Source organism: Haliotis cracherodii, unplaced genomic scaffold (genome assembly GCF_022045235.1).
Source record: "Haliotis cracherodii isolate W230 unplaced genomic scaffold, xgHalCrac1.p SCAF_21, whole genome shotgun sequence".
NCBI lineage: Eukaryota > Metazoa > Mollusca > Gastropoda > Lepetellida > Haliotidae > Haliotis > Haliotis cracherodii.
In genome coordinates, this window is record NW_027266277.1 from 11,784,737 (window position 1) to 11,856,825 (window position 72,089).

At 41.6% G+C, this 72,089-nt stretch overlaps 3 protein-coding genes across 3 annotated transcripts in view; 2 read left to right on the forward strand and 1 right to left on the reverse strand.

Annotated features, from left to right (window-relative positions):
* Positions 1-48, forward strand: part of LOC139470691 (angiomotin-like) — a 1,052-nt gene extending 1,004 nt beyond the window's left edge. The window contains exon 2 of the mRNA XM_071252930.1: positions 1-48. This exon is cut by the window's left edge and continues 22 nt beyond it. Coding sequence (XP_071109031.1) covers positions 1-48 — 48 coding nt within the window.
* Positions 49-26,910: 26,862 nt separating this feature from the next.
* LOC139470888 (sodium/myo-inositol cotransporter-like) lies at positions 26,911-50,577 on the forward strand. Its single transcript, XM_071253212.1, has 15 exons — positions 26,911-27,000; positions 28,850-28,921; positions 30,714-30,818; positions 31,363-31,422; positions 36,465-36,569; positions 37,245-37,350; positions 39,118-39,198; positions 40,510-40,724; positions 43,147-43,282; positions 44,288-44,395; positions 45,485-45,635; positions 46,272-46,440; positions 46,959-47,183; positions 48,060-48,276; positions 50,237-50,577. The coding sequence occupies exons 1-15, from the start codon at positions 26,911-26,913 to the stop codon at positions 50,575-50,577; spliced, it is 2,181 nt and encodes a 726-aa protein (XP_071109313.1).
* Positions 50,578-59,086: 8,509 nt separating this feature from the next.
* Positions 59,087-60,935, reverse strand: LOC139470680 (uncharacterized). Its single transcript, XM_071252922.1, has 2 exons — positions 60,328-60,935; positions 59,087-60,014 (listed from the first exon to the last, which is right to left on the reverse strand). The coding sequence occupies exons 1-2, from the start codon at positions 60,933-60,935 to the stop codon at positions 59,087-59,089; spliced, it is 1,536 nt and encodes a 511-aa protein (XP_071109023.1).
* Between the last annotated feature and the right edge of the window lie 11,154 nt (positions 60,936-72,089).

Consider the following 72,089-nt stretch of genomic DNA (forward strand, 5'->3'; position numbering starts at 1 on the left):
TGTTGCGGGCAACACACTGCCAGACAGCTGGGAGATCCATGTACATGATGTTCTATATACACCAGTAACAATAAGTGTTGTATTAAAATGTTGTTTTGGTTGTGGAAAAAATAAATAAATAAAGAATAGCAAAATCATTTTTAGTTTTTCATATTCAACTTTCCACACAATTGCTTCCAGGACTTTCATTGTAACTCTCCCATGAGACGTCAATAGGAATCTTCTGTCACACAACGTGAAGATTGTTCATGAGCTACACGACGTGGTTGTTTCCCAGCCAATCGTGTGCGGCAACGTAAAAGTATAATTCGGTATGCCGATTGCTCTTGGCGCAACACAATTATCAAGGTCAGTGAATTAAAGTGCCTTTAAGTTACTCTGAGAGCTGCCTCGGAAGTAAGCACTGAGCATTCATCATCTCGCCAGCTTGGAATGAATTTTACGATTGTAAATCTTTCCGTGGGTCATACACCACTCCAAACTGTGTCCTGATGCAATAGACCGCCTCCGTGGTCTATTGGTAGAGCGACCGCCCGAACAGCGGAAGGTCCGGGGTTCGATCCCCGGCCGTGTCATACCAAAAGACGTTAAAAGATGGTACTTGTTGTTACCCTGTCTGGCGCTCAGCATTAAGCTATAACATAGACTGGTCGACTCGGAGTCAGTATACTGTGTCTGAGTGGGGTATTCATGTTAAACTGCGGCATGGTATCTCAGTGAGCTAGCAGTATAAATCGGCATCAGTCCGGACTAGTACAATCAGCCACACAATTTTGAAACATAACACGTGCATGCACGTCGCTATATAAGTGCAATAATCTTGGACGCGACGTTAAACCCAATTTTACCTCACCTCACCTCCTGATGCAATAACTCTTTACATAATAGTATACCTTTGCATAATACGTCAAGGTCATGAAGGGTGTAGATATGGCTTATCTACTGTTTGGAACATAGGCTGCATGGTTCACGTTCAAAGAGCAACCTTTATTGTAGAGATACTGTCGTTGTCACGTCTTATATATTACCGTTAATCCCCCAAAGAGGACTTTGGATTAATAAGCTTATGCAAAGCCAATTACCCTTTTTTCGAGATTTATTCGAAACAATTTCAAACCGTTTAGGCCGAGTAATGTGATTTTCAAAAGATATAAAATGCAATGAATTCAACCCCAATTCCAGCACATGATTGGCTTGTTTTAACGGGTTTGGGGGTCCAACCTAATACTTGTAATGGAGGAATTACGGTAAACGGTATAACGATAGTCAGTTCACTGCGATTTCTTTGTGGAACAAGACTCCGAATAAGGACGCCGTGTAAGGTACGTGATCAATGTATGACAAACTGTCGAACGTGTTTTTGTGAACTTATTGCTGTACAAAATTGCAAAAGAATAGCTGGTTTCCCAAACTGGCCTTTGGTTTTTGATGAAGGGATGGATATTGTGGAGGGAAAACCACTATTTCACAAAACACAGAGACGGCGGGGTAGCCTAGTGGTTAAAGCATTCCCTCATCACGTCGAAGCCCAGGGTCGATTCCCAAATTGGTTATAATGTGTGAAGCCCATTTCTGGTGTCCTCCACCGTGATATTGCTGGAATATTGCGAAAAGCGACGAAAAACCATACTCACTAACTTACTACACCAACTATTATTTGAGAATAATAATTTACAATCGATCTGCTGTTTGGGCTCCATGACAAGTCAGTGGTCTTTTGTGGAAATTAGTTCACGTCATATGATGTGAGTCGTTACGTATATCTTAAAGTGACAATAAATGAAAGCCTTTCCATTTTCATAAGAAATCTCTACCAAAAGCAGAGTCGATGTACGACTCCGACTATATCATGATCATGTGTTTATGAATCCATATCAAATTGTGATGATACAGTTTTTGCGAAGAAGGGAGCATATTCTGCCCCATCGGTGGAACCCGTCACAAACACATGCAAAGGCAAGTCAATTGTTCACCTGGCGGTGACGTTAAAAAAGCGTAAGTCATCCTTTTTTAGATCTAACCTTCTTGTTCAGCCTACTTTTTAAAGTAACAAAATAAAAATGATCATTTCAAGATATCGGAAATCTTTCTCGTGACAACATGCGACTCTATATTTTGGTTCATACGCATGATATATAGCATTGTTGTAGCTAAGTGAAGAAGTTGGTGTTTTGTATTGACCATAAACTATGAAAGGGCTGAAAAGTTCTTTAAAATCGTTGGGTATTTGCTTCAGGACATTTGTGGGACCTACTTCAAGTTCTTTTCTATAACAAGTCACGTTTGTTTTTCTTGAAAAAGCATAATTGAAAGACCTCGTGTGATTTAAGCAAACTCAAATTTTCATAATCATCATTTCGAAATAACAAAACACTAAATAATTCTATTCAGTGTGACATGTATCATCCATATATACTCACCGACAAAAGAAACGCGATGACTATACATCTTACTTAATACTAGTAAATGAGGTGAGGTGAGTTGAAATGGGGTTTAACGTCGCGTCTAAGATTATTGCACTTATATAGCGTCGTGGTGTGTGTGCGTGCGTGCGTGCGTGCGTGCGTGCGCGCGCCCGTGTGTGTGTGTGTGTGTGTGTGTGTGGCTGCTGCCGGACTGATGCCGATTTATAGTGCTAGCCCACTGAGATACCATGCCGCAGTTTAACATGAATACCCCACTCAGACACAGTATACTGAATCCGAGCCGGCCAGTCCTATTTTAGCCCCTTAATGCCTAGCGCCAGACAGGGTAACAACAAGTACCTTTTAACGTCTTTTGATATGTCGCGACTGGGGATCTACCTGTGGACCACGGAGGCGGTCTTACTAGTAAATGAAGAATTAATCATAATCAAGAGATATTCAATTGGTTCGATGCACAAACGAACATACTGGTATGTTGTGTGAACCGACGCTCATGAACAATTCACATATGACGTCAAAGGTCCATGACTCGAGATGCACCTTTTGTCTCGTGCAGGATTAGCATGTAAAGCTTTTTTTGAAATCACGTGCGGCAGTGTGTGTGTGTGTGAACGGATGCTGAGATCCAAGTGACTAAACATTAGATCTCGAGTTGATATGTGTCCACCTCCAATTCAGAGTTGTGTCCCTTAACAAGAAGAGGCTTGGCTAAATTGGTGTCCGTCTCTAGGGCGACCTTGAGCCACTAAATATCTATTTGCGCCCATCTCATAATAAACTTGTTATTCAGTTTACAGGTTTGCACACCATTTCCTCATTATGAGTAGACCCATGAAGATCCGGGGGAGAATAGGTCTTCAGCAACCCATACTTGCCGTAAAAGGCGACTATGTTTGTCGTTAGAGGCGACCAACGGGATCGGGTGGTCAGACTCGATTATTTACAGACCGCTGTCATATAGCTGGACTATTGCTGAATGCGGCGTTAAACAACAAACCAACCAACCAACCAATCATTATGAGTAGACAAGACAGTAACCAGTTATCGATAAATTGTATATGGCTATCACAATGGAACTATTATACGGAAGGCAACTAATTGCAGCATGTTACATTAACCTGATAATTGCCATGGTGACATCTGTCGAAAATAACAGGATATACATCCCTTGTCATAGATACCATATCCCTTGCAAACATGCGCTATTGATGTCCGATCAATAAAAAGCAGATGAAGAGTAAAGATGCAATAAAACCAGTTAGAATTGCAGGGAGCGGCTCAGGTATATGATTGTATTCATCCGTGTTAATGACAAAGTTGAGAATTGCCTTTTGAACAGATTCACGTAAAATATTTAGCCCCAAAGTCATCCCTATTGTCATACAGTTTTGTGAATAGACTCTTTATGCATAGTTCTAAATATGAAACGGAGAGAGAGAGAGAGAGAGAGAGAGACAGAGAGAGAGAGAGAGAGAGAGAGAGAGAGAGAGAGAGAGAGAGAGAGAGAGAGAGAGAGAGAGAGAGTATGGTTTTACGCCGCTTTCAGCAATATTCCAGCAATATCACGGCGGGGGACACCAGATATGGGCTTCACACGTTGTACACATGTCGCGATTCGGGTCTTCGGCGATTAGGCTACCCGACCGCCCCGAACCTCTTAAGACAGAGATGTAACTGTATCTATTGTCACCACGTTTAGTGACAAATTCTCACTGACCAAGGAAAGTAGTTTTTCCTTAGGTCTGTCAGGAGAGATAGTGGTTTACAGAGTTGAAACCTCTTTTACGTTGAAAAGTAATTATATACATATTTATATCCTGGATATCTTAAAGTCGAGATGTTTAAAAAGGCAAGTCGATAAAAGTTGTATTCGTTTTATAAAATCAATACATAATGCTTTCATACAATGACTTTCAAAAAGATTAATTTTAAAACATTCATGGAGAGTTCTATGAAGGATAGCAGCCATTATGTTTGTCTTGTGGCACATGTCTTCACTCAATCTAGCTGACGTGTAATATTGATATTTTCGATGAATACGGTGAATAAATTGTGAATGATCATAGACAAATCGGACTACTCTTCATTTAACAGATACATGTTAGTTTTATAAAGTTTAACACTTTTTGTCTCAATCAAAAGTAAGAAGGGCTTAAGATTTTCAATAGTTTTGATTAAGCTTTTATAATATTTACAACAAAAAATTGTAAATGAATTGAAATGCGATCACAATATTTAATGTTAGTTTTATAAAGTTTAACACTTTTTGTCTCAATCAAAAGTAAGAAGGGCTTATGATTTTCAATATTTTTAATTAAGCTTTCATGATATTTACAACTCTTCAAAAATGTTAATTGACTGATATGCGATCACAATATTAATATTAATATTAATATTAATATTAATATTTAATTAGTTATATATGAATATTTATTGTTTTAAAACGGGTGGTTATTTTAAGAACATAAAAACCTCTTACTTCATATCAAATGAAGATATTACACTGAATTAAGTTTTGGAAGGTCAAAATATAGAGCAATTCAATGGGAAAACATGTTGCAGTCAGCTATGCCGTGAAGTGAATTCAAATAAGCGCACGTTTGTGGATTTGAATGTCTCAACGTGCATGGCCCTGTATGTATTAACGACTACCATTCACTTACAGGCCCCACACGCCTGGTTTAAGGTCAAAATGACGATACGATTTTATACATGATCAGATTTCGGATCTTTTGTGAGCAAAGGACGTTATTTATTGTTTGTCATCTTTTCGCACATGATATTGATCGATAGGGTGACGAGTCTTACGGAAAGGGGCGAGTGAAGCCGAATTAACTCGTTCATGTCCGTACCCGACTGTTCCCGGAATGACAAACGCTGTCACAATCGAGAATGTTCCTTCACAAAACCAGGTCACAGTTTCCGTCTCTAGAATGAGCTGCAGAATCTTACATTTTTCAACGAATCAACAATGGCATAACACTCTGTAACCACATGGCACAAGTGTCCACGATCAGGCCAACGGGAGCTAATCGAGAAAAAGTTAAGAATAAGGCTGCAAATGTGAGCGTTTTAGTTTAGTTCGTGCCAAACGTCACAATGATAAGCTTGGTGGGATACTGCGCCTGACTGGATGACGTGTGCTGCTACATACATCGGACGTATGCCTCATCCATCCATATGACGTGTTCGGTCACATATATAGGATCCAGCTCATTGCCGGTGAGTGACAACACCAGAATACGGGGGATGCAAGAGGAGAGGGGGTGTACGAGGGGAGAGGGGTTAGGAGAACACGGGGATGCAAGAGGGGGGAGGGGGTGTACGAGAACACGGGGATGTACGAGGGGGGAGGGGGTGTACGAGAACACGGGGATGTACGAGGGGTAGGGGTGAGGAGAACATGGGGATGTACGAGGGGAGAGGGGTGTACGAGAACACGGGGACGCACGAGGGGGAGGGGGTGTACGTGCCAGTTAGACACTAAGGCTGATATATCATCGAGCGTCTGTAATTAAGGATTGACTGTTGATTTGTTTTCCCGTTCATTGAGCTTTGATACGCATATTCATATAGTTTGCACAGCGGTTTTTCGATTCATACCTCAATGAACCGAAACAAATCCACAGTCATTCCTTATTATTAAATTCGACAACGAAAAAATGGGTTATCTACAATAGTTAACCAAAATAAGTTATATATATCAAAGCAGACACAACTAACGAAATTGATAAACATTCCAGGTATACCTACTGTTACGTGACATAAATCAGGTGATTGTTTAACTTATGCACATATCTTGACACGCCTACAAAGTCAGTAGCCAATCAACGGAGAGTAGAATCAAAACAAAGTTCATAGGACCTGTCAATCAAGGCAATAGGTGAGAAGAACTGCAACAGTCAGACTGTTACGAACCCGAACAGTTATGTCAGGGAGAAGGTGGCTGTTTCAAATGACATGGTCAGTTACCGCCAGATTCAAACATTAGTTGCCTGAGAATGGGAAGATACGGTTGGAAAAAGAATGCTGTTTCATTCCTCCTCGGCCTTCGGTCTGAAAGGGTAGTTTGGACAATGGATATGTATGAATTTCGTTAAATGTCCTATGCATGACGATACACGCGAGCAGAAAGGGAATTCCCTCGACTGTAATATTGGGATTTCCCCGACATATTCCCCGGCTTCACGTTTTACATTGCAATAACACGTGACCAATTCCGCTAATCCGAATGCAGGAATTACAACAATTGGTAAATAAAACTAAGTAGGTAGGGACCGTCTCAAAAGCAACACCGGGGTGAAAAATAACCTTGTTGAAACAACGAGTAGTATATCGTATTTATAAATGTAGGTTAACGCGGACCAACCGTCCCATCAGAGAGTGATGTATAACTCCCATGCACCAGCTGTGGTTTAGACAATTAGTTCAGGGTTATTACTGAGGTACCTTTTTGAAAAGTAATATCCAATACAATGATCAAATTACCTCTCATCAATCAAGCAGTATGGCAGTCTGGGGTTCCAGATTCTTCCATGATAATGAGACTTGGTAAATGGAAATGGTGCCAAAGATTACACCGAAAAAGGTGCCTACTTTTGGGAGGATGTTGGGGTTGTAAGGATCAACTACTAGTTCAGAAAATGATCCTTGAAGAGGCTAAAGCGTACCACCGTAACCTCTCAATGTGTTGGATAGACTACAGAAAAGCTCATGATTCTGTACCTCACGAATGGATTTTGAGGTCACTGGAATGTATTGACCTCCCCGAAAGACTACTTGTTTTACTCAAGTCTTTAATGATTTGTTGATCAACACAACTTGAGATGTATTCGTAGGGACAGGTGGTGACTTCGGAACCCATTTCTATTAGAAGAGGAATATTTCAGGGCGATTCTTTTAGCCGTTTGCTTTTCTGTTTGTCACTGAATCCTTTAAGCTTTTTTGCTCAGATCCCAAACACCCCTAACCCACCTCCTTTACATGGATGACCTTGAACTTATTGCCAATGGAGGATCCACACTCCAAAACATATTCTGCTCGTCGAGTCCTTTTCTAATGATATCGTTGGACTCGACAAATGCAACATTCTTCGTTTGAAACGTGACAAGGTAGAAGAGGGAGGATCAGTCAGTTTACTTGGGGGAGGAGTTTTTGACCTTCTCGTGGAAGGTGAGGCCTATACGTACTTGGGAATGCAGGTCAGAGACAAACTCCAGAATGCACATGTCAAAGACAAACTTCGGGCAGAGTACAAATTTAGACTTTAGAAAACCTGGTGTTCAGAGCTAAACATACAGATTAAAGAACGGAAGCTACAGATTGAAGTACATCCACCAAATCAGCGAGCCTGACCACCAGATCCCGTTAGTCGCCTCTAACGACAAGCATGGTCGCCTTTTTACGGCAAGCATGGGTTGCTGAAGACCTATGCTATCCCGGATCTTCACGGGTTGCAGGTCTTATAGTGTTTGACAAACTAACCTTGAATCATATTGAGGGAGGGGGGGGGGGGGGGGGGGGGGGGGGGGCTGCGGGGTCTGGAAGATTATAAGATCCTAACAAACCAAAGGGATGCACCTCTGCACAACACGTTGCTGTGTTTTAGACGGCAGTGTCACCCGTAAGGCCAAACCAGGTAGATCATATCAGAAGTGTTATTGTCTTTTTGTACGCACGATAGTACAGGGAAACATGATTATTTAAAAAAAAAATTTTTCATTCTCATATTATTGAAAATAACCTTTGCATCATCAGATCATAAATCAGGTCAACAGTGCCTTTAAAAATGTTCCTGTGAACGATTGTGCTGTATTGTAAGATAAGTGCTTGCACATACTACCCCCCGTAAGGCCCAGCAACGTGGTCCTGTGGGATCTGTTGTAAAATCGTGGCACCTAATGGGAATTATTTTTTTTTATAAATTATTTGGAGAAGATCTATGAAAAAAGCAACATGAATATATTTTTTGAAATGTCGAATATGGCCATGGCTTTATTCTATAATGTACGAGGTGGACGAAATTTTTTGGAGCCCCTTCAGTTCGGGTAAAATGAAGGCACGCCAGAAACCTATGATTTTGGGTTCGAATCTCGTTTCCCCTCGATTATGTTTGTCAGCTCGTTGGTTTCACCGAAGTGGTAAACGACTAAGACCTGGAAAACTTCGGGATTTCCTCCTACATTAAGCTGACACGCCGTGATATAACTGGAATACTGTTAAAAGCGACGGTCAATCCAACTCACTCACTCACTCCAAACTTGTGAAACGTTGTCTTTAATAACTTGTATACATGTATAATACAGTTCCACGAGGGGTACGACAAGCACTGGCTACAGGGGACCCATTTTAACCCGGAATCTCCAGGGGACTTAGTTAATTGAATATGGCAGAGATTTAAAATATGTAAGGTCTCAAAGCATAGAAGTGCAATAAAATCTGAAAGATCTCTTTTCCCGTATCAGCGGGCATGTCATCTTAAGTTATTTGAAAGCAATTGGTCTGTATAATACATTTTATATATGTATGTGAATAATTAAATGCTTGTTTTTACATTTGGTGGGATGATTTTACCAACTGATATTATTGAAGGCTCTGTCTAGGAGGTTGAAGTACCGTAAAATTATTGTCCCCCTGTGTGACACGTAATCCTACCATAATCGATGCAACTATCATCAACCAGTGTTTTAAGCCATCTCAGTACTGAGTATTTTTGTAATATTGGCTAGCATTGTGCACAACTACCAGTAGCTAAATGTATGACGTAAATCCTGCTGGGGTATCATGCAGGAAGCAGAGGTACTGTAAGTACCCATGATCCCCAGCGAGATGGCCTACCTTTGGTTATTGGTGGCCTATAGCCCGTGTTTTAAACTGTTTTAAAGGTCAAGTTCACACGGAAATGAACCATTTTTTCTTATACTTTTTCCACATTAAAAGTGTTAACATAGAAGTGTCATAGACAAAAATATAAAAACATCATATCTAATTAACATATTTTTTGCACTAAAACGATTTATATTTTTCACATTTACCACGTGTTCTATTTCCATAACAAAAACACCATGGCTTATGCCCCTTGCAATATGACGTCATTGGTGCCAATTGATAAACATTATGACGTCATCATGCTTTGTTAGAGCCGCTTCACGTGGTGTAGGTACAGTTTTGTGATTCTAGCATCTCAGATGCCAGCCAGAATTGTGTTATGCTGAGTCACCCTGCGCCCGAGTGTGTCGTAGACCATGTTGTTTTACCGCAAACTGGTCCTTGATATCTTTTGCGTTGAGAATAGACAGGGACCCAGTTGAATTGGCACCAATTACGTCATAATCTAAGGGGGATAACTCAGGCCTATTTCGCTCGTAAAACGAAGGCCTCATAACGGCATATCACTTTCACACTATTGTGAGCTTCCTACTTTCACTGTGAAAAAAATGAGTGTATATTTTCAAACACAGATACTAACTAATTCTAAAATTGCGTTTTGTTTAGAAAAAGAAAGAAAGTGGTTTTTGCGTGTACACTTCCCCTTTAAGGATATTGTGATGTATATTTGATAAATTGTGTTTTTGAATATATATTTGCATTGATGGCTCACTTGTGAAAATATCAACTTTCTCTCGTCGCTATATGGCTGAAATGGTGCCGATGCGATGTTCAATTTCAGCTCACTCACTCACTCACTAGAAGTGCAATAAGTTGAAAACATTAACAGACGTGCTTAAAATGCAAGTAGGACCTCGTAAATCATCACCGTCTATGTGAAGTCACGAAAACCATATACACTGTGCAGTGATCCCCGGCTTTGCGTGTAAGCACCTGTGAAGATCCATGGAGGAACTGTGGTTCTCCAGCAACCAATGGTTCTCGTAAGAGGTATGTACAACTGTACAGGTCGGGTGGTCAGGCTCGTTACATATGCAGCTCTAGAAGAACGTTACAGTGTGTATGAAGTATTCTCTCTAACATGATGTAGCTGGAGAGTTATATGAGGTGAGGTGAAATGGCGTTCAACGTCGCGTTCAGGATTAATGCACTTTCATAGCGACGTGCATGCATTTTCGTTTGTGTGTGTGTGTGTGTGTGTGTGTGTGCTTGTACTTGTAAGGATTAATGTATGTTGTAAGGATTGATGTATGTTGTAAGGATTGATGTATGTTGTAACATCCCACTGATATACCTTGCCGTCTTACATAAATACCCCCACTCAGTATACTGACTCCGGGCCGACCAGTCCTCGTTTTAAGGCCATGTGCTCTTTCGTTTAAGGGTATTTCTACTCAGTAAAGAGTGTTTAATTCTTTCAGTCCACAGTGGGAGGAAAATGATTGGTGCTCACAGATCAAACATCACAAAGGGTACTTGCGGGATTCGAACTTATGACGAACCTGGCATAGCACGGATACGTGATATTCAAAGCATTAGGCCACTAGGCCACTAGGCCACTAGGCCACCACGCTCCCTGATACTGAAACCTCCGGAGAATGACCTGTCGGTGAAAGATTTGAGACGTGTGTAGCTGAAGGGTACGTTTTACACCGACTTGATCACACTGTTGAGTTTATTGGCCTTCGTCCTAAGACGGTCGGCCCATGATTCGCACTGACGGTTGGGCAGTTATTCGTTCGCAAACACCTTAGTGGCTGGGAAAAGATATATTGTTCAAGGGAAAAAAACGGAAAAAGCATTTTGACTAAGGTATACTTGATTATGTTCGCTGATTGTCCTAAAACAACGTGTGCTATTATTCCTAAAAAGTTAGAAATTTTAAGTCTGGAGTGAGTGAGTGAGTGAGTTGGGTTTAACAGTATTCTCGCGGCGTGTCAGCTAATGTGGGAGGAAAACCCAAAGTGATGCAAGTCTCAGACGTTTACCACTTCGGTGAAACCCACGAGCACGGGTATGGTGCTGACAAACCTAGAACATAATCGGGGCGAACCGGGATTCGAACCAATCATAGGTTTCTGGCTTGCCCAAGGGACGCAACTCTGCACAGCGAATCGCGACGCCTTGGACGACTGGACCACCCGTGGCCCCGTAAGTCTGGAGAGACCTCCTTCCTGCTCTCCATTTAATGGCCGGTCTGGCGCTTATTCAACCTGGCGAGGAAACGAACAGCAGCATTGGGACATTCCGATGTTTCTTGGTGCATTGCGTTTAACATTTCGGCGTTTAGGTCATTCTTGAATAGGCTTTAGGTTCGCAGGTTTCCGTCAGGTTTTCTCTTGTCGGGAAATATCCTCATTGTGGGAAGACGTATGAGTGGAATCTACACTTTGAGTCAGATGTCGAGTGAATTAATATACCTGTAACCTGTGGTAGATGTGTTACTCTTCACGATTAGCATCGCAATACATGTACTTAATTTGCGTTTTTACGAGATCGCCTCCGTGGTCAAGTGGATATAGAGCGTCTGTCTGGAGAGCGGAAGGTCGGTGATTCCACCCTAGGCCGCGTAATACCAAAAGACGTTAAAAGATTGTACTTATTGTTATCCAACCCGGCGCTCAGAACAAAGGGGCTAAAACATCACAGGTACTGGTCGGCTCCGAGTCAGTATACTGTGTCTGAGGGGGGGTATTCATGTTACCCTGCGGCATGGTATCTCAGTGGGCTGGCACTATAGATCGGTATTAGTCCGGACTAGTACAAACAGATACAGCAACACACACACACACACAAACACACACACACACACACACACACACACACACACACACACACACACACACACACACACACACACACGTGCATGCATGTCGCTGAATATGTGCAATAGTCTGGAACGTCACGTTAAAACCCATTTCATCTCACTTCAATTTTTTGGCGTGAAATTCTCATTGTTCAGTGTGTCCCCGCTGATAAGAAATTTTTGCTTTGAATTAACCAGTGTAAAATTCAACCATGATTAATTAATTTAACTCAGGCTCGTTCTTATTGCGTAATCAGTCTGATTCAGCATTTTGATTCCTGATAGACGATAAAGTAGGTTAGCCCATATAGTTACCAGGCCGAGTATTTCTCTGACTGTTCCATAAATGCCGGTCGCGCATCCGCTGTATATCCGTAGTACTTCCGATGTGAAACACACCAGCCAGGCATTCTGGTTTTTAAAAACGGGGATCAGGTTGCATCATCATTCGTGACCAACTCGTGTTATTCCGGGACAAGCCGAAAAGCGACTCGTGCCCCCCTCATGGACATTTTTGCGACCGGGTTCCGTCTTAGCGCAAACGGGCATAGCTAAAACAATTGTCAACTCCTTGCTTAATGGTTAACACATATTTCCCCATATATTATATATATTTCAGATGCAATTTAAAGCACATCGGGACATGCAGAATTATGCAGAATGATTGAACATGTAACTGTGTTTTTGGTATATCTTTAGATGCAAGGCAAATGTAAAATCAAAAATTATTTCTGAGGGATTCTTTGACGAAGAACTTGAAATCATGCGCGCATTCTGATTGGTTTGTCGTATTTTCGCACATAACATTCATCGATAGGGAAACGAGTTTTCTTGCATGTTACGGAAAGGGGCGAGTGGTGACGAATGGTTGCATCATAGGACCTGGATGAGCCCATTCGTCACCACTCGCCCCTTTCCGTAACATGCAAGAACATTCGTCCCCACTCGCCCTTTTCCGTAACATGCAAGAAAACTCGTTTCCCTATCGATCAATGATATGTGCGAAGACACGAGAAATCAGACAGAATGTGCGTACGGTTATAAGTACTTGGGTCAAAGTATCCATCTATAATTTGTTATCGTAGATGTTTGGTTAAGTTGTCATTCCACACAGACATGTTCAATAATATTGTGTTGATCTTTTCAATCCGACGCAATACAGCTTTTGACAGTTTAAAATATCTACGATGACTGAATGAAAATAATGAAAAATACATTCAGATAACTTCTTTCTTTGAAATTATGGTGATTGATAGTAATTGACATTTATAAACCTTTAAGCTTTCATTAATGAGAGCAAAATATATATAAATACGTGAAAATTGATGTAAACGTGTATTACCAAGTTTTACACATTTACGGTAATTGTTTCACGTGCACGGATTTCGACACAAAATATATATTTACATTTGTATTTGTGGCGTGACACTGCACACAAGAAACCAAATTTAATGTAAAAGTAGCTGATTGCCGACCGTAAGTTTGGCAATAAAACACGCAACTATCACAATAGCCGTCTCTTAATATTTATGCGTGACCCTGGGGTCAAACTCCTAAACGAGGCTATCCCTGCAAGCTTTCAAAATGGCATCGGAGCATCGCCGTGTCCTCGAATGCGTTTCTGATGCGAGATGAGATAAATCTATGAGTTTTCATCGTTGTTCCGGTCGATTTATCTTTGCGGAAACGATGACTGGCAGCCATCCGACAAGTTATAGGACACTGATATGCTGATAACATATCGACTTTCAAACAATTACATTTATTCTGGTCAGAATATACATATTTCTAGATTGGAAATGGACTACACATATAAAGCTAATATGAATGCATATACATACATAAATAAATAATGTATAAAACAGGTTGTCCTCAACTCAAAAGTTTTATACACTTTACAAAACTAGCCGCCAACTCTAAATCCTGATTGGTATAGCACCTCACGATGCTGTGAACTTTGTATCATGTTTGTCTACAGCTGGTATGTCTGATGAAGTGAGACGAGTTCTATGGATGAACAACTTCTTTATTACAATTAGTGCGACGTTTCGGTGTAGATCCTAACACCTTTATCAAGCAATAGATGAGTTATAGTAATAGTTATGAGTCATCTATTGCTTGATAAAGGTGTTAGGATCTACACCGAAATGTCGCACTAATTGTAATAAAGAAGTTGTTCATCCATAGAACTCGTCTCACTTCATCACTCCAACTTCTAAATGCCACTGAAAGAAGTGGTATATCTGATGTTGAGATGACAAAGCTGTGAAGTGTTTGGTATTTTTCTTGATCTTGTACAGCCTGGTGATGGTGAGAGGGCAGACCAAGGCCTTACTATTGCCACTACTTTGCACACATGAAATAGTCTCAATATTCCCCCTTTCCTATTTAACTGTAGTCAGCTTTCTGCTGAATAAATAGGAGAAATACAAACCTTAACACCCTTGAGTTGGTTGGTTGCTTTGTTGTTTAACGCCACACTCAGCAATATTCCAGCTATATGAGGGCGGTCTGTAAATAATCGACTCTGGACCAGACAATCCAGTGATTGATATCATGAGCATCGATCCACGCGATTGGGATCGATGACATGTATCAACCAAGTCAGCGAGCCTGACAACCCGATCCCGTTAGTCGCCTTTTACGACAAGCATAGTCGCCTTTTACGGCAAGCATGGGTTACTGAAGACCTATTCTATCCCGGAATCTTCACGGGTCTAACATCCTTGAGAGTCCATGTTGCAGAATTTTCATTCAAAACTATCAATCAGCTGTGGATAGTTGCTTGATTATGGTTTCCCTTGCACACTCTTATAGAATTGTGCTAAAATTGCCTGTGAGAGATAAAAGTGTCAAATCGTTTGAGACGCAAATATTTTATTACACAATGTACATACATTGTATTTAAACTGATGTCCATAGCACTGGCTCGATCTGTCTGAAGGCACAGAAACAGTTTGTTGCAGAAACCCTCACTTCAGATAAATCTGAAAAAATACATTGAAGTTGTGACGAAAAACATGCAGATGTCAATTGTATGAATGCAATTTAATAAGTGTTCTACTATTAAACACTTAAAACATTGTGCCGAGTCATTTTGACTTTTTAAAAAACATTTTTTATATAATTTGCATTAACTGCATGGTCTGTTACCCAGAATTATTGTTGGAGTTTAATGTAACTTCCATACCCATTGATACAAATTAATTTGATTAATTGAACATGAATACAACATAATTATTTCATAGTCCTTACCTCTAAGTTATGTGGGATTTAACATTAGTCGGGCCACAGGAATCCTTTGCACGACGCTGGAAATATTATGATTACTAGATACACACATTCAACTATGAAACAGAACTGAATTTAATGGAAGTTTTATGGACGATCGTGGATGATTAGGGTTTATACAAAAAAAACTATTTAGATCTATAGCCAAAAACATTTGCATTTATGACAGTTGCAATATACGCGACACAGTATAAACTATAACCTTAATAATAATCATATTTAATTAGATCTATAGACTACCGTAATACCCCAAAACACAACAATTTAAATAGATAAAATATAGCGCTTACACACATTTAAAAGTCTGGTTATCAGTCATTATGGCTGTCTTAGCCCATTCATGTTACGCCCATCAATATTAGTTTAAAACAACAGCATATGCCATGAAATGTAACGTGACCTGTCAAAGTGGTCATTGTTGTTTGGTGTAAAAGCACACAATACGTACTTTTAATACTGTTGATGAACCCATCGCTGTTGTAATGGAATCCCTTGTTCAACGGGGAACTCCACGCGCGCTTAGATTGACTTTAAACCAAATTTTTGAAGAAGCTGAACGAGACATGCGAGACGAGCGATAAATCACTTCCGGGTGTTTGCTCTGCTGCCATGCGGGGAAAACCTCGTTTTGGAGTTTGACCTTGGGGTCATGCATAAATGATAAGAGAGGTCTATAAATCCGTTTTTACATTGGGATACACAGCATCTCGTACCGTACACACTCTAAACTAAGCAAACTTACGTAATGATGCGCTCGTAAAATGACTGTTTTCCTCCACACTATACTTTGCATTTCAAAACGTACCAATGTGACTCACGGCTTATACGACTGGTCACGAATGGAAGACCTGGTTAGATTGTTGCTGATACAATCAGCCACTAGTTTGTCTGCGACGATCGGATAATATTAATAGTCCATTTATATGGCGCTGTCCCCCATGCATAAGCATGCTCTAAGCGCTTAGACATTTGCTTAGACAATGGATCAGTCTTAATTCAACAATCATTTTCAGCTCCTTGAGGTGTATACATCCCAAGGAAGGTTAAAACCTCATTGCCGTCTTACCCTACCGGGTACCCATTCACTACTGGGTGAACAGAGGCCCAATTCGAACAAGTCACTTGCCCAAGGAAACACCACATGTGTTGGGCATGACCGAAGCCCTTGAAACTCTCAGGAGCCAAGCTGCCGAAACACGTCACCCATCCATGGACTCTCCGCAACTGTTGCTTGACTTCACCTGATTTGTGACCTATGCGCTGTGCATAGGACCACGTGCCATCACATGTATGCCTAAGTTAACGTTACGATCGCTGTGTAGAACGGGGCCCTGGTACAATCTATTACTTTTGTGGGCTTTCGGCTGGAGTCCGCTTCTCTCGAAAGACGGATAACTCATATATCCGACAGACCCCCATGAGTCAATGAGCACTCACTGTATTAGAATCATATATAGTGCTAAATAACTGAGAGTGTGTCGTACTGGTTTAATGAAACGTGTGGCTGAGATCGCTTTGTGGAACGGGACCAAGTATCTAAAGTAACTTCGTCTTTGACAGTATGTCGAGAAAATGTAGTTCGAGTTCACCATATGACGCGTTTCCCATACAGCCCACCCGCCAGTGTGCCCTGTGTATGAGCAGTCAGATTTTTTTACCTCGGCAAAAATATACACAAGCTTCCAGACAGAACGAATGCATGAGGGCACAACGCACCAAGCTGTCTTCATGTCGTGCTATGTTTTACAATGGTATGTTGTATCACTCCAAACAGCGCACCTTCATGGCGTGCACATGCTTCCCGACACTGATTAGATCTTTGGTGGGCTTTCTGCAGATACTGTATTTCCTCTATTAGACGCCCGGGCGTGTATTAATTTCGCGCAATACGTTGACCCCGCGTCTGTTTGAGGCCGTCTATTCTGTTTAATACTGGTACAGTGGTAATTCGCTACCTGACTGAATCCAAATTTCTACAGTCCAATACAAGTAGGAAACGGTCATTCTTATTCATTCGGCGTCTAACAGAGGCCAGGCTCATTTTTCAGACAAGGCATATGACCCGGTGTCAATTCGAGGCCTGTGTGTATTGAAGGCCCAGCATAACTGAGGTAATACGATATTCTTTTTGTTGTTGTCAAGTTAGTCTTTCCTAGTGTTGTTTTTTATAACAAGTAAACCCAGGAATTGGTTTAACGACCTATATATGTTAACCTGGATATCGACATAAACATATACGTATATACATCTACGTAGACTCTATAACTACCATAGACCCTGAAGGTCCGAGTAGAGAGTAGGTCTGAAGCAACCCATGCTTGTCGTATGCGGCGACTAAAGGGAACGGGTGGTCAGGCTTACTGACTTGGTTGATGCATGTCATCGTATCCCAATTGCGTAGATCCAAGCTCAAGAGGTCAATCACTGCATGGTCTGGTTCTGACTCGATTATTGACAGGACGCCGTCATATAGCTGGATAGAGTGCGGCGTTAAACAAGAACTAACAAAATAATATAATAATCACCCATAGGAGATTCCGGGTCGAAAACAAAATTGGTCCCTAGTTTCCTTTTATCATGGGGCGTTCGGGTAGCCTAGTGGTAAAAGCGTTCGCTCGTCACGCCGAAGATCCGGGTTCGATTCCAGACATGGGTACAATGTGTGAAGCCCATTTCTGGTGTCCCCCGCCGTGATAATGCTGGAGAATTGCAAAAAGCGGCGTAAAACCATAGTCACTCACTCTATTTATCCCACTAACACAAGATATGGGAGATCACACAGAGCGACTGGATGATTCATCGCACCCCGATTTTGTGGATCTGTCTTCATGTTATCAATCACTGGTTTGCCTTGGTCAGTATCGGTTATGACTGTGATGTAATGTTCATGCTAACATCCATTGCGTGGCTTAGTTATCATTGTTGCATTGGACGCTTCTGAAATAACCAAGTGATCGGATTCTTTGATCTATTTCCTTTTCTTCGTCTTTATTGATGTGTTGGTACGTTTTATCCTTTTCTGTGTTAAGCGGTTGATTAAAGTAACGTTGTACGGTATGACCTTTATATTCCTGGAAATATCTCATGACCTCCAGATAGTGTGTGCCTGCCTTTGGCTACTATGTCACGACTTCCACATGGTATGTCACGGCCTCCTGTTCGAATGCCACGGCCCCAGATAGTATGTCACGGCCCCAGATGGTATGTCACGGCCCCAGATAGTATGTCACGGCCTCCAGATAGTATGCCACGGCCCCAGATAGTATGTCACGGCCTCCAGATAGTATGTCACGGCCCCAGATAGTATGTCATGGCCTCCAGATGGTATGTCATGGTCTCCAGATAGTATGTCGTGACCTCAAGATAGTATTTCACGGTCTCCAGTTAGTATGTCACGGCCTCCAGATAGTATGTCATGGCCTCCAGATAGTATGTCACGGCCTTCAGATGGTATGTCACAGCCTCGAGATAGTATGTCATGGCCTCGAGATAGTATGTCATGCCCCCCAGATAGTATGTCATAGCCTCAAGATGCGTGGCCTCCAGATAGTATGTCATGGCCTCCAAATGGTATGACACGGCCTCCAGATGGTATGTCATAGCCTCAAAATGGTATGTCACGGCCTCCAGATAGTATGTCATGGCCTCCAGATAGTATGTCATGGCCTCCAGATGGTATGTCACGGCCTCCAGATAGTATTTCTCGGCCTACAGATGGTATGTCACGACAAACAGATGGTTTGTCACGGCCTCCAGATAGTATGTCATGGCCTCCAGGTGTGATGTCACATCCTACAGATGGTATGTTATGGCCTCCAGGTGTTATGTCACATCCTACAGATGGTATGTCACGGCCTCCAGATAGTATGGCATGGCCTCCAGATAGTATGTCACAGCCTCCAGATGGTATGTCACGGCCTCCAGATAGTATGTCATGGCCTCCAGATGGTATGTCACGGCCTCCAGATAGTATGTCATGGCCTCCAGATAGTATGTCATGGCCTCCAGGTGTTATGTCACATCCAACAGATGGTATGTCACGTCCTCAATATAGTATGTCATGGCCTCCAGATAGTATGTCAGAGCCTCCACATAATATATCACGGGCCCAGATGGTATGTCATGGCCTCCAGATGGTATGTAACGGCCTCCAGATGGTATGTCACAGTCTCCTGATAAAATGTCACAGCCTCTAGTTTGTATGTCGTGGCCTGCAGATAGTATATCACGGCGCCAGATAGTATGTCACGGCCGCAGATAGTATGTCACGGACCCAGATAGTATGTGATGGCCCCAGATAGTATGTGATGGCCTCCAGATAGTGTATCACGCCCTCCAGATAGTATGTGACGGCCTCAGATAGTATGTGATGGTCTACAGATAGTATGTCATGGCCTCCAGATGGTATGTCATGGCCCCAGATAGTATGTCACGGCCTCCAGATAGTATGTCACGGCCCCATATAGTAAGTCATGGTCTCCAGATAGTATGTGATGGCCTCCAGATAGTATGTCACGGCCCCAGATAGTATGTCATGGTGTCCAGATAGTATGTCACGGCCTCCAGATAGAAGTCACGGCCTCCAGATAGTGTGTCACGGCCTACAGATAGTATGTCACAGCCTCCAGAAAGTATGTCACAGCCTCCAGTTAGTATGTCACAGCCTCCAGATAGTATGTCACGGTCTGTAGATAGAATGTCATACCAAACCACGATGAGAGCTGCCTTCAATTTACTGACTTGCGAGGCGGTGGACCCGCTGGACCTTAACGTCATGTTGAGTGAATCCTTAAAAATGTACAGCACTTTATAGCAATGCGTCTCTTCTGAATATTGCAATAGTTCTGCATCAGGACATAACGATTTATAACTTGTGGAAACACTATAATAATAAAGAACAACTATGGCAACACTACTGGATTAGTTAAAATCAATAGGTTTCATGTATAATCAGAAATATTTGTTGAACTAAATTGAAAACAGATTACAAGTTAGCATGTTTGATGCATTGAATGAAGATCGGTAGGTCACAGTCTTGATTAATACATTTTGCATTGTAAATAATCATTTCAGTCAAATTGGTGTTACATTTACATCCTCAACAAGCCATAAATGGTCTGAACCATATTGGTGGAAACGGTAACCTCCCAATTGTCAGACGGCTTATACCGAGATAAGGTAAGGTTGATTGCACTGTTAATTGTTACCTGTTTGCCTTAGTGTAAAGTCGAACAGCCCTATAGAAATGATAGAGAACCAAACTATTATTAAACAAATGTTATATTTGGGATAACACTTTCTTTGTAAAGTACAGATTCTTGTACTTTTTGGGGTTGAGTCCCGTCCTGGATTCGAACCCGCACTGCCAGATTGAGGCACCTAATCGCCAGCACACAAAGTCAGCGATCTAACCCATTCAGCCACCGAGGCTTCCACCAAAATGAAAGTCCGACAACTGGTAGGACAGATCACGTACTTTGTGTACCCCCCTGACATGTGTAAATTGACTCGGCTCCCATGGCCGAAAGCTATGAACACACAATGCCATTTAGAAAGATGTCCATTTAGAAAGAAAGTGTTATCCCTAATATAACATTTGTTAATTTGACCACTTTCTAAATGGCAATATAACACTTGTTAATTTGACCACTTTCTAAATAGCATTACGTGTTCAAACTATTATTACTCAGCCCAGCTTCAGCAAATGTCCAACCTCATCCAAAAATTCAAACAGTCTTCTACCCAGTGCACAACGCCTCCTTCAGACGCAGCAGTCTCCCCTCAGACGCACTGTACACCTTCTTCCTGGGTGGGGGAGCAGCACCAAAGTCTATCTGGGTCACCTTAGCACCTTCTGACTCCTCAATCCCTTGTACCAGCTCCACAAAGAACTTGAAGACGTCGGGGTGCTGATGTGGGAGACTGCGATTTACAAGAGCATGAAACCCTGCATACATGTATACTAGATGTGGGATTATACTCATGAATAAATGGCTTTTCGTGAAGGTATCTTACGCAATGGGGAAAACTGGCTTGTAAATGGCAAAGATCCATTTCCCATTAATATGTATAAAGTTTCTCAATCATAGAGTTAAATATATTACTAAATATAACCGGCAAAACCCAAGTGAGGATAAAATCAAACAATTGTTAATATATTATTGTAAAACTATTGTAAATATATATCAAATCCTGCTTCTATCGCTAATTACTGCTGACTCCCTCCGCTGTGTATTTGTGAATCATAAGACGAAGTTTTCTTTGTGAATAAACTTCTGTTCTGTGTTGTTCATGTTATGGAGAAGTTAATTTTGTAATGCATTCTTATTAATTCTATCATTTAATCTCTACCGTAAACTCTAAGGTCAAACGATTTTATTAACATAGACTGAGTCCAATTAGGAGATAAACAAATTTAACATTTGAAACCTCACGCTGCGCGTTCGGTTCCAAATTCAATTTAGCGGGGTTAAATCTACAGGTAACCTAGCTCTACATTGAAAACATAGTATGTTTATCTCCATTCTACCATGACTAAATAAAATGCGAACTCTTTGGTGTTAGCAAATATACTGAGTGAAGCGGCATGGGTTGAGTTCAGTGTTTTGAGTGGGTTATCGATCTGAATTACAGAATCACCGAACAAAATATGGTGTTGTATATACTCAAGCAGTTTGTTTACACCGTAATACTTCACTCGAACATATGACAGGCATTGAAAGCATATAAGCACGGCAACTTGGTAAGCTAACATGAGGTGAGCATCCGTAAAGAAAACAAAGCAAGCTTTGTCAGGCTTTCGCTCTATATGCTATTATGACGTCATATCGCCCATTGTGACGCAAAAGATATGACGTCACAGTCGTATATAGAAAAGCGCCAAAATTTCAAGCTCTCTGTTGTCTCCAAAACGTAAATACATTCCCTTTGTTGATTTCTGTCGTGTTTTTCTGCACGAAATTTATTGCCACACATCCTTTGAATATTGTAGTAACCGCATCTGTGCATTTTGGGTCCTGTAATTGTAGATATAGTTATTTAAATATGCCTACCGACAATGACTGAAAATAGTACTATTCTATGAATATTAGCTTCAGCGGTGAGGGGGCCGTCAAACCGGCTGTTTCAATCAGAGGGGGTTTATTGTGATTTAATAGCCTCTGGTTGACCAATCAGAATCGAGTAAATTCCAGATTCATGGTAGAATGTTCAATATCACTGAAAAACAGATCAGACACAACTCATTAACACTGGTTAATCTGTATCACTTGATGTGTTGAAGTACTCTGCTCACTGTTTGGAGATGCTTATTAATTGAGGAGGTAAGACTAGGTAGTTATACTTCACTGACCAGTCTTATGATTGACACGTCTAACAATTGGGGCGTCTGACAATGGGGAGTGAACCGTCGGGACCCTTGCTGGGGGTTGCCGACCTTGTAGCCGACGTTTGACTTTCCTCTTCAAACTGTGTAGCGATCCGTGCGACCCCGTAATACATGACGGCGTTCTTCTGTCAGTGGCTTCAGTGAGGATCGAGGGTTTATAGATGTAAGTACCTTTTACAATACTCCGCTGTGAGAGCTGTGTAATGGTAAGGGTGGGTGGTAGATTGAGGTATATACTGTGTGAATCCTTTGCTTTAAGATCCTTATGGCTGGTACCGCTTTGATCATTCATAAAGATCATGAAAGTGGCACGGTTAATTGACCACGTTCACGTGCAATCATGCAAAACGATAATATCGCTTGTTTGGTTAATTCCTGAACAAACACATTCCAATTGCATGATTAATACTGTGGTTTTTTCACAATGCACACCTAATGATAGGGAAATGAGTTGACAATCAACCTTGACAAGTGTCCGTGACAACTGAGGTAGTGTAAACCGCTCCAGGCATGAGACAAAATAGCTCGCCAGGGACAACCTTGTACACAATATATACAGCTGGATCGCAAAGATAAAACGCCAAAGGTTGGGTTACTGTAGTGACTCGTCTCAATTACATTCTATCAGCCATGGAGTCCGCATGTCCCGAATGTGAGAAGACGTTCTCAAGGAAAGATGTTATGTAACGACAAAGAAGGAGCAAGCGCCAGATGAATTTCTACAAAATCATTGCTGCTTAGTATGTCCCTCATCCGCCGCAAAAGCCTCAGAAATCACTGCAGCCAAAGCAGCCACAAACATTCCATGCACCCGTGCACTTCCCGATTTTCCGATGTTGTCTCAGCAGTATCGAGTGGCTGGGGAAAACCATGTTTGTCTATCATGTCCTGAAGAGGGGACCTGACAATACTGTATGGTTTAGCCCCTTTATGATAGTATATAGGAAAACATACCTCAATTTGAACTTTGTGAAAAGCATTCCCTACAATCAATTGGATGAACTTTATTTGGATGTCAGGAATAACATGATTGCGGGACATGACTTCATGTCTGATGACAAGGATGATCACAACTATTGCACGTACTTCCCATCACAAAATCTGATAAGTTTTCTTCTAGTGCAAAACCTGTTTCCCCAGAGGAAAAGGGTCACGTGACATGATGTAACTTTATTTCATTCTCCTGTAGACTCACAACAGGTTAATATATTGGCCAGGCGCATTTATCCCCTAAGCATTTATGGAAATGTACACAGAAACGTTCAAATATCCCTAAGGGAATCTCACCATCGACCTGAAATCAGCTCGACCAGGAACTGAAAAACTCAAGTCTAAAAGTTTGGAGAGACAACAGAGCATCTGTATAAAGGAAGCTCTTTCTGAAGAATCACTTCAGTATCCATACACCTGTGAACATCATCTCGGAGCCCAAAGAACATCTCATGAAACTTCAAGTGGACACTGACATACAAGCAACTGACATCAGTGATCCGGAAGGTGACAACATGCCTGCCTGTGATGGGTGTGGCAATATCTTGGAAACTAACCGCAGTGTCCATGCACGAACGCGGTGTCCTGGAGCTGGTGAGGAACCTTCAAGAAAACAAGGTTGAACTTGACTTGGCTGCTTCTGAACCTTACACGAGTGATGTGTTTCATAATGTGGTCACTGTGGATGATAAAGAAAGAAAGGTAAAGTACTGGGGACTTTGTTGGAGAAAACACATGAGATCATACACACGCCTTGGCTATGAGGGAAGAATACGAAAATGAAGGTGGAAGTGAGAGATGGATTGAGAAGAAGTGTTGGGAGGAGACATTCCTGGGTCAATCGGTTACAGCAATGCGTTAGTTGAGCTACTTTCGTTACGGACCTCTCTTTAAACCTATTCTGGAAGTGAGATTTATGGATCCTGATTCACACCGAGATGTCCTATCTTCTAAGATCAAGTAGGTTATACGCAGTAAGCTGTCCATCCTCATCTATTCTTCATCAGACACAACTCTGCCAACGAGCTCGAGGGCCCCTGTTATTCAACCAAATGAGTGAGTCGCTTTGAACAGTATTTCAGTCATATTGCGGCGTGTCAGCTTGATGTTGGAGGAAAGCCCGAAGTGGTGCAAGTCTCAGAGGTTTACCACTTTGGTGAAACCACGAGCACGGATAGTGCTGATGAAGTCAATGAGGCGTAGACAGGACGAGACTTATACCCAACACAAAGCTCGCAAATGTATTTTCTGATGTAACCCCTTGTTAATATTTACAAGACTTTTAGTCAGTATAAGGCCACTGGCCCCAAATACAATGTACATTAGCATAGCAGATTTAAAACCATCGGCACCATCTGCACGATATAGTTATACATAATACATAAAAAATTATGGAGATCAAATAAAACTTTAATACATTTATGTGCATTGGAACATTAGTTTCATTAGTTCGTATGCGCATAAATGAATTCATTAAATGAATTACAGATATAAATATGCAATAAATATGCAATAAATTCCATTCAAGCTGTGTAACTCCGTTGAACATTCAATAGAATATTATTTCAAATGTCAATGTATTTAAAAGGCCCGTTTATTCATTGAAAGCATAGTACATAATTCATTTTAAGAATTTTTAGAATTCCTAGCCAGATAACCTATATAATTGTTTCATTGGAGGATAAAAATAGTTCAAGGGTTATTGCCCTTGGTGCCAACAACGTGGAACTTCTTCATCTTCCTATCAGCATCCACGTGTGAGCACGTGTTTTGATGACACTATTGTTGCCATCGCGGTATGTCCCTTTCTTTAAAACACGGTATTTCCAAGGGAAGGATCGTCAGTTATCAAGCCAAGACTACGAACTGGAGCTATACAAAAACCTCACTATACCGCGACGGAGGCTTTACGTAAGTTGCCATGTACATATTCTTCTGATAATGTACGTTAGCAAATCGTTATGTTTTCTGATTTTGCATAAATCTGTGTATACAGTTGGATTATTTCCAGCAAGACGTATTTATATTGTAGTTTGACCACAGATTTGTGTATAAAGTCATCACATGTAGCAGCACGCTCCTCTGTATAAAGCATATATGTCACAACAGACTCATTGTCTGTAATGCCAGCGAGTGTGGACTCGCTCTGTGTACTGCAGCCGTACATCCAAGAACGTGTTTTGTCACGGAATTTGGTAGATTCGTGTCTAAGGTTAAAAAGAACATGTTTTCGCTGGAGACAGGGCATTGACACTTGATAACTCCATTTTCACATATCCTCACAGACATAAAAAACGGAACGCAATATTGAAGAACGGCTGTTCATCTGTAACTCTGTTGGGGGCAACCGACAACTCGGTGTCGACTCGACTGCTGTAAGCGCAACCGCTGCTGCGGCTCTACTACTACTACTACTACTACTACTACTACTACTACTACTACTACTACTTCTGCTACTACTAATTTTACCAATGCAGTCAGCAAAACGAGGCCAGAGAAAAATCACATCACCCCGTATGTAAATCGTGAAATGCTGAATACATGCCAATGCTACAGTTACCTATATTGTGTTTTGCTTTATCCAAGATGGCAGACGTTACCGAGCAAAAACATATATAACGAACTGACTTCTCCGGTGCATACAGTGAATGTTTATGGCGCCATGTCTATGTCAGTGAGCTGTACAACTATTACCAAGGTCAACGCATGACGGGCTTCCTTTCGAGAATTTTCCACAACCTTTATTCAACAAAGACTACTAAAAGCATTTACGTGGCTGCGAGCTTTTTTACCTGGTTTTTCATAAAGCACTTTCACTTTAACTGTTGACACAACAATGATATTACAAATGACCTCCGACATTATTCAATCGTTACTCAAGAGCTGTTAAAATCTGCTTGCAACACAACTCGGGTTTTTATACGCGCCTGAACTTGAAGATAGCCCGTCTTTGTGGACGCGACATAAAACCCAATTTCACCTCACTTCACCTCACCTCACCTCACCTCACCTCACCCCTTGATGTTTGATTTCAGGACACAGAACTGCTGCACCCACGTTAGAGACGTGTAAAGCTTCAAGGATAAGGACACCTCGTTTCCATAGCGACGTAAACCAGGGCAATGTCGTCTTCCACCGAGTCCCGGCTGACAGGAGCGGACATCGGAGTCCTCGTCAGTTACTTTGTGCTTGTCATCGGTATCGGGCTGTTTGTAAGTACAGCTATTTCTCCAGAGGCTTGTCTCCCTGGCGTGGCTTGTGTGTTTTGCAGTAGTTGTTATATTCATAGAAGACCGCCTCCGTGGTCTAGTGGATAGAGTGTCTGCCCGTAGAGTGGAACGTCGGTGGTTCGATCCCCAGTCGTGTCATACCAAAATACGTTAAAAAACCGCCTCCGTTGTCTTGTGGATAGAGTGTCTGCCCGTAGAGTGGAACGTCGGTGGTTCGATCCCCAGCCGTTTCATACCAAAAGACGTTAAAAGACCGCCTCCGTGGTCTAGTGGATAAAGTGTCTGCCCGTAGAGTGGAACGTCGGTGATTCGATCCCCAGTCGTGTCACACCAAAGACGTTAAAAGATCGTTCTTGTTGTTAAGCTGCATGGTGATCGGATTAAGAAGATAAAAGAGTGGCTTGGGCCAAGGCTCAGATCACTCACAATAGGCTCCGAGCACTCCACCACCCTCGTAGGCCTAAATCACTCCCAGAATAAATACCATTTTATTATCGTTATTACCACGTTATAACGACTATGTATATTTTATTATAATAAGGGTTTCAATGTATAATAATTATGACTTAAAACAGGATTTATCACTCATTTTTTATATCGAAATTGCAACTTTGTTCGTAATAGGCATTGCTGGGATGTCCTGAAGACAATTGTGGTGCAAAAGATTAAGTAATACGGTTCCTTCTTGCGAGTGCTTAGAGGCAGTCACCGATAAAATATCCTGTCCCTGAACATTGGCACGGGTGGCCCAGTCGTCCAAGGCGCCGCGATTCGCTGTGCAGAGTTACGTCCCTTGGGCACGCCAGAAACCTATGATTGTGGGTTCGAATCCTGGTTCGCCCCGATTATGTTTCTAGGTTTCTCAGCACCATACCCGTGCAGGTGGGTTTCACCGAAGTGGTAAACGTCTGAGACCTGCATCACTTCGGGCTTTCCTCTAACATTTAGCTGACACGCCGCGATATAACTGGAATACTGTTAAAAGCGGCGTTAAACACAACTCACTCACTCACTGTCTCTGAACAGGAGATTTTATCTTCATGTGTCAAACTAACTGTGTCGTTAGCAAGCCAAAAGGATTCGATGTCTGCACAAATATGTTTTCAATGAAAGTTTATCATGTCATGGCAAACGTTTATTTTAATGAGTACATTGAGATATACTTTGCAATGCAGTTCTTCTGCTGGACCTGTGTTTTCCCAAAGTGATGTAATTTAACCGGAAGTTCTGATAAAATCCTTTAATCCTGGTGCTTTGTTTTAATGTGGCACTCCGTATTACATGTGGTTTTTGAAAACCGGAAGTGGCATACAACTGCTAAGAGACTGTTTAAGTTATGTTTCACCAAATCGGAAGTGATGTGATTAAACCGGAAATACATATCAATTTTCGATGAAGGTAAATATAATCATGGGGAAAGTGCCATTCCTAGATTATTCAAACCGGATGTGATGTCATCACACCCAAAATCACGTGTGTTTTCCAAAGCGGGAGTGATGTCATTCATCAGCAGAATGTGTGAGGATGCAGGCTGTAGAGGTTATGTGAATCACACAAACCCGGGTCTGATGCTGAGAGACTATCAAGTTGAATCTGGGATCGAACCTCGACCAGCGTTTCTAGGCGACAAAAATGACACAATCACTTAGAGCTATATAGCTAGTTGCCCGTGCTAAACGACAAAAGTAACAAAACCCCACAAAGTCACTTAAGCCCATGTTCCCCTACCCCCCTACGCACACCCACACCCGACCACAATCAGAAAATATGAAACGTGTTTCAATACAGTAGTTCCCAATATAGTAATGTTTATATTGGCTTATTTTTTCAGGCCATGTACAGAGCGAACAGAAGCACAATAAGTGGCTACTTTCTAGCAGGGAGATCTATGTGGTTTCTTCCGGTACGTATGTCACAGCAAGTCATGGTCATATGATCAACTCTTCAGGACAAAAGGTCCAAGCTACACATCTGGCCATCCGTTATCTCTCGTCCATGGGCCTGAATTGTAAGAACGAGTGAGTTAAAAAATTATGTCGCAACGGCAATTGTTTCAGACATATTAGAGCGACGAATCAGGTTTAGGGAGGATGTCCCGCACCACAATGAGAATTATTTTAAAAAAACTCATGGCAAAAACTCCTGTGAAGATCCGGGGTAGAATATATCTTCAGCAACCATCGCTTGCCCTAAAAGACGACTATGCTTGTCGTAAGAGGCGACTAACGGGATCGGGTGGTCAGGCTCGCTGACTTGGTTGATGCATGTCATCGATCCCAATTGCCTGGATCGATGCTCATGATGTCAAAAACAGGATGGTCTGGTCCAAACTCGATTATGTACAGGCCGCCGTCATATAGCTGGAGTGGGGCTATAAAACAACAAATAAACAAACATTTTATAAATTTCATTTAAAATTCAGTAATTGTTTATACTAATTCACCCCATATTTAACCTATGGGGATTTCTTCCTCTCATCGAGGTCAGACGCCCCAAACATAGGAGAATGATGACGTTATAGGTCACAGATAGGAACAGGGACCACCCATAGAACTATTTATGAATGACTGCTATTTGCATACATTGATAGTATTCAATTCCATATAAGGAAGAGCTATGACGCGGAAAGAAATGGAAAGTTTTCAACATGCGCGGAACTAACCTGACCTCTATTGTGGACAATTGCGCTTTCTTCACTCAACCGGGTGCGTGAACCGAAGTGACCAACTGGTGAATGGGAAGCCAGTCGGGCAAGACAGGCTAATGCTATCAACATACGAGGCATAACAATGTGAACAAACGAACGCGTTATATTTCCATATGACACAGCTTCTTACACTGAATTTACCTGTATAGTTATCATATCTTTCAAAGCAGCAGGACACGAAATGTCCTCACCCTATTCTCATTAGCCCGACAAGGTCAGGTGCACAAGTGTTCACAATTGTTTCATTCATAAGGCGAGTACATACTGACCTAATATCCCTAAGCAGGGTCGAGCGACAACGCTCCTTGTTACCATATACCTTCAAGTCAGGAGGCGGTTATTTTTTAATTACACAGGTTACGGTATTATCACGGTATTATTATCACAGTTGAGAAAATAGTTCATTAAACTACAAAAACACACTAAAATGTCCTTAACGACATGTACGCTCGATTGTATACTCTTCAAAAAAAGAAAAGCAAAACGTATATTTGATTTCATCTTGTTATTTTTAACGAAAATTCCAAATATCATATATTTGTCGAAATCGATTTGGTTAAGATTGCCTTTATACCAATCAAGACTCTTGTTTGCTCGAGTAGTTTTTCATTCACCAGTCTGTTCAAATCGGGGCTAAACTTAACTCACTCACTCACTCACTCATTTACCTGTGGGTCTTCTTGAGTTGCGCAACCGGCCGCGAATAAAATAAGTGTCATTGTTCACAACAGTTGCCAGGTCAGCGCGCGGGTGTATCAAACTTTCCATTAAAAGATGGTATTTGTTGTTACCCTGCCTAGCGCTCGACACTAAGGCGATAAAACAAGGGCTGGTCATCTCGGAGTCAGTATAATAGGAATAGGCATGAACGCGGCGTTAAAACCAAATCAAGCTCTCTCCCTCCACTAACACCCCCCGCCCCCAACCCCACACCCTCCGAACATTAAATGGTCGGTCTCTTGACAATACATTTTTGCTTCAATTGCAGATCGGCGCATCTCTGTTTGTGAGCAATATCGGAACGGAACATTTTATCGGGCTCGCTGGCTCGGGTGCTGCAAGCGGCATCAGTGTTGGAGCATGGGAGCTCAATGTGAGTGACTGAATCAGATGTCTGGGCAGATCCAGACCTCGTTAGTCCGGAAACTCTGTAATCTAGACGACAACCACTCGGGACGTTTTATCAAAGGATCGTTACTGTGAACTGCAGACTTGTTATTCCGGAAGATAGTTTAATCAATGAAAATTAATAATAAACAGCCTTTTCGTACAGCGAAACTTCGTTAATCACTCGGGACGTTTTATCAAAGGATCGTTACTGTGTACTGCAGACTTGTTATTCCGGAAGATAGTTTAATCAATGAAAATTAATAATAAACAGCCTTTTCGTACAGCGAAACTTCGTTAATCCGGACACCCTTAATCCAGAAACACAGTCAATCTTCCGGGCGATTATAGTCACTCTTACAGCCCCCACACAAACAACAATCCTCCCGACCCCTCTCCCCCTTCTTAGCTGTTTCAGCCTATACCCATCCCATTTTGCCCCTTATATTTTCTTGAGAATAACTTAATTTAGAGCAATTGTTTTCCGGGAACAATTTTGTTTTGCATCTTTGTTTGGTTTTGGTTTTCAGGCTCTGATGATCCTGCAAATGACAGGGTGGATATTCATACCTGTGTACATATCCTGCGGGGTAAGTACCTGCCTCGTGTAAATCAGTTGTAACCCAAAACATGTGACCTAGCTTTCCTTGTTAAGTTTAATTGTCAACGACGTCACTTTACATTGTCCTATCTGCAAACAAATATCACACCATTGGTAACTAAAGAAAATATCCGCCGAATGTCATTTGATATCAAATCTATCAACTCGAGTCGATAAAACTTTTATTGACGAATGTTCAAAAGACAGGTGGGTGAGATTATATTAATGATTCACATTATTTTGATTGTGATGCAATAATCATTGTAGCGATGTCTCCTAGACTTGTTCTCACCCAAGCGAGATCTGTTGTGGAAGCCATTTTTGGGTGATAAATATATGGGCTAGTATAGATTTGTTACAGTAGTTCTAGTGGGCGTAGTCATGTGACTCGCGACATGCAACTAGTTTACAGATAGAGAGGTACGACAGGACAAGAGGCGAATGTCCATGTTGGACGCATCTTCCATTCAATCTAGCATACAACAGGGCCCACTTGTACAAAGCGATCTTAGCTCTAAGACTATCGTTCGCCGATGTTAAAGTATGGGAGTTACCATAATCTTAGCCCTAAGATCGTTTTGTGCAAGTGGGTCCTGGTATACAGGGAAACAACAGTCAACCCCTGCTTTTTTCCTCGTATTTTTTATACCAAACCCTCAACATACAGACTTCGAACAGACTGGAATTTAGAAACCTCCGACTTAGAATACAGTTTTGTTATTTTCTGGGGTTCCCTTCAGCCTCACGTTTCTAACGCTTCTGAACCAACTTGGAACATACTGGACACAAAGTGTTGTTTAACAACAGATTTTCGCTGAACATATTCCGGAACTCGTGTAAAAATGTATAGTTTCGCATCACTTTTAGAGAAAAAAATGCATGACCGAAAAGAGATTTCAAAACAGTTAGGCTGGTCACACGTGTTTGAATAAAACGTAAATCAACCAGGAAGTCGTAAACCTTCCGCTTTATTTGCCGAAATTCTTCTTTTGTAATAAACCCCAAAAAGTCGGGCTTCGTGATTATGGGTTATACCCTCCTTAAAATATGTGCTCAAAATATGTGCTTAAAATATGTGCTTAAAATCTCGGAACGTGCTTGAAACCAACTGGCTCGATATCGGACGCGTTGATACCTTAAGGCGATTGTCTATAATTCCTTGTAGGATGTGTGTTTTTGTCTAAACTGACATTTGCTAGGAATTTCAGCCGCTATGGGAACACAGCGGAGCCATCCTTGAAGTGATTTGGAAGTTACACACAAACATGAATGGCAAGAGTCCTTGTTTTGAGGAGTAAGAATGGCTTTTTTCAGCGTATTATATTTTTATCACAATCGTCATTTTCAGAATTTAACAACTGCCGTACACTGACAGCAGTTCCCTTATCAAGTATATGGATATAATTCGCTGTTGCATTGTAACACTGATCAGTATACAGCGAAACCTCGTTAATCCAGAGTGCACATTTGGACATCCGGACTGACGGGGAGTAGGCTGACGGGGTTTCCATAGTAACTGTGTCTTGGCCGAAGGGTTTTGGGGTTGACAGCGTCTAGGCTCGCGGGGCTTCCAGACGGGATTTCCATAGTAACTGGGTCTTGGCCGAAGGGTTTTGGGGTTAACAGCGTCTAGGCTCGCAGGGTCTACACTGACGGGGTTTCCGGACTAACACGGTCTACATTGACGGGGGTACCGGACTATCAGGGTCTAGACTGACGGGGTCTCCGGACTAACATGTTCTACACTGACGGGGTTACCGGACTAACAGGGTCTAGACTGACAGGGTTTTCAGACTAACAGGGTCTAGACAGACGGGGTTTCCGGACTAACAGGGTCTCGGCTGATGGGGTTTTCAGACTAATAGGGTCTAGACAGACGGGATTCCGGACTAACAGGGTCTAGGCGGATGGGGTTTTCAGGCTAACACGGTCTACACTGACGGGGTTTCCGTACTTACAGGGTCTAGGCTGATGGGGTTTCCAGACTAACAGGGTTTAAGGTTGATGGGGTTTCTGGACTGACGGGGTTTCCGGACTACAAGGGTCTAGACTGACGGGGTTTCCGGACTTACAGGTTCTAGACTGATGGGGTTTCCGGACTACAGGGTCTAGATTGACGGGGTTTCCAGACTAACAGGGTCTAGACTCACGGGGTTTCCGGACTAATAGGGTCTAGACTGACGGGGTTTCCGGACTCATAGGGTCTAGGGTGATTGGGTTTCCAGACTAACAGGGTTTCACTGAATTTCATCTGTTAGCGCTTAAATGATAATACACGTCGACTTCTCTGTTAGGTGGTTTATCTCGGTGTGCTAGCACTGGATATCAGTGTGTGAATGAATGAATGAATGAATGAATGAATGAATGAATGAGTCAGGTGAAGTATTTAGTGATTTCACAGTATTTAAGCTACATTTTGTAGAAGAAAACCGAAGCGACAAAGATAGAAGATGTTGACCGCTGTTGGGTGAAGCCTAAGAGTAAAGATGTAGATGATGCTGACAAACCATGAATCATTATCGGGCGAATCTGTTTTTTTGTAAACAACGATCAGCTGTTCCCTGAGTGGCAAAAGGCGGTAACTCCATACTGAATCGCACTACAATAGAAAACACGCTCAATCGTGATTCTTATTTCATCTCATATATTTATAAAATAATTTCAATTTAGTTGCAGGCCTGTCTCTTGTGGTATAATGCAACGAAAATAATCTCGTTAATAACCTTCTGGTTTGTTTGTTTGTTGTTTAACGCCGCACTCAGCAATATTCCAGCTATATGACGGCGGTCTGTAAAATAATCGAGTCTAGGCCAGACAGTCCAGTGATTGACAGCATGAGCATCGGTCAACGCAACGGGAATCGATGACATATATCAACCAAGTCAGCGAGCCTGACCACCCGATCCCGTTAGTCGCCTTTTACGACAAGCATAGTCGCCTTTTACGGCAAGTGTGGGTTGCTGAAGACCTATTTTACTCCGGATCTTCACGGGTCAACCCTTCTGGAGATGCTCATCTTTTTTATACGGGTCTCATAGGCGATGTTCCATGCATCATATCAATGAGGCTCTCACAACAGGCGACTGTTTTCAGCCTAGTAACGTTTGTAATGTGTAGGTCAAATCCAATTTTCAAGGTTCTAATTTCTTTTGCCAGGCAGATTATAGTGAGTGTGAGTGAGTTGGGTTTAACACCGCTTTTAACAGTATTCCAGTTATATCGCGGCGTGTCAGCTTAATGTCGGAGGAAAGCCCGAAGTGATGCAGGTCTCAGACGTTTCACTTCGGTGAAACCCACGAGCACGGGTATGGTGCTGTCAAACCTAGAAACATAATTGGGCCGAACCTGGATTCGAACCCACAATCTTTCCTAGCCCTAGGTTTCTGGCGTGCCCAAGGGACGCAACTCTGCACAGCGAATCGCGGCGCCTTAGACGACTGGGCCACCCGTATCCCAGGCAGTTTATAAGCCAGATATAAAGCCAGGATGTTTATAACCAAGTGAGACATCTGTCTGAGCCACGCATCAGTACTTATAACTGTTGCGTTTCGGTGTAGGTTCTAACACCGTTATCAAGCAAGGGACATACAGAGTTGGTTTACAAGTATATATACAGGTAGGAGGCAGTGTTTATACAGTAGAGTAGACATTAGATGTAGTTACACTGGAGTGGAGAAGCCTGTTATGTACACAAAAATGGAAGTAAACATATTGACCGGCGAAGTCAGTAATATTAACAAAAGGGTGAAGCCAGTAATATAAAGAAAGAAATTATGAATGATTGTACTCTGTACATCACTTACTTGATAACGGTGTTAGAACCTACACCGAAACGTCGCTCCTAATTGTAATGAAGAAGTCGTTCATCCCTAAATCATATCCTTAGTACTCCAACTTCTAAATGCCTCTCAAAGAAGCAATAACTGTTGGTTTGGCTTTTACACCTGAAGACGTGTCCATGCCACTTTTTTACCGTATTCCAAAGCTCAGAATTACCATTGATTTGCCTTTGCATGTGTTTGTAACGGGAGGGACAGAATATGATCTTCTTCTCGCGAACATCTGGTATCGTCACTAATTGATAGAGATTCATAAACATAAACTAAGCGGCAAAAGAAAGTATAGGTTGGAAATTTGTAATTTTCCTAAAAGAACAGCGATAACTAGTGGAAAGTGGGTATTGGGAATATGACTGCCCAGGAACAGGTACGAAAAAGCACCTCACCCGAACGCGCCACTTTTGACGGCGCTCGTGCGGTGGCAAAATAATGGTGAAACAGGTTTCCCGTCTATGGCATAAACTGCACGTGCATGTTAGCTGTATAAATGCGTTCGTCTGCAGGGTATAACCACACGTGATGCCGCCCAGTTTATGTTCATGACAGTCGGAATCGTACAACGGACTGTGCTTTTAGGAGATATTTCTCATGTTTATGTTCTTTTTGTCGCTTTAATTTAAATCATACCACGGATGGCTAGAGTAGCGCTCGGTTCAGTAATTATAAGTTGCTGATAAACGTGTGTATTGTATGGAATGAGTGATTGTTATTTTATACCACAGTCAGGGATGTTGTTAGTATGTCAGGCAACAGGTGGCTCACAACTTTTGTAACGATCTACGCCGTCAGGGCGTGATGATCATGGCATACCACCAGTCAGATCAGTGTATCCCTGATCCTCACTCGCTTCTTACGACCAGGATCTGGTACTGGCATTCACCTCCGCAGGAATCCCCATTGGAGGTGCTGGAATCTTTGACATCAGAATCTCTTCCAAAACCCACATATCACATGACTCAGAGGCAACGCACTACGATAACGCGGATCGCTTGTCACACAACTATGTGTGGGACCCAGGCAGCCATTTAACAATTATACGCTTTTTTGTAAAAGCCGAGACATATATATGTGTCCAATACTTTCTTGATATTTTAAAAAAAGAAAGATATTCCAATCCATCAGAATATGAAATTATCGGTGCTTACAGCTTAATAAAACATCATATGTTTACAAATGTTGCTTTCACTGACAGACCTACACTATGCCGGAGTACCTTGCTAAGAGATTTGGTGGAAATCGACTGCGGGTCTATTACGCCGTTTTATGTCTTATTCTCTACATCTTCACCAAGTGCTCGGTACGTTCCTATTCATGATCATTTATGTTGTACGTCCATATTTCGGAAAATGTATGTAAGTTTTCCACAAAGGCTATTATTTCACATGATAATTGTTTTCATATTGTTTGTTCATATTAGAACCATAAACTATATATGCACCTAGTTCCAATGCATGTGGGCTTTTACAAATTTTTATAATATTGATAACATTAAAATGTTGCCAGATATATTGCTGGATTCAGCAAATGTACCACCAAATCCCTGTCTCAAAGATTAACCACACTCCATCATACAATCAAGGAAGGACTTTCTCTATACCACACAAAGTATTTGAGACAAGTGGACTTGATATGGAAAGGTTTTTGTCCCTTTTCTTTTCTCAAAGCTTAGATACTGACTCCTCAAATTTTCATACATAGGACAGATCAAAAGAAAATGTTCTATATCATCAATGTTTATTTAAACAAACATGTTTACAATATAAACATAAACCTGCTTCGTACAAAATCATGATCATTTACAGAGCCATCCTGACAGTGAAATGATGTATTTATATTTAGAGTCATCTCAGAGATTCGCTTCCAAACAAATGTTTCAGATTTCAAATAGCATACTTCATTTCACACATTGTAATAACTTAATAGAATCATTGTATAGTATATTTATAAAATCTCATTATTTAATTCTGTCCAGGGGGATCTTTACACAGGCGCGTTGTTCATCCAGCAAGCTCTCAACTGGGACCTGTACGTCAGCATTGTGCTCCTCATCGTCATCACTGCCGTCCTTACATTCACAGGTAAACATTCTCCAGGATTGTTGGGTTAGGTCTCTGACAGGCATTTGAAAGTTGGAAGAACATGAATACAAGATGGTTTTATTCTTCTTTATTCTTTGGATTGTTGGTTCGCCTAAAAACTTATCATTTTGTGAAGTCAAGGTGGTTTTGACCTCTTGACTAGTGACTAGTGTAAAGTGAGTGAGTGAGTTGGGTTTAACGCCTCTTTTAATAGTATTACAGATATATCGCGGCGTGTCAGCTTAATGTAGGAGGAAAGCCCGAAGTGATGCAAGTCTCAGATGTTTACCACTTCGGTGAAACCCACGAGCACGGGTATGGTGCTGACAATCCTAAAATCGGGGCGAACATGGATTCGAACCCACAATCATGGGTTTCTGGCGTGCCAAAGGGACGCAACTCTACACAGCGAATCGCGTTGCCTTAGGCGACTGGGCCACCCATGGCTCTAGTAAAGAGGTATAGAATAACATAGTGGCAACTCGACATTACAAATCAGTCGTCCTTTATGAATAAATGATTACAATTCCCAGCCAAGTCTCGGAACCTGGAACCCAACTCGTAAGTTATTCTTTAAATATTTGTCGTTATATTTTGCATGATTAGCAAATGGCAATTGGCAGTTGTATCTCTGTTCTAATTGATATAAGTCTTCATGTTCGCCTACACATTGTCACGTTCGTTCCAAAGTTGAAACGTATTCATTTGTTAACCCTGAAATGAGTACGTACAGAACTGTGAAATCAGTAAATAACCAAATGAGATCAATGAAAAATAATGAAATACACATGATAAGGTTTACACTCATAAAAGGCAATAGAAAGATCAACATATATGGCAGCAGCAATATCTAATTATCCAAGTCATACTTGGATATCTTGGATGAGGCATGTGTCTCCTTGAATTCAGGAATTCGTGTCGGAAACAGGCAGAAGAGTAACTGTTTACCGGTGAGTGAGTTGGGTTTAACGTCGCTTTTAACAGTATTACAGTTATATCACGGCGTGTCAGCTTAATGTGGGAGGAAAGCCCGAAGTAATGCAAGTCTCAGTCGTTTACCACTTCGATGAAACCCACGAGCACGGGTATGGTGCTGACAAACCTAGGAACATAATCGGGGCGAACCTGGATTCGAACCCACAATCATAGGTTTCTGGCATACCCAAAGGACGCAACTCTGCACAGCGAATCGCAGCGCCTTAGACGACTGGGCCACCCGTGCCACCACTGGGCAGATAGATAGACCATGTGAGATCGTAGGGTCGATCGATTGATCGATCACCCTCGTCTTTCACTGATAGAGGTATAGCCAACCAGTTGCAAATGTATACCCGTTTGTTGTAAAGACTGTTACGTACCCGTTTATTAAATAGCCGCTTGCTTTCTACCTAAGCGATCCACAAACGACAAACAGTGGCCAAAAATTCGGAACAAGTCTGCACCACATCCGGTTATGTGTGCACCTGCGCAACGTCCTTACTTACGAATGTGACTAAGCATGGCGACATGTCTGCGCAAAGAAAGTTTGGTTTGGCCACAGGGGATTGTAACACAACAATAAGCTGCTGCAAGACATATGGTATCAACCAGTAACAGATCCGAACTATAGTAAAAAGAATTAGGGATGCAACCCAAGTTCACCAAGTTCGTTCGTAGGTAGACAGGAACGCAGTCTATTTCAAGTATAACGAAGGGAGATAATTTTCGGCATTTCATATGCAACCCACGAATATATATATATCTGATTGTGTCATTGTCATGTTTCAGGTGGTCTAACAGCGGTTATCTATACTGACACGCTGCAGGCAACATTAATGGTGGGAGGAGCCCTCTACCTAATGGCAGCGGGTAGGTGATGGGGGTGCGTGCTGGTTGGGGGTGAAGGTGGTTGTATTTGTTTTGGGGGGTGCACTGGGGTGCACGGCAATACTAGAAGAGTCAAAACAAACAACGATAACTGATATGGATTAAATTTGCTCTAAACATGCTTAGCTTAGTGCAAGGGCATATTTATTTTTTAGGAAATTGTAATTTACAAGCCAGTTTGAAGACGATGCAAGTCTACTAAAGGTGATATTTTCTGTACCGTAGCATGGCATGCGTGGTGTTGATATCTGTTACTTCCCATATCTCACTTATCACATTATCAAGGTCAGGGTGTATTACTACGCACGAATGTATAACGGTGTATCGTGTGCATAAATGTGTTTCTCGACAAAATCTCTCTTTTTTTAATTTATTATTTTACTAATTGACTGCAATACTTATGAATGGGAAAATTAGTTTTGTACACTGTGCATATTCGCGTAAGTGTACTCACTAGTTTTATGTTTAGAACCCCAAAACCTATTGCAGTCAATTCGTATATGTAAATGCGTCAAAAGTAATAATTTCACAAACTACTTATGTAATCATTAACACAAAAATACTGACGACAACAATACGAAATCAGTGACATCCTTCAGCAGAATAACACATCAAAAGCACCGCCCTTACTATTATCAGCCAAACAGGAAACAGTAGTCCGTTAGTGGGCGCGGCCTTTTTTCTTGGTTTAGCCAATCAAAGCCACGGAATCACTTGTTATTCATTAGTATCAAAATCTATCAAAAATGTAAATAGCTAGCGTTCAGGCACTTCATGGTTGATCATCTGGCAGAGGGACAGGAGTTGCTGTAAGTAATACGAAAAAAATATCAAATACATTTCATTTAACATACTTTTCTGACAATAAATTAATAATTTGTCATGGCCATGCAAGAATGCTTTCCTCCCTTTGAAGAAGTGTCATTCATTCATTCATTCATTCATTCATTTATTTATTTATTTAGCGAGGTTAGCTTTTATAAAATAAACTTATGCAAAATGCTTTTTTACAGCAAAGACGGAAAAAAGCCAGAAGGCATTTCCGGTCACGGTTTAGAGAGACTGTAGTATATGCTTTTCACAAATGTTTTACCTTGACAAATACATAGTCTTCTCATCTCGAGCCCGTATTACCAGAGATGTCGTTAATCTGGATGTACGCCCAACGTGTGTCTTTGCTAAAAAACAATCTTTTTTCAGAAATCCGTTTGGTTACATTTTGGAAACTTTAAACTCTCCTTCAGCTGACGTCTATTTAAAGCTTTCCATCTCTATTTCTTTCGCAAACATCAGGGTTCTATGAAATCGGTGGGTTCTCGGGGCTTCTTGAGAAGTATCCCCAGGCTGTTCCAACCAACGTCAGTGCCATTGTGCCCGGTACCGCCTGTCACCACCCCGACAAGCAGGCGTTCCGTATGTTACGTGGGGCAGGGGATGACTACATGCCGTGGCTCGGCTTCCTCCTCGGACAAACGCCAGGATCCATCTGGTACTGGTGTACCGACCAGGTAACAGGGGTGGAAGAGTGAGAGCGACACCGAGCAAATATAGGTTTAAAACATTCAGGAGGGAGGGTGACAGAGACAGAGAGTAAACTTAAGACATACAAATATTTAATGAGGCGGTAGGGTAGCCTAGTGGTTAAGGCGTTCGCTCGTCACGCCGAAGAACCGGGTTCGATTCCCTGGTTTTTGGTGTCCCCCCACCGTGATACTGATGGAATATTGCTAGAAGCGGCGTGAAACCATACTCACTCACTCACTCACTAAGGACATGAGTTCATGACCTTTATGGATGGTGGCCCAGTCGTCTCAGGCGCGGCGATTCGTGTGGGCACGCCAGAAACCTATGATCGTGACTTTGAATCCCACTTCGCCCCGATTATGTTTCTAGGTTTGTCAGCACCATACCCGTGGGTTTCACCAAAGTGGTAGATGTCTTAAACGTTCTAAAACTGACACGCCGCGATATAATAATAATGCTGTTCCAAGTGGCGTTAAAACTCACTCACTAACTCACTCACCTTCATCAGGTCTGTCGTTACAAATAATAAAGTTCTGATCCATAGATAGTTTCATGTCTTCATGTTGTCCCAAATTTAAATGTCAATATAAGGCTACAGCGATGACGGCTGTACAAGTGAGTGAGTGAGTAAGTTGGGTTTACCGCCGCTTTTAACTGAGTTATATCACGGCGTGTCAGCTTAATGTGGGAGGAAAGCCCCAAGTGATGCAGGTCTAAGACGTTTACCACTTCGGTGAAACCCGAGAGCACGGGTATGGTGCTGACAAACATAGAAACATAATTCGAACCTGGATTCGAACCCACAATCATAGGTTTCTGGCGTGTCCAAGGGACGCAACTCTGCACAGCGAATCGCGGCGCCCTAGACGACTGGGCCACCCGTGCCCCCGACGGCTGTACAAAAGTATGTATTGGTATTACAAACTGCATTTATGGGCGGTGGGACAGCCTAGTTGTTAAAGCGTTCGCTCGTTGCGCTGAAGACCCGGGTTCAATTCCCGTCATGGGCACAATGTGTGCTGTCAATTTCTGAATTCTCCCGCCGGGATATTGCTGGAATACTGTGTAAAACAATACTCACTCACTCACTGGATGCAACCAGTAGGGTAGGAATGCTTTCCCTTTTCGCGAACACCTGGTGTCATAGCTGATTGTCAGTGATCTATTCATATGCACTTCTCCGACATTTTGCCTCTTTCGCCCAACTGAATCTACTTCGGGGGATAATCGAGACTTGTTATTCTCTGAAGTTGACGTTTTATATTTATTTGGCTACTCAACAACCTCAATACTGAGAGAACCTAACACTCATCAACTACATTGGTTGCTGAAAAGAAGTGAATAAACTGTCGTCATCTCGCGATCGATCTTCCTCCCCCGTCTCAAATATTAAACCCAAACCCCCCTTTTCATATCTTTTCATACCTTTCCGGACCATTATCGACAATTTCAATGGAAACGGTACTGTCTGGATTTGTGGGGCATCACTGTAGTTATGTCAACGCCAACAAGAAGAGCGTCGATGATATTTATCATTGTGATTCGCGACCCGTGAAGATCCGGGTTAGAATAGGTCTTCAACAACCCATGCTTGCCGTAAAAGGCGACTATGCTTGTCGTAAAAAGGCGACTAACGGGATCGGGTGGTCAGGCTCGCTGACTTGGTTGATGCAAGCCATCGATCCCAACTGCGTGGATCGATGGTCATGATATTAATCACTGGATTGTCTGGTCCAGACTCGATTATTTACAGACCGCTGTCATATAGCTGGAATATTGCTGTGTGCGGCGTTAAACAACAAACCAAAACCATTGTGATTAGCGTACCGTAGTCTTCGTTTCCAGTTGTGGCAGCTCAATGTGCGCTCTTCATTGCCTCGAGCCTGCGTCTATGGTACCAAATAGCATATTCCTATTCAGCTATGATATGAAGACAATGGGCTACTGTAAATCTTGAAATTAATGCGAGTGTGAATTAAATGCGAAAAATGCGAATGGTCGTTGTTCGCATTAATGAAATGTCGCATTTATGTCTCCAAAATGACTATCAACAATCTGCACACGTTGGATAGCGGAGATACCAACTTGAATATATACACAAACACTGTTTATTGAGCAGCAGTTGTAACAAGTACATAGCAATGTCAAGTGAAGGCTGTAGGGAGTCGCATTGATTTTGAGTCGCATTTTTGGCATAGGTCAGCAGTCGTAATAATTTGGAGACGCATTATATTAATTACAAGATTTACAGTATTTTAATGATAAACTGCTTCTGTTACCAGCACCATGTTGACATTTGAAACACATTGCATATTAAATTAAGTATTTGGGGGCTTTTGCTTTTAAGGGATACAAATGACAAACATGAACAACTGCCATTGACTTCATTACATGACTGTTGCCTAGGTGATCGTTCAGCGCGCCCTGGCGGCCAAGAGTATATCACATGCTCAAGGGGCCACACTGATGGCTGGCTTCATCAAGATACTTCCTCTGTTCTTCATGGTGATGCCGGGGATGATCAGTAGAATCTTGTATCCAGGTGAGCTAACTTAATGCACATTGATTCCTAAGTTCCCCTGGCAGAGGTGATCGTACACATTATTGCGACGTATTATATGAAATTTCGACCAGCAGTGTTTGAAGATTTGACATATTACGAAGGTATCTTAGAAATTGGAAATCGTGGCGTTCAGTTGGTTTTTGTGGCATTCCACTATGCTTTGTCAATCAGCGGTTTCAAGTCACAGGTTTGAAATACAGTAAACTACGTTTATAACTAACACGCTTATAACGAACTGACGGATATACAAACTTCATTTTGGTCCAGGCCATTTGCTATGTGTATGCTGATAACAAACTACGGCTATAATTTACTAAAATTAGCGGTCCCTTTGAGTTCGTTATAACCGTAGTTTACTATAGTGATATCAACCATTTACAGGTATGTTTAAAAAATTTAGATTTGCAGTAATTATAATATTTAAAGGATGTGTGGCAATTCATTTTGGGCCGAAAGGACGATAGAATCGACTTGTCGAGCGGTGTCGTAAGAGTGAAATGTGGCGAACCTTGCTTAATTGGAGTGTAAGTAAAATGTTTTTAGAGTAGAGTTGATGTTTAGCAGGTACAACGCCAAACTATTTTGTGTGCTCCTTCACTTCTGATTGACAAGACCCGTGAAGATCCGAGGTAGAATAGGTCTTCAGCAACCCATGCTTGCCGTAAAAAGGCGACTATGCTTGTCGTAAGAGGCGACTAACGGGATCGTCATCGAATCCAAATTGCTCGATGCTCCTGATGTCAATCACTGGATTGTCTGGTCCAGACTCGATTATTTACAGACCGCCGTCATATAAATGGAATTTTGCTGAGTGTGGCGTGAAACAACAAAGTAACAAACAAACAAACAAAAAACATTCGACTGAACCCATACAGAGTTCGCGTTTTGTTATGTCGTGTTTACAAAATAGAGCTAGCTAGGTGACATGTAAAACCAGTAAAACCTGTAAATTACGAATGTAACATCTATGATCTGTTTCTGTAGATGATGTTGCTTGCACCAACCCAGACTATTGTATGTCTGTGTGTCAGAGCAAAACAGGCTGTTCCAACATCGCCTACCCTAGACTGGTCCTGGGGCTCATGCCTAATGGTGAGTTTTACCATGTTCTGTTAAGAGAGGGTCAACACACTACAATTCTATACAGATGTTAATATTAGATTTCTGGACTTAATTGGGTGGTATACAAAACGTTATCGTCACTCGCTTTCTACGTCAAGGGGACTGATGGTGGCTGTGTTTTCTGTCTTGCATGGTGCCTCTCCTCTTGTCTACGCACAGGTGCTCGAGGGCTGTTGATGACTCTGTTGTCTGTCTATGCATGTATTTTATCATCTTGTGTACACACAGGTGTCCGAGGGCTGATGATGGCTGTGTTGTCTGTCTATGCATCGATTTGATCATCTTGTCTACACACAGGTGCCTGAGGGCTTATGATGGCTGTGTTGTCTGACTATGCATGGATTTGATCATCTTGTCTACACACAGGTGCCTGGGGGCTGCTGATGGCTGTGTTGTCTGTCTGTGCATGGATTTGATCATCTTGTGTACACACAGGTGTCCGAGGGCTGATGATGGCTGTGTTGTCTGTATATGCATGGCTTTTATTATCTATTCTACACACAGGTGCCCGAGGGCTGATGATGGCTGTGTTGTCTGTCTGTGCATGGATTTGATCATCTTGTCTACACACAGGTGCCTGAGGGCTTATGATGGCTGTGTTGTCTGACTATGCATGGATTTGATCATCTTGTCTACACACAGGTGCCTGGGGGCTGCTGATGGCTGTGTTGTCTGTCTGTGCATGGATTTGATCATCTTGTGTACACACAGGTGCCCGAGGGCTGATGATGGCTGTGTTGTCTGTCTATGCGTGGATTTGATCATCTTGTCTACACACAGGTGCCTGAGGGCTTATGATGGCTGTGTTGTCTGTCTGTGCATGGATTTGATCATCTTGTGTACACACAGGTGCCCGAGGGCTGATGATGGCTGTGTTGTCTGTCTATGCGTGGATTTGATCATCTTGTCTACACACAGGTGCCTGAGGGCTTATGATGGCTGTGTTGTCTGTCTGTGCATGGATTTGATCATCTTGTGTACACACAGGTGCCCGAGTGTTGATGATGGCTGTGTTGTCTGTCTGTGTATGGTGATAACTCTCCTCTTGTCTTCACACAGGTGCCCGAGGGCTGATGATGGCTGTGATTGTAGCAGCTCTTATGAGTGACCTTGACTCTATCTTCAACAGCGCTAGTACGCTGTTCACCATCGACATATGGAAGCGGATCAGAAAGGCAGCATCGGTTACGGAACAGATGATTGTCGGCAGGTGCTGATTCCGTTTGATATTTTGGAGACGAGAGCCTCATATTTGTAGTTGGCACTCCATTTACAATATAGACAAACAATTACGTTGACAGGTTTGCTGTAAATTTAGTAATAATATCGTTATAAGTTTTGTGTGAAGAGAAAACCCTATGCTTGCAGAGAATTCGTTGCTCCAGAATTGTGACCTGGGTATTTGTATGATCGATGCTCTTCATGCCGCCAGCCTCTGATTTGTCGGAAAAGGTCGTCGTGCTATATCATTTGATGTTGCCTACAAGAATACTCAACTAATCACACTTGTTTCCCCGAGTTACGAACTACTGGACCCGTGAAGATCCGGGGTAGAATAGGTCTTCAGCAACCCATGCTTGCGGTAAAAGGCGGCTATGCTTGTCGTAAGAGGCGACTAACGGGATCGGGTGGCCAGGCTCGCTGACTTGGTTGATGCATGTCTTCGTATCCCAATTGCGTGGATCGATGCTCATGTTGTTAATCACTGGATTATCTGGTCTTGACTCGATTATTTACAGACCGCTGTCATATAGCTGGAATATTGCTGAGTGCGGCGTTAAACAACAAACAAACAAGATTATCTCTATGTTCAGTTTCCTATATTTTTCTGGTGATGTCATTGCAGGGTGTTTATCGTGGTGATGGTCGCTGTGTCTATCGCATGGGTTCCAGTTATCAAGGAAACCCAGAGAGGTCAAGTGTTCATCTACATCAACGAGATAACCAACTACTTGGCACCACCCTTCGCTGCAGTGTTTCTCCTAGCTGTACTGGTTCCCCGGGTCAATGAAAAGGTTTAGGGTTTTATGATTTAATTGTTGAGGTTTAGGGATATATGAGGTGGGATGGGGTGAGATGAAATAGCACTTTTTATAACGACGTCCTGTAGTGAAGAATCTACAACACTCCAATTCTCCAACCTTCTCTTTATTTTGATTAATAATCCAGCAAATTCCTACAATACAGCGAAGTGCACTACACCATTCCATTACTTTACTGGACCCTCATATGTCCTGTAAGGACCCTTGAAATTAATTATCCGGGATCCCCTGGACCCCCAGCTGTGTGAGCCAATGTAAAACAATACTCACCTTTTCGCGAACACCTGATGTCATCACTGTTTAATGGTGATTCTTAGGCACAGTCTTATAGTAGTACAGTGGACTCTTATAATCATGGACATGATTCTGTCTTACATTTTTATTAGAAGCATCTTTCCTCTCCAAATTCAGTAGGGACCAGATGAGCTACAGGGCATATGTCGCTATGTTTTCGAAACCGTGATGACCATTGTGTGAGGCACTGCTTGCAGGGTGTGTTCTGGTCTCTGATGTACGCCTTCCTGGTCGGCGTGGTGCGTCTGTTCCTGGTCCTGTCCTTCCAGGGAGAAGGTTACTGTGGGGCGCCATCTACCTCGATAATGCCGGCGCTTGTGAGGAACATGCACTACATGTACTTCGCCCTGTTTCTCTTCCTGTCCACTGGTCTGATAGCTCTTGTCATCAGTTACCTCACTCCGCCTCCACCAGAGACATACGTGAGTAACTTTACAGTCACATTTCTTTGAACAACAGACTATCACTTGGAACATTAACACGACCATCAACTTGAATATTTACATCATCATCAACTTGAACATTAAAATCAACCTAAACTGGGATATTAACATCAACTGGAACTACTACAGGGAAATGGACAAACAAAAAACAACAGGTGAAATTTACCAGGAGCATTCAGACGAAAATGGGCCATGTTCCACAAGATGAAATCTTAGCGCTGAGATGATTGCTACTTCCATACTCAGCAACAAAGACCTACTACAGTCGAAGCGTTACGATCGCTTTGTGGAACGGGCTCCTGGCTTGAGCAGTTAACATCATTATCAACTTGAACATTTATGAACAGGAACATAATAGCAACATCAAACATGATTGAGTGAGTGAGTGAGTATGGTTTTACGCCGCTTTTAGCAATATTCCAGCAATATCACGGCGGTGGACACCAGAAATGGGCTTCACACATTGTACCCATGTCGGGATTCGAACTCGGGTCTTCGGCGTGACGAGCGAACGCTTTAACCACTAGGCTACCCGACCGCCCCACATCAAACATGAACACAATCAACTGGAACATTAACATCTTTAACATGAACATCAATGTGATCAATACCACGAAATTCAACATGAACATAAACCTGAACTGTTTCTAGGCAGTACGTAGCTTAGTGGTATAAGCACTCTCTCGTCACGGCGAACACCCAGCTTCGATTCCAACATGGGTGTAATCTGTAAATCCCATTGCTGGAGTCCACATTATGTGTTTTCACCAATGTTGAACAAATCAAACCAGCGTTGATATGGCTCGCAAATGGCTAACAAGCCTGGAATAAGTCGATACTTTCTTCTCCTTTTAGATACAGAACACAACCCTGTGGTGCTACTTGAACAGGGACAAGCAGAACAGCGAGGACAGCGAGAACACAGACGTCGACCTGAAGATTATGAGCGCCGATGACGTTCACGAAGCCAACACCGTTAAACCAGCGCACGGCCATGTTGATAGTGCAATGGCATCAGAAGATGGAAACGTGGAAGAGAAATTTGATGGACTGCTTCACGTAGAAACCAAAGGTGATTCTGTTAAAGGGACCTATTCTAATCTATACTATATACTATGCTCTTATATGTCCTTTCTTTGTGAGTGAATGAGTGTAGTTTTACGGAATGTGTAGCAGCATTCCAGCGTCGGGGGAAGCCAACAACGTATCCATGTTGGGCATCGAACCGGGATTTCTGCCTGAATTGAACGCTTTAACCACTAGGCTACCCAGACGCCCGTCTCTTGGTGCATAATTTATGGAATAGTATAAACGTCATTTCGTATATGCTGACAGCCTGAAACATGATCATGAATGAAGCATAATTGGTAATACAAGAGTCCCGTGAAGATTACGGGTTAATATTTGTCTTTAGCAACCCATGCTTGTCATAAGAGGCGACTAACGGGATCGGGTGGTCTGGCTCGCTGACTTGGTTGATGTATGTCATCGTATCCCAATTGCGTGGATCGATGCGCAAGATCAATCACTGGATTGTCATACGGATGGAACATTGCGGAGTGCTCCGTTTAACAACAACCATATACAAAGTGGTATACGTATGCAGCTCTAGAAGAACGTTACAGTGTGTATGAAGTATTCTCTATAACATGAAGCAGCTAGAGAGTTATATGAGGCGAGGTGTAATAGCGTTCAACGTCGCGTTCAGGATTAAAGCACTTTCATAGCGACGTGCATGCATTTTCGTTTGTGTGTGTGTGTGTGTGGGGGGGGGTGGGGGGGGGGGGGGGGGGGGGGGGTGGTGGTTTTTCGCTAACGTGTATAATTGAATCTGATAGCCTTCTTCTAAATGGATCTAAACTTCGAAACACATTGTATTCTTTATTACAATTCATTATTTATAATTTATAAATAAAAGGCCATAAATCTTATGAAAATAAAACGACAGAACCCTTTCCATAATAATTATCATAAGTCCATTGTACGAGTCCGACTATATCGTAAGCATGTGTTTATGAATTATTATCATATAGTGATGATACCAGGTGTTCACAAAAATCCCACACAGTCTTTGATTAAAGCATGTTCTGAAATTACTTGTGTTATGTATTTCATTTGCATGACGTTTCAGTCACCAATCGAATTTTTACTGCTGGATAGTTTCTCTGTACCAGCGTTCATACATTTCGGTGTAAGAAGCCAGGATAAGTATCAATGCTACACCACGTTGAACAACAAGCAGCAAAATCATATCTGGTGAAGCGGCCGTTAAATCAGAGTGACATTACTATTTTTCAACCCGTTCTTATCAGCGTTCGAACATTGAAACAACGCCATAAACAGTGGGAAAGTTGGTGTACCTTTAACGCTTCAGACGGTAATATATCAGCGGCGGCCTGTATCTCTATCCGAACAAAATGACCTCAAGTCAAAGACTTCATAATGGACCTTCATTAATCATTCATGTCATCAGTTCATCTGTTCATTGACACTAATCTGGAGATAATATTGAGGTCCCGCTCTATATTATTTGTTTGTTTGTTGTTTAACGCCGCACTCAGCAATATTTCGGCTATATGACGGCGGTCTGTAAATAATCGAGTCTGGACCAGACAATCCAGTGATTGACAACAAGCGCATCAATCCACGCAATTGGGATCGATAACATGCATCAACCAAGTCAGCGAGCCTTACCATCCGATCCCGTTAGTCGCCTTTTACGACAAGCATAGCCGCCTTTTACCGCAAGCAGGGGTTGCTGAAGACCTATTCTAACCCGGATCTTCACGGGCCCCGATGTATATTAAATCAGATAATTCCGTTTCATTTATCATAAATTATTATGCACAGTACTAGCTAAGTTGATGCAAGTCGTATCCCAATTTTGTAGATCGATGCTCATGATGTCAATCACTGAATAGTCTGGTCCAAACTCGATTATTTACAGACCGCCTTCATAAAGCTGAAGTAGCGTTAAACAAAAAACAAACAAATGATTTACCATATATTATCTAATGAATCTGTTCCCACAGATCCTCCAAGCATTACCAGGAGGGTGTTGAACTACGTTTTGGGTATCGGCGACGTCGAGGAACAAACTGGTGATGACCAGGGTCTGAAAGATCACATGCTGGTCCTTGCCGCCCTCAAACAGACCAGGCTAGAGAAAACAATCCTGACCATCGGCCTTCTGAGCATACTCTCCATAGGGGTGGCCATGTACATCTTCTGGTCCGTACATATCTTCGACACGAAGCCATTCTATCCTGAAGGTGCCCAAAGACTTCTACCTGGGGATGAACAATTTCTTGACAATTTCGTAAATTATTCTACCTTGTCATATACCGGTACAAATAATAATACTCGACCATAGTAATATGACAGCAATGTAAATTTGCATTTTCTATCCTGAAATGTTGATTATTCTCATGCCACATCGACCATTGGTATGTAAATAAAAGCGACAAAACACATCCATTAGAACACTATGTTAAAAGCTGAGTCCAATGTACGATTCGACTATGTCATGAGTATGTTTTTATCACTTTCTGTACAACTTAGGACTGTTTTCTGCAAGTACTAAATTTAATTATTTTCCGAGAATCTAAAAGAATTTGATATCCATCGGCAAGCTTTTATTTTCATATTGTAGAAAGCATGAAAAGGTGGCGTCTTAGTAAATGTTGATAAATATTGCCTTTGATATATTTTGATGTTTTTTTTCAAAAATAACATTAATACAGTGATAAACTATTATTCCCGAGGTAAGTTTTACAGTAAAATCTTCCGGATTAATTTGAACTGACAGGGGGAAAAAGTACACACCCATGTTTGATGGTGGCTGAATAAAACAAACAATAAATAGTTATTTGATGGTGATGTATTTGATACTGGTATGGTAGTTGAACGTTTGCAGTGTTTAGTAGACTGTTTTAACCATTTGTAATTTGTAGGTCAAATCCAACTTTTAAGTTTATACTGTCTTTTGTCGGGCAGATTATTTTAGCGTTCGTAGTAATAATCGTCCGGGAGGTAATATTAGTGTTATGGAAGTCCAGTTTCCACCCTTGTCGAACTTACTGGAATTTTGTGGCTCGATCGTAGCGTCACCAATGTCAATTACGAGTTATGTCCCTTCAATGTCCCTCCTAATGACCAATCAGATTCAACCTCTCACATCACTTACATTTGGTTCAAACAAAATGGCGGCACCCAGTCAAGATCTGATCGATAATCAAGATCTTTATTGTAATAAAACGGGTCTTACCTCGCGAAGTGCATCAAATCACTTGAGCACCTAGATTCCAAACATGAAAAGATCTGGAAACTATCTTGGACACGGTACACATGCTCTGCAAATCCTGCAATAGGCCGAAATCTGCATGGCAGTCGCCATGTTGTTTACGAACTGGATGTCGATTTCGTGACGCGATTTCTGATAGGACTGTGCATAGACTCATTAGTCCAGCTAAAATAGAACTCCATAATTCCAGCGCTGGTCGGCAAGGTTGGAAGTTGGACCTTTTAGTCAGTTAACTCTCTTGCCTCGGGAAGACGAATGTATTTTTATTCGTTTAATCAAAATTGTATACACGATGCATAAGATATGTCTAGATAGATGTAAATGAAATTTCATTTTAGTTGCAAGCTATTTGGGAAAATGGCTGAACAAAGGTAATCAACCAGACCTGTGGAAATCCATGTTTACAAAATGACCATGGACAACCAACTGTATTTTGTAGATAGAATAACTGATTGGAGAAGATTTTAACAGTTACGGGTCTCGAATAAACTGACACACTAGCGTTATATTTTCCTTGAACATTTGTAAATTGAAGTGAAAGGTTTTATCGATGAATTGTGATACCAACTAAATGAATGATAATAATAATAATGAAAATAATATATGCATTTATAGAGCTTAACAATTCACAAAATAAATATACTCTGCGCTCCTTAGCAACTGTAAGAATAGGTACGCCATCAAGAATACAGCTGCCAGAATTATATTCAGAGTCAACAACAAGATCCTCATCAATGTCCACTCGTTTTATTACAACCTTGAACCTGCCTATCTCAGTGAACTCATGGATTTTCTCTCCTCAATGAACTCCCCGATCTCAATAAAAGCATCTCTCCACAGTTCCCCAGTGTTAGAACTTGTACTTTCGGCAAAACACGCTGCAGAGTCTCTCTGGAACAATCTGCCGGAAAATCCTAAGTCTGCTCCCACTATTTCCACTTGCAAATCTCCCCTTAAGGCCTTTCTCTTTCAAGTTAACTTCTTTGAGAGGCATTTAGAACATGGAGTACTAAGGAAGGAGAAGATACATGGATGAACAACTTCTTTATTACAATTAGCAGCGACGTTTCGGTGTAGGTTCTGACACCGTAATCATACTCCCAGAGCCCAGAGGTTTTGTAAATAAAGCGACAAAACCCTAAGTTTCCATATCAAATAAAATGTCTGCATTAAGCAGAGTCGATTTGTACGACTATAGGTTCAGGTGAGCACGTGTTTATGAATCACCTTTGCCACAAACACATGCAAAGGCAAGTCAACTGTTTACCTGAAAAAAACATGGGAACATGTGGTACAAGTCAAAATAGGGAACTGCATCGGACATCATGTTTTTTACTGATGCGTCATATTTGGAAATGTCCTCCACATGTCTACCATAAACCTTTTTGAAAGCTTAACTGAGGCCTTGAATGCAGTAACCTTGATCAAACAACTTCTGAGCAAGAGTCGTATGACACTCTTTGAAATCTTTGTAGAAAGAGCATGCTTGATTGTCTCTCAAAAGTTGTGAAATGTAAACACCAAACTTTAAGGCTGGCGCTGATGGTAATTTGCTCGACATGAAGGGAAAGTTGACGATTGAAAAGTTGAAGTCATCCCTCTTGTCACACAATCTTGTGGAGAGTGTTTTGTCACCCTGGATCTTTATGCATAGATCTAAATATAAAACGGATGAGGTGGTCTCACTGATCCCATTTATTTCTAGTTCAGGTGGGTAAATTGGTGGAAGGGAATTGTCTATTTCACTGTTATTGAACGATATCAAATCACCGATACACCCGAAGCCTAAGTGTAACCTCTTGGCCAAACTACCCTGTTTTAACCTTGCCAATCGGAACAGAAAGTCCGATTCATGTGCACAAATAAACAGATCCTCAAAAAGGGGAGCACAATTGGTGTCTTACCCCCAAATGTTACGTTGATGTTATCAATGAGGAAGTCCAGCATTTCACATATTGTTTTCACAGTAAACTTCAGATGGCATTTGCTTTCATTCTTCACAACCTCTGAATACAGATACGCAACTGTATCCATATTCACCACGTTTTATAACAAAAGCCCCATGGATTAAGGAATGAAGTTTTTCCTTAAGTATGCCATGTGGGATAGTGGTGTACAAAGTTGAAAAACCAAATGATTTGACAGAATGGAACTCGGTTCTCCTCCGAGACTGCAAAAAGTCAAGCAAATCCCATGAGTTTTTGAGAATCCACATGCTATTAATTTGATTGTCTTAAGGATTAGGGTTAGTCTTTGAGTCAAGGATTTGGTTGTACATTTGCTGGACCCAGCAATATATCTCTCTTTGTACAAAAGAGGAATGAACATGTCTTCAGGGTTTAAAGACAGTATTGATCTATGGCTTTGGCAGACCTCTTCATCAGCCAACATACTGGCCTTATATGTGGCATAATTTGATATGTCATTCATACCAAGTTCTTTGATCAAACGGTTAATCTGGTGATGCTTTTATATAATGGTTATGTTATCTGAGGCCTTGTCAGTGGGAACAACTACAAGCCTTTTATGTAGGGCAGTCAGAGTTTGGATGGCAGCCAGTTAAGACAGGTCTAATGGGTCTTTTCCAATTCTGTTTCCAGTCTGTGCACTGTACCAATGACAACATCACACACTAATTGCTTAACCCACTCTGAAAGACATTCAACAAGTCCCTCTTCTCTTCTGGTCCACCTTTGGGCACACTCTTGGACAGCATCCATAATGATTCGAAAGTTGTGATCCCAGTTGGTAAGAGGTTGTCCACGGTATTTTGGTCCACATTGGAATAACTGACGAAGGTTGCTATTGTCAACAATGGAGAAATCACCCGTGATTATATGACCTGCAGGTTGCCAGCAGTAAATTTCAGAAAGGTTTCATATCCATCCAACATAATTTAAGTTTAATATTCAAATGTCAAACCGAGAAATACAGCCATGTTTGTTCATCACACAATGAATCTCCGTTTGATTATACACTATTTTCTGTCGACACTATGGGCCGTAGTCCTACATAGCTATTGAATAAAACGTTAGAGAAAACGGAAAACGTATTATCATATATTCAGTGTGGATTGTTATATTATATTTAATGTCAGTTCCATATGCTGGTTGATACCAGAAAATTTCAAAAACATTTCAGTTGTGTTTTCTTTATCCACACTTAAAAAAACAATATATAAGCTGTAGATCTAGATTCATTCAGTCATTTTATCCAATGGTCAAGATTACTCACAAAATATTTAACATTCTTGGCAAATATTTCCCAAATGCAAATGCAAATTATTGTACAAGTATAAATTGGAATAGTTTCCCCAGCATGCATAGTAAGTGGTATCAGCATCTAGATTCACACTGAAGTTTTTTCGAAAGTCACAAGAGTTTCTACATAGAGGATATTTGTCGAGTGAAAAATGTTTCTCTGATCGAGAGAAGGGGGAAAGGACTCGAGTGGTGTATATATGTTTACAGTTTCTAACGAAACATTTTCAAGAGAATAACAAACGGCAAGAAGCGATATCAATTCCATAAATGACCGTATGTCATTATTTTGCCGTATCAATGTGGAACTAACGTGAAAAGGAAAAACAATGTGTACGGGCTAAACACTTACGATAAAGAGGAGGTTTCTAATGTATTACAATACATTTCCAAGTGTTATGTTCAACGCAGTGTAATATCATATGTTATGTTCAGTGAAAATATCACTCTTTTCAACTTCGAAAAACTCATCCTTTAACTCTGGAATATATAATAAAACACCACATTGATGACAATTATTACATAACAATATATTGGACAAGGCTCAGGGTTGATTTAATGGATATTTGTCATAACATGACGAATAACAGGTAAGCATAACTAAGGAAATTCTTTCTTTCTTTCTACAATGCAATAACACATTAAATCAAACGAATCGATTGACTGTTTCTGCATACATTTCAACGCCATCCTAATTGTACGTGTGTTGATTAACCGATCAACATGGGCAATAATACCCCTTTTTCACCCTTTAAATGGAAAGACAGAAGTGGGTGAAACGTCGATTTTTGAGTTGGTTTGACTTCGATTAAAGGGAGGTTGTGACAACACTGCAACTGCTTTGGAAGGCATACACATACTGTTCATGTTCCCTAGCTCGAGTGTTTATTGGCCTCACAATGTCATGGTTTTCTAAATTACACAAGCGTGTATCGAGTATGAATAGCCAGGTTCAATTTGTGAAACGATGTTTATCACCGGAAGCACTAAGCCAGCACGAGGTGGTGTGGTCCGTCACTTACTTAAGGGCCCAATCGTAATAGAGGTGAGATCGTGACGTCACTAGGATAGGTCACGCTACTGGGGGAAATAGCTTGTACCTTTCAAACAGAGAGAGAAACCATGAGCACAGATGTAAAAGTGAATTCCTTTTATTTCTGGAGCGGCAAGTGATTTCAATTTGATACATACATCATTAAAGTGCATTGACATTTTTATATTTATTAACAACTCTAGTCCTCTCAGCATATAATCATAATAATGCTACGGTACATTGGTTGCTGTATGATATTTCAATTATCATATTCATTGAACAGTCTTATAACATAAGTTAATACACAAACAATAAATTACTTCTTAAACAGATACATTTCGACCTTATTTCATTCAAATTCAGATATAGCTGAAAGACACGTGTCTTACTGCATATAAGACACACACATTTACAATCGCCGTTGGGTATTCACGAACATTACACAAAACACAATTAACGTTGTTCATTACATCATCAACAATGTATATGACACCTGGGCTCCCTACATCGAAGTAATAACAGTATAGCCGAAGGCAACGTTAGCTATTGGCCGTACCTGACACGCTTGCCTACATGAGGGTTTTCAGTAATTAAAAAGGTGATTGCACAACTGGCGAACCTAGCCCGTTCCATTATGATTTTAAGGTGCATACTATATACATTATCAACACAGGACTGTACACTAGAGTGACGCTACAACAATGTCATAAACGATAAGGAACAGCAATCGTAACTATCAGTAAAGCTGAACGCGTAACGGCGTCTTTAGCATCGAAGGGAGTTAACTCTACATGATGTGCTTGCAATTTTACAGGCAATATGAAGTTATGGAAAACTTCAGCTATGTATACTAATATATTTTGGAACCAAATATGGATATTAAACTATTTAAATAATTAGATTAATCCTGCGCAGTACATGGATACATACACGACATAGTTCTCCTTTATATTGTAGCTATCTTTACAACTGTTTAGTACAGACCTATGTATGTAATATAATGGATGAAATACTCTCAATACCTAAACGTGAGCTTTATAACCTGTTATAATCTAACATAATTTATATACAGTACATCAGAACAGTGACAATATGCTGAACAATAAATAGATACAGTAATGAAAATATATACACGAGCTGCTTACCTTTCAAACAGAGAGAGAAACTATGAGCACAGATGTAAACGTGAATTCCTTTTATTTCTGGAGCGGCAAGTGATGGTATGCCTCGTACCGACTCCAGTATATATAGTTGTGGACCAGGAAGTCACGCCCCGTTATTTCTTTACAAAGGTGACCAGCTCACGTAATCAATGGACAATATAATACAGACGCTCAGTATACATTTTGACTCTGTCCATTGTTTGGACGCTAGTGGCCTGGGGAAAGGTTATCAATATACTACGAGTGAGTGAGTATGGTTTTACGCCGCTTTTAGCAATATTCCAGCAATATCACGGCGGGGGACACCAGAAATGGGCTTCACACATTGTACCCATGTCGGGAATCGAACCCAGGTCTTCGGCGTGACGAGCGAACGCTTTAACCACTAGGCTACCCGACCGCCCCCAATATACAATGGCTACACTGGCGACTGAGGAGGTATTTAATGTTCAAAGATGCGCCTAGGTGACAGGTGCTCCTGATAAATGGTCAGTTCTTGCCCGACCGTTTTGCTAGAGGCGCATACCAGTTATAACAATAAACCTCAGTTGTCAGTGACCATATGCTTCTGAACCAAAGGAAATTTAATAATATTCAAATATTTATATATATGAATTTTTATCATATTTCAAAAGAATGTATTGCAAATATCACACCATAACAGAGGATAGAAATGATCGCCAGCAACAACCAATGTTTGTCGTAAGAATAGATTTAAAGCTGCTCGAGATTTCTAGTCATTTAATTGTCTGCTTGGTGTAGCTTCTGACTGTGACATTAAACAGTTTTCACCAACTCGCATAAATCCAGCTGAATGGGTGGCCAAGTAGTCGTGTTATGGCCCTTGTTCAAGCAACATTTGATGGTAAATGTCCCAATCCATGATTCGCACATATTATGTTAATCATAATATCTGTGGTCGTGGGTTCTGCCAAAGTGATAAAATGTTAAACGTCCATGTTCACGAAACAAGAGTGTCCACTATCAAAGCTTACTTTCTACCCCTACCATTTCAAGCCTAATTTTCATGCTATCGTGACGCTACTCTGTGAAGAACACGAGTTGTGTCCCTTGTGATGTAAAGGAGATATCCATACAATCAGATCGCTTTTCATATTTCGATTTGAGATTTTGTATGTATACTAGATGTTCAAATAGAGTCTAGTTTTAGCAAAACCAAATATTGTTTAATATTATACTATGAGCCTAAATATTTTTCTAAAAATTATTTTGGGGGGCAGGCATTTTCGTTATTTATTCAACAGCCTGAAGCATACTTCATTTTTTCAGCCTTTTGTTGGACATATTATTTATTCATTTATTTATTTATTTATTTATTTATTTTCGATAAAATCCCGGTCCGACACCACTGAAATACTTTCAATCAGGCGTTAAACCCAAAACACTCAACTAATCTAGCTATCGACAACAGTGTTACATCTTTGTGTTTTAAGCGGTCATGATACAATGTGTTTGGATACCATCTTTTGTGCCAAACACTCAAAGTTAACATACTGGTGACAACAGTGTCTGTGTCTGTTTGTAATTATAAATAAATAAACAACGTCACCTCCAGAGAATAACGTTGGTTGTTTGGTTTGTTGTTTAACGCCGCACTCAGCAATATTCCAGCTATATGACAGCGGTCTGTAAATAATCGAGTCTGGATCAGACAATCCAGTGATTAATATCATGAGCATCGATCCACACAATTGGGTTCGATGACATGCATCAACCAAATCAGCGAGCCAGACCACCCGATCCCGTTAGTAGCCTTTCACGACAAGCATAGTAGCCTTTTACGGCAAGCATGGGTTACTGAAGACCTATTCTACCCCGGAATCGTCACGGGTCCCAGAGAATAACGAGTCTCGATGATCCCTTTATATTAATATTAAGCCAATATGATTCCGTCTTTTTGTGTGCACCAGTTCCCGTTGTCCTAACATCACAACAGAATAATTGAAATAAATGTCCCTGTCGTTTCTTCAGTTACTTTGGTTAAAACCCTAATCTTTTCTGTAATCGTTCACAACACCAAAAGAATTGTTATCTTCTGGTTCCTCCACTTGGATGAAGAGAACAGCAAAGTCAGCGCAAGTTTCAAAAAACATTGTCTCAGATCAAATCTGTATTCCCAGTTCACTTTGCAGACTTATTAGTCGATCCTTTATCTTTGGTATAAGACTACTGCTGTATTTAATAAAGGTGAAATCCTGACTCCAAGGATTAAGGCTCTGACTATCCTTTTTCTCCCGGTAATGATGCATGAGAGCGACTTCTGGGCTGACTACATACATCTCCCAGCCAGGAAGGAACTCCTCCATTATGTGAACATGAATCAGATTCACAGCCTCGGGTTTCACAAGAAGTTTTGATCTGTAGTTTGGGCCATTTATGCGAGACCTATTGGTGTGCAGGAATACATTCATTTTGAATTTCTTCGCATCCTTCTTTGCAGAGAACATGTATTTTGTCTCATTTTCATAGAGTGCAAAAAATGCATTTTGGAACATAAGAGCTCCGTATACGTTTTGTTGAGAAGTGGGTTTTCTTGTATTCAGTAGTCTGTCAGCCAGATCTGCTATTGAAACGTTTTCCTTAGGAACAATAATTTCATCAATGTCTGCAAGAAGAACGTATTTGGCCACCCCAAGCTGAGAGAAGACACAGTCATGGATACTCGCCATCTGACCCCAGTAGTGGATCTGGTCTGGAGGAATGGGAAGCTTCCAGTTCCTCATTTCCACAATGCCTTCTCTCTCATAGTGCAGCAGGACTTTGTTGACATCTTCTGGTATGCTGTAGTTGTAGAACAGGAACTTGTCTGTCCCGAAGTATCTGCTGGTCTCCAGGGCTGTGACAAGTGTGTTGACGTCAGTGAAGTTCCCATGCACTGCAGGGTAACAGCGCGTCAGTCGGTTATAGGGGGGTCCAGGATAGTTGACAGGGAGGGCGTTAAGGGGGGAGGACATCCTGGCAGTGAGGACAGAAATGAACTCTGGGTAACTATTGGGAGGTACTGGGCAGTGAACGAATCCACATCGATTTCTGAAACGAGAAACCAAAGATGACCTTAGCATGAAGAAGGCACATTTTTGTATGTTTTCTTTTGGCGTTTATATTGGTATTTCTCGGTTTACAGATCCTATTGAACAAGTATGTGGGGAAAATCAAATTCCAGTTTATAACTGAACCTGATAATCACTGTTTGCAAAATATGTTCGCTTCTGACAGACATGCTCAGTGGCCCGTAAAGGTTGGCTCAAAGCTTGAGATGTAGTCACGATGAATAAAATCAGTGTTTGACTTTTTAAATATTTAGAATGTCACACGCATTTCACACAAAAATATTGATTCTTACTTGTAACTACCCCACCTACTTGGAGGGATGTGCTGGAATCGACCTTTAATCCTAAGACCCAGGTGGACCCATGACCTTTTCAGTATGCAGAAGAAAGAGACAGGCTTGAATGGTTCCGGAACGAGGATAAGTGCCCGCACTGACGAGTTGGCAATTTCGTATATGGCAGAATATATGAAGATTCGATCGTCCACTTGCTGAAACCCGCTTTGGTAGGGCTTCCTGGGAGGAAATGTGCTTTCAAATGCGTCTTCTCTTAAACTGGCTTCAGAGCGCCTGATGTGTATTTCAGGTGCATTGTAAGCAGCTTTTTGAAGCATCTGTCTATTTCGCTCAGAATTTCGATTGTTCAGCGTTGTTTTGTTTCCGTTTATAATATACGCTTCCTGTTTGGGGGATTTACTACCTGACTGCAACATTGTACTGTCTTTGTTCTTTTGTACAGATACGATAATGTCTCCATGAGTGTTGTCACGATGCCTGGAAGGCTGTGTAGCAAGGATGATTGGCCTCGTGGAAACCCCTGTGTAACTCACGTTTGTGTAAATCAGCAGGGTTCCAAGGCATATGCCAAGTGTAAGCACTACCATAATCTTACATTGCTTCATTCTTATCTCCCTGTATAAATAGAAAGAAAACAAAAAATCATTCTTTGCAGACAGCAAACGCTTAATAGTGAGTGGCGAAACTTTATTCCACGCATCTGGAAGTATTGATGAAGCAAGTAAACATCTAGCCTTAAAGAGGGACTTTGCTCTGCGGTCTTGTGCCCTCTTCCTGCCAAGGATTAGACATTGTAATTAAAATCGTGTCAATCCAATTTGTAAATATTGAGAAGCCGAGACCAGTAACCGCCTTTAAATGTATTTACTGTTGGCCACCACGTTTAGAATCCATTGATGATTTGTGTGTGAAAGTATTATGTTAGTGGATGCTTTATCGATCTTTAAACTTGATTTGGAAAGACAAAACTGTAAGAGAATGTACATACGTTAAGTTGACATCGACAATCTTAGATTTAGTCTTCGTTTGTGTCAGATGGTAGTTATATTGATCGTGAAAATATTGGTAAATCTTCTTTTTATTTAGATTATGAAGTTATAATTTGATAGCTATATGACATAAAGAATAAAGTGTGGACCTCTCATTGATATTATCACCATCGATCCACACCATCAGGGTACGTTGACACTATACGAACAAAGTCATCGAGCCAGACCGCCCGATCCATTACGCCAATCAAAGATCACTGGAGCCTTTCTTTTAACCCGGAATCAACATGGGTATATTATGAACATGACAACCAAACAAACCAAAATAATTGGACGATTATACTTTACTTACAAATGAGAATATGAAGAGCTTGCATGGGAACCATTCTTATACGAAAATATCACTAGGGTTTTGAACGCATTGCCACAATGGTTCTACTAACGTACTTAGCCAGGAAGACGTATATGCTGTTGAAATGTCTGGATGACGCTGGTCATCAATTACAGGTATGTTTTATTCTGCATAATAGACAACTTACAACATGACAATACAGCATTTAATACAAATAAACATGTTGGTAAACAAACAAATGAAAAGGTTGGAAGTGTGTTGTGGGGTGGTGGAGTAGCCTTGGGGTAAAAGCGTTCGCTCGTCACACCGAGGGCCAGGGTTCGACACATGATACAATGTGTGAAGCCCATTTCTGGTCTTCCTAACCGTGATATTGTTGAACTTTGTCAAACAAGGACCTGGGCATTTATTTAATAATAAAAGTGATCTTAGTGCTAAGACAATTGTAACTCACATACTTTATCATTGGACCCGTGAAGATCCGGGGTAGAATAGATCTTCAGCAACCCATGCTTGCCGTAAAAGGCGACCATGCTTTTCGTAAAAGGCAACTAACGGGATCGTGTGGTCTGGCTCGCTGATTTGGTTGATGCATGTCATCGATCCCAATTGCGTGGATCGATGCTCATGATATTAATCACTGGATTGTCTGGTCCAGACTCGATTATTTACAGACCGCCGTCATATAGCTGGAATATTGCTGAGTGCGGCGTTAAACAACAAACCAACCAACCAACCAACCAACTTTATCATAGACTTACAATGGTCACAGCGCAATGATCGCTTTGAGGAACCGGGTCCCATTCGACATGATGTATGAAGAGATATCGAGGGATGGTCACGGATGGATAAGATAAATGAAAGTCAAGGTGTGACATGACATAAAACAAAGCATGTTGGCGGTGTATTGTCAGGGTGCAAACAGCCATGAGGGGTGTGCAGTCAATGAATGTTAAATGAATGTTTAAGATGACTTAGATCAAGAAGGGGTCATGCCCACAGGATTGGTCAAACATTCGTTTATACGGCGTGGCATGTCCCACTGTCCCAATGACAATTTAAGGGAGTCTTGTCCACTCTTCTTGCAGCACTTGGTTCGGTTCGGCTATCGGAGTGGGTGGCCTTTGACATCGGTGTACACGTCTCGCGATCACGCTGTCTGGAGGAAAGGTCAGGGCCCGCATGCACAAAGCGACCTTAGCGCTAAGATGATCGTAACCATTCTTTAACATAGGCTTACAATAGTTGTAGAGTTGTACAATAGTTGTGCAGGCTTACAATAGTTGTAGAGTTGTACAATAGTTGTGCAAGTGGGCCCAGGACTCATGGCTGTCCGTTGCATTCTGGTCATGCTTTGAGGCAGTCAATTACGTTACGTGCACGGTAAGCAAAGAACAACAACTGTTGTGTCGCTGTTACTGTGCAATGTCCCTTCCATGGACAATATGCAGTGGTGTCATGTTGATTCCTCCTCATATCCGTCACGTTGCCTTACGTTGACGTTCGCATGGCGCCTCAGGACATGCCCCCGTCTATCCAGAAAGTCCAGAATGAATCTGAACTCATCAGAAAACATTTACACGAGCGTCACAGTTTTTGCTACACACGCTCTAAGTGAGTGAGTGAGTTGGGTTTAACGCCGCTTTTAACAGTATTCCAGTCATATCACGGCGTGTCAGCTTAATGTGGGAGGAAAGCCCAAAGTGATACAGGTCTCAGACGTTTACCACTTCGATGAAACCCACGAGCACGGGTATGCTGCTGACAAACCTAGAAAACATAATCGGGGATTCGAACCCACAATCATAGGTTTCTGGCGTGCCCAAGGGACGCAACTCTGCACAGCGAATCGAGGCGCCTTAGACGACTGGGCCACCCGTGCGCCCCCTTCCACCACCCCCCCCCCCCACCACCCCCCCCCCCACCCCAGCCCCACCCCAGCCCACCCCCACCATTGGCGTATGAATGTGTCGTTTGTAAATGGTGCTATAGCACGTGGTCGCCGAGCATGCAGATTAGTTGCATCACACGATTTCTAACCGTCGGGTCTTCAGGAACCTTCAGGAACCTGTTCGAAAGTCTGTAAATCACAGACTGAGACACATGGAACGTTTTCGCTACCTCACACTGAGTTCTACCAGTTGTACCATGTGAATATATCACGGGTGTTCATCACGTTGTTGACGACGGATCCCCGATCTGATCAGAAATACTGCATTAAAAGCATGGGTAGAGAACTCACACGTTTGTTACTGTGCATAATTCATAATGAAAATCACCAATACAAGACTCAAAGCGATTTGACGACCATTCACTAAAGTGTCAAAATACAAAATGACCGACACATACATACACTCCACGTGCACGGGGTAATTGCATAGTCTACGTGCAATGTTTCGGGCGTCAGGTTTTAGTTTCGAAATCTCTATTCGTCATTTTTCAAAATCTGATCCTTTTTCCTCTGTCGCCCGATCATAACATTTATATTTAATGATTCCTACCTTTGGGGGTTGGGTGGGGGGAGTATATTTGCACAGGTTTGATTCCTCACTTGGGTACAATATGTGAAATCCACTTTATGTACATACATGCACACACACGCACGCACGCACGCACGAACGTAAGTACGCACTCACGCACCCACGCACGCATGCACGCACGCACGCACGCACGCACACACACGTGTTATTTAGCAAAGTAAAGCGCACAGCTCAAAACCATTATACCCGTGAAGAGATCCGTGAAGATCCGGGGACGAATAGGTATTCAACAACCCATGCTTGCCGTGAAAAGCGACAGTGCTTGGCGTAAGAGGCGACAAACAGGATCGGGTGGTCAGGCTCGCTGACTTGGTTGATGCATGTCATCGTATCCCAATTGCTTGATTTGGTGCTCATGATGTCAATCATTGGATTGTCAGTCCGGACTCGATTACTTACAGACCACCGTCATATAGCTGGAATATTGCTGAGTGCGGCATTAAACAACAATTCAAACAAACTAACAAAATACCCGCGAAAATCCACAGGACCAAATGCCAGATTTTACATCCAAGAAACAAATGCAAATACAGGTACTGTAGGAAATGCATGCAAAGACCGGATTTGCGTATGTTTCCCGATATGAACTAACTTTGGGCGTTTATTTCATATGGAGATACACGTTTGAATCATATGATCATCGTGTCTTGCGGCGTATGCACAAGCACCATTGTCGTGACTGGATTTGCAGACATTTCAAGGCTTGAATTCAAAAGTTGATATCTCAGTAAATACTTGATCACAGTGTATTTCCAATGCATTTCTTTAGACTGAAATAGGTGCTGAAATTCCCTTTTAAGTTTTTAAGGGTTAGAAATATGGGCATTGTCGGGAAACGTTTGTAAATTTGTTTTGTATCGTTCCGGGTGTCATGGTTATGTGTTTGAACAGAGACCATACAATAGATTATTATAGGGTCTCTGGTTTGAATAATTATATATGTTCATATCACCGGTACTAAAACAAGATGATCACAGATGTTTCCACTATGTGAAATTTTGTCACTGTGAGAACAAGTGGCGCCTCTGTTAAAAGTTTGAGAGGACGGAAACGGTATAGCGAACGATCTGACGACATCACAGAAACAGGAGTTGTACAGAATGAGAAGTGAACACCCAGACATCAGAGTTTTCTTCAAGGGGTATAAACTACTAAAGGCGCCTGAACAGAATAATAATGCAGATGGTGAGAACAGCACCCCACGGGACAGACATTGAGCTGGCAATTACACCAGGGGCAAGTCCCAACAGCAAGGACAGTAAAAACGATGCCAAATATGATCTACTTCACGTCGCTTATGGCAGTGGACATTTCAGTTAGGGGTGGGACAAAAAACAATCTTCATTTTAGGACGCATCAAAGAGGCACTAACGTTGATAAAGTGAATGGAAACATGAATATCTCTGATAATACTCTGAACTTTGTGTTTTGGAATACATGTATATCTGATCTGGCATAAGATGACAGATAGCATTATATTACATACAAACTTTTTATATTGTTGGGATAACTGAAACATGGGTTGATGATACTCCTTGTATTTCACCAAACAAGCAGAAAAAAATCAAACTGCGAGCGACTGTCAGAGGGAGATAATACTATATTAAGTTAAATGGTCCAAAATTACTGAAAACTTTGATTTATTCGAAAAAAACTCGTTTGGTCAGATTATGATCTACTATATGTCTATGCCTGTATACACCCATAAACATCTACCCTGTACAACAAACAATTTTTATGCTGTAAAAATGGGAGTTAATATATTTTAAGACAGTCTTTTAGAAATACTCGTAGATTTACCGTATAGATGTCTATATCTTATGTGGCGGAGACAATGCGCGGACAGGAGCTGATGCCGATTTTGTTGAAGATGACATAACATAACAGATCACGTAGGAAACCAAATGTCTTTACAGTCAGATTTTATCCTTGATCATTTTAATCTTAAGCACTTCTCTGCCGATAACATCGTATCCTGCGCCACAGGTGGCAACCGTCATAACACATGCAAAGGAAAGTCCAATCGTCCAGTTGAAAAAGCATGGGAACATATGGTACATATGGGAAATGAATTGATGCGTCAGATTTGGAAGTGTCCTCCACATATTTGTCATAAAACTTTTTGAAAGCTCTACTGAGGCATTATTTTCAGTAACCTTGATCAAACAACCTCTGAGCAAGGGTAGGATGAAATAGAATGAAGACTTGTTGTAGTATGAGGAAATGCGTTTACATAATTATACACTCATTCTAAACATAACCCAACCTTTAAAAAGCTTGCATATTATTAATAGTAAAATAAATCATCCCGAATTTACTTCGGAATATACTATTAAACATTCTGGGGGGCGCGGATGATGGGGCTAGGATTATTTGTATGTGTATTAAAACATACTTATATGAATAATTTATTATAAATAATAAAATATACTGAACCGCAAAAGAAACGTCAGCATGAATAGATATATGAGAAACCTTATTTGTCCAAACACTGTAAACATACTTTGGGACATATTAAAAAGATGAAACTTGGCAAAACTGATCATCAAGGTTGTAATTAAAGTGTCAAATGTTCTTAAAGTGAAACACAACACTTGTCTCTGAGAAAATGGCGTCACAAGTCAGTATCTCGTGTGTCCGCCTTGTGCATTGATGACTGCCGTGCAACGTCGATACATGGAATGGGTGAGGCGGTTGATGAAGGAACGCCTGACGCAGTAGGGCTGCAGTTGTTGGCCTTGGTCGGACGTCATTCAGCCGTCTCTGAATCTCGTCCCACAGGTGCTCAGTTGGATTGAAATCGGGACTGACGGCAGGCCACAGCATGGTTCTGATGACATTCTGCTGGAGAAAGTCTCTTGTTGCTCTCGCAGTGTGGACACGGGCGTTATCATGCTGAAACTCGTGGTTGCGGCGACGTGCCAAATGAGGTATGCCGTTTGGTCTCAAGACTTGAGATCTGCACCGATCTGCTGTGACACCATTGCCTATCCCTGGACCGTTGTTCTGGAAGACCACAGGCTGACCCTCAGTGCAAGACAAATTCCACCCCTCACCATGATGCTCGGACCACCCCACGAGTCTCTCTCAACAACACAAGCATCCGAATAAAGTTCCCCACGGCGTCTCCAGACTCTCTCTCTGCCATCTGCTGTTGAGATACAGTAACGGCTCTCGGATGAGAAGAAGACTCTTCTCCACTTCTGGTGGCGCCAATGTTGATGCTGTGTTGCCCACTGAAGACGGTCCCGGCGATGACGTGGTGTCAGAATGCGTCCTCGTTGTGGCCTGTTACAGTGGAGGTGTCTGCTCGCCAATCATCGACGCACGGTGTCCGCACTAATGTGTTGCTGGTGTGTCCCCATTGCCTGTCAAGCAGTTTCCGCAGCAGTAACAAAGCGATCTTGAAGTTTCTGTCGCACAATCTGACGATCCTGACGTCGGGTGGTGATCATTGGTCTCCCACTGCGTGGTCGGTCATCTGTAGTGTTGGTGGTCTGGGACCGTTGCTGGAGCTTGTATATGGTCCTTATAATTACGTGGACAAATGCATTGGCTACTTGCCGGGCGGTTTGTCCAACTTGCAATCGTCCAAGGGCCTGGTGTCGCCGATTTCTTGTCAATCTTGGCATGTGGTATCAATTCAATAACGAATGAATGTTATCCGATCTGGGTGGATTTGTAAAGGGGAAGAAATGGGGGAACGCATGTGCATTTCAATTTGCACGGAACTCACGTGCATCGGTTTATGTTAATGTAATGTTAAATTTTAGAAACTTTGACAAAAATTACTCAGATATTTAAATGACAACTTTTCATGCAGTGTTACTTGGGTTTCGTTTCTTTTTCGGTTCAGTATATAAACATGTTTGTTCATAACGCAACTGTTCTGTATAGACATTTGATTATATAAATAGGGTTTAAAAATACCCCCCACCCAACCCCCAACCCCCATGCACATGAACGTGTGTGGTTTTGCAATTTTACGTTTCACGTCATAATGACAAATTTAATATTATATTCAATTTTAGACATTAAGTCATAACGTAGCAATTTGATGCAGTGCTTCAATGAATTCGGGTTAACAAATACTCAGCAGCGTACACTGGAAACTTCAATGGTATAGTGGATTCCCTAGACATATATTACTAATATATACCTCAGTACGTCACTGACGTGGTTGCTGAGTGCATGCATTTGGGAAAAGCTGTCCTTTCTCGTGGTGATGGTTACAACTAGTCTTCAGCAACCCAAGGGGGCACGGGTGGCCCAGGCGTCTAAGGCGCCGCGATTCGCTCTGCAGAGTTGCGTCCCTTGGGCACGCCAGAAAGTTATGATTGTGGGTTCGAATCCCGGTTCGCCCCAATTATGTTTCTAGGTTTGTCAGCACCATACCCGTGCTCGTGGGTTTCACTGAAGTGATAAACGTCTAAGACCTGCATCACTTCGGGCTTTCCTCCCACATTAAGCTGACACGCCGCGATATGACTGGAATAAAAGCGGGGTTAAACCCAATTCACTCACTCACTCACTCAGCAACCCAAGCTTGTATGAGGCGACTTACGGGATCGGGTGCTCAGGCTCGCAGACTGTCATCGGTTGCCAATTGTGCAGAAAGACGCTCACAGAGTTCAGACTCGATTATTTAAAGATCGACGTTATATTGCTCGAATATTGTTGAGTGCGGCGATAAACAACAAACATACAAAAACATTTCATGAGCTGCCTACTTGATCAAAATGGTATGCACACCATGTAACACATCTACCAAACAAACAAACCTGAAACTAGGACCTGACATATGTGAATTAATTGATGTGTTAGGGTCTTGTTTAAATTCGTTTCGTGTTGAGGATATTAAATACCTTTACTCCATCGAGGCTCAACGGTATAATTTGGATTATGAAAATTAAAACTAAAAATATACCGATCAAAATCATGACGACTCAACAAGGCAGCGTAAAAATTCAATCGAGACTTAAATGACTCAAAAGTAGGCATGGAATTAAACAAAAATGTTAACTACAAAAGTCAACTATAGCCCGTTGCTTTATTATTGAATGATGCTTGACTCTATATTAATAATACTTTTACAGAAAATAACTCACCTGATTCAATGAGGTTTGTATCTGTTTGGATGTCCTTCACGATTGGGATATTGCTGTATCAGTGTCACACTGTTGAAAGAGCAGAATTATCCGTCAGAACACCGTCATTGCACGCCTATACTATCCCCCATCTGGTATTAACGCACGTATCAACACATGTACAAACTATCCGGGAACGCTGTATACGTGAGTCATATTGACTGATCTGTAAACTGCTGGGATGCTCATCTAATTTCCATACGAAATGCTCGCTGCGACGACCTACATGAATAACGAGGTGTACAAACAAATTGGAATTAAATGTATGTTTGTGGATATGAATTCAAATAGGTTACGATACCTTTAAAATATCGCCTGGTTTAATAACTAGAAGTAAAAGAGGCCTGTGAAACCGCCTCGTCTGCTTTATATTTAAATCTGAGCATAAAAATTCGATGTGCCAAAACAGTCTTCATAAGACTGTATGACAACGTGGACGATTTCAACTTTCCAAAAGTCAACTACCAAAAGACGTTAAAAGATGGTACTTGTTGTTACCCTGTCTGGCGTTCGGCATTAAGGGACTAACACCGCAAACACGAAATTACGTCGTTTTTTTTTCCGTATATGGTTATTGGAAGGAAAAACGACTAAAAATTCATTAAAATTGATTAATTGGTTAGCGTCTAGAAAGTGTCCGGAAAAGCGTCGAGTTTTTCAAGCGTAAAATGGACGGAAAAACGATGCTTTTTGCTCCGCCTTGTACAACTGTTAACGGCCAATCGGATGGCGCTGGTCCCCCGACGCACGTGATGCAGAAGGCTTCCTTTCGTAAGCATTAGGTTTCGTATTTCTGGCATGCCTTGCTCCAGTATCTGTCGCGCGCAGCGAGATTTGCTGATTAGTCAGTTTTAGGATATGTAACATGTTAATGGAATTCAGACACGCGCCAAGAAGTCAAACCAAACCATGTACCAAGTTTATTGAAATAACATATCCCTCCGCTATGCACAGTTACCTCTATCAGATAATGGGTTGTGTTTCATTTGGTTATAACAGTAACTAATTTTGTAAAGTGAAGTTTACACGATATACGGCTTTTCCATAGGACGAGAGGTGGGTCACATGACGTTTTTCACGTGACTGTATTCTTGAAATTACGTAAGCACTGACTACTTCCACATTCCTGGGGAAAACCCTGGGAATTCCCTAGTACGAATTCACACAGAAGCGTTGTTTCTCATCATTTAGACCCTTTAATTTTGAACGTAGCGTCTTAGCATACTCAGAGATAAGTCATAGAGTTTGGCTGCATGCCCGTTCAAGGATACCCTCGCTACAACCCATCCTAGAGAAATAAAACCCTAAAAAAAAACAAATATCGTAGTGACAATCTACAGCAATCTATGAAATTACCTTAGTATCTATTTGACACATCTTTACAATCACCTTTCAATGATCGGCCAATTGATCAGTGATCACAAAGGTTTGAAATCGCCACAGGCAAATTAACAACTTCGGAAACATCTCCCGTCATGTTTATCGTGTCGGCCATTTTGACGTCTTGTACTTGATGTAAATATAATGTATTACGACGCTCTGTCATTGTGATTGACTTACTGAGGAAGTTCTTAAGACCTTCTCATCTAATAAGGATATTTTTTGGAATATATTTCTTGTAAACAAACTAAAACAGATGTTCCTCGCTTTTGGGGGAAGTAATTTATTCCGGAATGGCCTATTTAAGCTAATAGTAAGTCAAGGCACCATGCGCGTATATGATCTGTTATTATATGTGTTTAACAAATACGGTTTTGGGCGTTATTAAAATACACTGACGCAAGTATATTCTAATCAATTGGATAATTGAATATGCTTTATTTTGCATATTACATAACATCACTAAACCAAATTTTGACACTTGCAGTAACACACTACGGTGATCGCATTAAACACCACTTTGAACAGTATTTCAGTTATATCACGGTGTATCAGACTGATGTGGGATGAAAATCCGAAGCGGTTCAGGCCATCCAACGGGTGTTCGCGAAAAGGTGAGCGTATTCTGTCAGACAGGTGGCATCAATCACAAACACATGCAAGGACAAGTCAATTGTTCACCTGAACAAAGCACGGAAACACACAATGATGCCCGTACTCACTGTTACCGAGCATGTAAATTATATTGTCCGTCAAAAACATGGACGAGTATAAACAATATGTTCCTACAGGTAGTTATGGAATACTGTAAGGGACATTCTCGCGATCTCGCATTCTCGCGATCTCGATCTTTGGAAACGAGCTAAATATGCCAATAACACGAGAATGCGAGATCGCGAGAACGCGAGATTTGTACAAAATATCGCGTTCTCGCGTTCTCACATTCTCGTGTTTTTGATACATAGCACTTTTTGTCAAAAGTCGAGAATGCGACATTTGGACATGATGCAAAATCTCGCAATCTCGCAATCTCGACTTGTCAAATTAGGCCACAAAAACACAAAATCGCGAGAACGCGAGAATGTGAAATTTTATTTTCTCGCGATCTCGCGTTCTCGTTTTTTAGACGCTGTCCGTGCGCATGCGTGATATCATAAGGTTAAGGCGCATGCGCACATTAGTAGTCCTGCACAGTGGTCATGCTTCTTTCATGCTCTTCATTCTCCAAGTAGCATTTAGAAAATGTATGACTTAAGCTTGAAAATGCTATCATGTAATTTACATACACAAAGACCCATGTAGAGTAGAGTAGAGTAGACTCCTCTCCCTTTGGTGCTGTTTTCTATGTACT

Coding starts and splice junctions, on each gene's coding strand:
- LOC139470680 (XM_071252922.1), bottom strand. CDS start 60,935: ATGAAGCAATGTAAGATTATGGTAGTGCTTACACTTGGCATATGCCTT. Junction 60,015..60,327: donor AGTAGGTGGGGTAGTTACAA/GTAAGAATCAAT, acceptor TTCTCGTTTCAG/AAATCGATGTGGATTCGTTC.
- LOC139470888 (XM_071253212.1), top strand. CDS start 26,911: ATGTCGTCTTCCACCGAGTCCCGGCTGACAGGAGCGGACATCGGAGTC. Junction 31,423..36,464: donor CTGTGTACATATCCTGCGGG/GTAAGTACCTGC, acceptor TTTCACTGACAG/ACCTACACTATGCCGGAGTA. Junction 45,636..46,271: donor GAACAGATGATTGTCGGCAG/GTGCTGATTCCG, acceptor ATGTCATTGCAG/GGTGTTTATCGTGGTGATGG.